At 41.8% G+C, this 71896-nt stretch overlaps 4 protein-coding genes across 12 annotated transcripts in view; 3 read left to right on the forward strand and 1 right to left on the reverse strand.

The window, feature by feature from the left end:
• Positions 1-2880, forward strand: part of LOC307014044 (voltage-dependent T-type calcium channel subunit alpha-1I-like) — a 151717-nt gene extending 148837 nt beyond the window's left edge. For all 5 annotated transcript variants that reach the window (XM_079641716.1, XM_079641714.1, XM_079641715.1 and 2 more), the window contains 2 exons: positions 1-126; positions 446-2880. The exon at positions 1-126 is cut by the window's left edge and continues 44 nt beyond it. In XM_079641716.1, coding sequence (XP_079497842.1) covers positions 1-126; positions 446-1174 — 855 coding nt within the window. In that variant the 3' untranslated portion in view covers positions 1175-2880. The remainder of the gene's footprint in view (positions 127-445) is intronic.
• A 24603-nt stretch (positions 2881-27483) lies between these two features.
• luc7l3 (LUC7-like 3 pre-mRNA splicing factor) lies at positions 27484-36560 on the reverse strand. Of its 4 annotated transcripts, none has more exons than XM_079644829.1 (11): positions 36323-36560; positions 35703-35769; positions 35557-35596; positions 35324-35468; positions 35055-35129; positions 33201-33305; positions 32870-33031; positions 32351-32730; positions 31918-32102; positions 29696-29860; positions 27484-28142 (listed from the first exon to the last, which is right to left on the reverse strand). In XM_079644829.1, exons 1-11 carry the CDS (start codon positions 36419-36421, stop codon positions 28084-28086), a joined length of 1482 nt encoding a protein of 493 aa, XP_079500955.1. In that variant the 5' UTR covers positions 36422-36560; the 3' UTR covers positions 27484-28083. The 4 variants fall into 4 exon arrangements, with proteins under 4 accessions (XP_079500955.1, XP_079500957.1, XP_079500954.1 ...); XM_079644831.1 differs by having other exon boundaries at positions 29643-29860; XM_079644828.1 differs by having other exon boundaries at positions 35703-35772.
• A 1423-nt stretch (positions 36561-37983) lies between these two features.
• Positions 37984-45026, forward strand: ankrd40 (ankyrin repeat domain 40). 2 transcript variants are annotated; one of them, XM_079645811.1, is made up of 5 exons: positions 37984-38529; positions 39254-39402; positions 39607-40272; positions 41867-42079; positions 42199-45026. In XM_079645811.1, the coding sequence occupies exons 1-5, from the start codon at positions 38396-38398 to the stop codon at positions 42369-42371; spliced, it is 1335 nt and encodes a 444-aa protein (XP_079501937.1). In that variant the 5' UTR covers positions 37984-38395; the 3' UTR covers positions 42372-45026. The 2 variants fall into 2 exon arrangements, with proteins under 2 accessions (XP_079501937.1, XP_079501938.1); XM_079645812.1 differs by having other exon boundaries at positions 37989-38529; positions 41867-42048.
• A 4053-nt stretch (positions 45027-49079) lies between these two features.
• On the forward strand, positions 49080-53520 carry wfikkn2a (info WAP, follistatin/kazal, immunoglobulin, kunitz and netrin domain containing 2a). The gene is made up of 3 exons (XM_079646454.1): positions 49080-50106; positions 50517-50833; positions 51465-53520. Exons 1-3 carry the CDS (start codon positions 49888-49890, stop codon positions 52663-52665), a joined length of 1737 nt encoding a protein of 578 aa, XP_079502580.1. The 5' UTR covers positions 49080-49887; the 3' UTR covers positions 52666-53520.
• The last annotated feature ends 18376 nt before the right edge of the window (positions 53521-71896 follow it).

Consider the following 71896-nt stretch of genomic DNA (forward strand, 5'->3'; position numbering starts at 1 on the left):
GGAGGAGGAGCGAGTGGCGTGTCTCCTCTCTTTCATCTGCCTGCAGAGTTCTTCCACCCAGCAGTAGCAGCCTCCTGGGCCTCACTCCGCTCCCCAGGGGCACACAGCAAGATGCTCTGCACACAGGTAAGACGAGAGGGGGGGCATACACAATCAAACAGGTTAGAAAACACTAAAGAGGATGAAGATAGTTGTGAGGTGTTATCGACTTGGAGGCTTGAGTCATTACAGTAGATTGCTGTTAATGGTGAAGCAAAAACTAAAAGATGCCGTAGGAGAAATGACCGGACAACAGATGATGCTTTATCCAATATTATGATGAAAACTGCATGGTTTAAGAGTCAGTTTCTAACTATTATTGTGTGCTCTGTTAAAATAATATGTATTACTGATTGAACATTTGTGCTTCCCTTTATTTTGTCTCCTTTCCACTTCCTGTCTTCAGTACCCATCCCACAGTGACTCGTCCCTTGCTACAGGCAGCTCTGAGGGCAGCCTCCAGACCACCCTGGAAGAGGGCCTGAGCTTCAGCATCTCCCCACCACAGAACTTGGAGTTGTCTTTGCCGACACCTCCCTTACCACTCGCGTGCCCCCTCCCGCTGCCTGAAGACAGCACCGCCATCTCCTCCCCGGTCCAGACCCTGAGACCGCGGCCCACCCCCTCGTCGGCCCTCACCCTCCTGGCCACCAAGGGCCACCAGCGGAGCCAGAGCAGCGGCCGAGGGAGCACCAGCCCGGGCTACACCCGGGACGACTCCATCGACCCTTCAGACGAGGACCTGGGCATAGGTATTGGGTCGTCCATTGGGGGCTGTGGCTCCAGCCAAGCGGGCAACAGTGAACATTTGTCAGAGACGCTGAGCAGCTTGTCTCTCACATCCCTGCTGTCCCCCAGTTCCCTGGTGTACCCGGGCGTAGCAGTGAAGAAGTGCAACAGCACAGGCAGCCTGGACCAAGGGGGGATGCTGCTGTCGTCCCGGGGCAGGGAGGGCCGCCGGGAGATTCTGGGACTGGAGCTTATTGACCCCCAAGGCTTTTTGGCCAACCCTTGGACGGGGGTATTGGTGGATACAAGAGGAGAAGGAAGAGGGGAAATAGTAGATGGTCAGCAAGGGTTCAAAGTGAAGAGCTCAAGCCAAACAACAGTAGGGCCTTGTCGGGAAAACAGATGAAACCTACTGTTCACTCTCTCTTTGTCTCTCCATTCCTTGGATCTAAACCCATAGCTGTCCCTCTCAATCTCTCTGCTTCCATCAGTGAGAGAGAGGCTTGATGACACACGATGTCCCGTATTCCAAAACCAAACCCTCATCTTGCCCCCTCAACCCCTTTCTATACGTTTGTGACAAGCCCAAGTCCTATTTTGTGCTACCTAGAGTACTGGTCTTGGTTAGGCGACGAAGGGCCCTGGCGAAGTAAAGGCCCAAGGGCTTAACTTGAAGGGCTGGACATGGAAGGTTCTGCTCACATTGGAAGACCAGGAGACCCATTTGTATCAGGGAGTCAGTAAAAGCAGAGACAAAAGAGCTTTAACTCAAAGACCCGAGAGAGTCTTGTTATTGCTCAACTGTAATTTTATTTTCCTGGTGTCAGCTTGGGATCGCTGAGGTCGAAAATGCAAAAATAGAAGCACCCAAACTGAAAATAGCTCTCCATGCCAACACAGACTGTTTGGGATTGTTTATGTTTCAGAGGCAGTGCCGCAAGTAAGTGGGAGGAGGCTCGGAAGTGGCAGAATATTTGAAGGCGGAAGGAAGGCTGGCAAAGGAGAAGGCAGGTCATTTGTTTGGCTGGGAACGCAGAAAGCGGATCTAATGTCCATCTGTTCTGGCAGACGGAAACAACAGGTCCTACTCTCTCTGGACCTTCTGCTGAGTTCAGAGTAAAAATGCAAGGTAGAGGATAGTTCAAGAGTGAGTGCTCATAGCGTGAGTGAGAGCACTGCCTCAGGTATCCAAGGCATGAATTAGATTACTCTCAACACTTCACCATACCTCTGTATTTTTGAAACAGGAGATGGGCATCGACTGATCAAAGCTTTGTGCCTCTGTTAACTCGAGTTGCAGCGGAAAATGAAAATAAATTGACAGATTGCGGAGGTATGACCGTGCATGGAGCTATTTGTGAAATTGGTTATTTTTTTCTCTCTATCTCCAGCATATCACACTCACTCAAACATGAAGAAATGAGTCTGAATGAGAGCCAGGTTGTGTCAGAAGAAACAATAAAGTGTGCATGGGGCAGCCTTTTGACAATAAAGTGAGTCTTGAAGCACACTCCTTTTTCACTTCCTCTCACCATGCTTAAGGATTTGAGACGAATGGACAAACCCACAAGAGTTGCGAGGGACGTAGACTGCATGAGGGAATTGCATTTAACCAAGATTTTTACCTATATACAGAAGTGTATCAAGATGTCAGTGTTGGGTGATAACCATGTGATTTCTATTCCACTATTTTTGTAGAAAAAGAGAATAGGCAAGTGTTGCCGTTACTTAATCCCTATTTCATTTAACCCATACGATCTCTTTAACTTGTCGTCTAGGACTTTTTGTCTGCCAGTGGCTTCCAGTTTTATAACATTTTTTTAAAGTGTGGACGGTGTATAAAACAACGAAGCAAAAAATGTCAAATGAACTTTGTGCGCTGAAGAGATTGTTCCCTCCAGCACATTTCTCTTTGGGGACACTGGTTCCTCGTGGATTTTTTTTTTTTTTTTTCAGACGTTGGAGTCCCAGGGGACAACCAGAGACGCGAACAGCCATATTCACTCAGCACATGAGGATCGTTCTAGCTCACAGACATTTCCTTGCTGCACACAGGGAACTTTGTTTGCTTTTAGCCTCTTATGCTAAAAAAAAAAAAAAAAAAAAAAGAAACCTTGAATAGCGGGAACCATCTCTATGAAAGCTTTAATTTGAGAGTTACTCCACAACATATCAATTATGGACACATTAGTGTTCTTTAAGCATGGTTCTGGGATTGCAATACAGTATGCTTTTTCTTGAAATGACCCTGATGCACTCATCTTCTCTTCCCCATCTCCTCACACATACAGTATGTTGTAGCAACCCTTACACACACCATGTGTTTGTTATCAAAAACTGACACTGTAATAATGAACAAAACATTGCATCTTTTAATGCAAGCTTATTTTGCTTCTCGCTCCATCCCAAAAGGACATGCTCATATTTTAGCCTGATATTTAGAGGTAGACTGTTGTATCCCCAGTGTTTTGATCATTACCTTACTTTTTTACATTTCTCAAAAAAGAATTAGGTGATGTGAGAAAATCTGAGGGATTGACCTTTTGTACCATGCAAAATCACTTTGATGACTATGTTTTATCACATGGTGTTAGGTATTAATGGGTGACAGTAAAGACAGTTGTGTGTGTGTGTGTGTGTGTGTGTGTGTGTGTGTGTGTGTGTGTGTGTGTGTGTGTGTGTGTGTGTGTGTGTGTGTGTGTGTGTGTGTGTGTGTGTGTGTGTGTGTGTGTGTGTGTGTGTGTGTGTGTGTGTGTGTTTATGACTTCAGGTGAAGAGTTGCCTTTTCCTGAAGTCTCCCGTTTGTCCGTGAGAATCCCTGAGATTAAAGTTTTGCTGAGGGAAAAACGCGAAGCAACCAAGGGCTGTTTTAGCTTCAAATATATATCCTAACAAATCCTTATGTCATATGGCATCAAAGGTTAAAGCCTGATTACGCAGCAATAAATGTTCTATGTGTGTGCCCTGAGTAAATGATGTCAATGTGATTTTTATCTCCTCAGAACACAACAGTATTCATTACTGTCTGTTTTTGCATCTACTACTGAAACAACAACCAATCAGATAGCACCTCTGCCCTCTCGAAGACCAATCAGTAGTGAAATGGGCTGCAATTGGACGACATGAACAATTGAAGTTATTGAACTCAGGTCGGGGGGTAAAAACCACTGGTACATTTTTAAAGATAGCTGTAAAGGTGTGCTCAGACTGAAATCGGAGAAAATGTTCAACTCGCTTTAGTCGCACAAATTTTACTGCTGGAGTGTTTAACCTCGCCTAACAGCCAATGCACCCAGAGTCCAGATGTTAGCTGAAACTACCTAACAGTGTGTGTGAGCAGAGTGTGCCTTTGTACAGTAGGTGTGTGCTACAGCTCTGAATCGGACTGATTTGGAAAGTTGATCTCAAGCTGTTTCTGTTATTTCCTCCGGACTCTCTTTGTCTCTGTATGTTCATAAAGTGGAGTACAACAGCTCGGGTTTAAGCACACACTTTCTGCAGCATTTTCAACCTGTGTGGACGTGTTTTTGCTTCAGTTCACGCTGCCTTGAGTAAACTACCTTGTCCATTGAATTTGTATGCAATCACGCCGCCTCTGAAATTTGCTCCGCCTTCAGTCTGAACACACCTTAAGAGTGTACAATTCACATGTGTACATATCTTTGTATTTTGATCTGCATGTGTGCATTGCTGCCAGTGACCCTGATTATATCATTAGTATGCATTTCATAAAATTGTACAAAGTTAAAGGGAATGCCCTGTTGTTTTTTGACTGCTGCTATAAATCCACAACAAAATATCAAATAGGAGTAAAAAAAAAATGTTTTGTTCCAACACATTCACATGATTAATAATATTTCAAATTACGTTTATGGTAAGTCAGAAACAGCTGATTCTATATCATTAAACGTGTTGTGTTAATACGTATCTGATAAAAAGAGAGTCATAACTGTATGAGGCAGGGAAAGGAAAGACAGGGACACAAAAGCAGAAAGTTTACCGAGTTGACAGCTGGACAACAGACAGTGTGAGAGACTGAGGTAGAGATGCTGCCGGAGCAGGAGACTTCTCCAGACAGCTTGTCATCAGCAGCCTCCCCAGCAGAGCCGCCGGTGCGAGAGAGCACATTATACATGCACGCTGATCTCCGAGGTGTTGTTTACCTCACACCCACAACCAACCAGCACTCCACCTCATCTAACCTTTCAAAACCAGCTCTCCCTGCAGGCCCCCTGTCCTTCAAATGTCACTGCAGGAGGGTGTGTGGTGAGCGGTAAGTGTTCCTGTTTCTCTAAAACTGTGAGTTGTGGGTGTGTATGCAAGCAGGGCCGCCCCTCCCTACAGGCCAATCACGCAGGCTGCATGGGGCCCCGCCTTGCGCAGGGGGCCCCGCCCAGAGGGCCTCAGCTGCTGTGCGCAGTTCTCCGCTCAGTTCTCCGCGCACCCCCCGCGAGAGTGAGAGGTGACAAGGGGAGCACGTCTGTAACCCGACACCGTTGCAATGAATCGAAATCTGATCAATCACGCACGGCTTTGATACGGCCACTAGTGCAGGTGAAGAGATGTCGGTGAAAAGACAGTTTCAGTCCGGCGCAAAAAACAAAACATGAAGAAACTAGAGCATCACTCGAAGGTGGGTTATTGTATGAGTCAAATGTACTACTTGCGAATGTTGTATAAATCAAATGGCTAATTGCCATATTAAAACATCAGCTGCAATTCGCGACATGAAGAAGGCAGTCTCTGCATAGCATATAGGCTAATGGAGATGCAGTTATTTCCAGCCTTCTTTATTTACCGTTCATTCAAGTCTGTTATGCATTTTATCTGCTAATGTACAGGAGGAAGAGTGATCAACTGTCTGTCTAGTTGGCTTGCATAACAGTTAAAGTTTACAGCCTAAAAAACATGGAGCATTTTTCCCCTTTTATTCATTTGTATGTCAATTTGCACATTTCATGGTGATGCTCAGCCTCCCACATTGCTGACAGAGAGAACTACATTTGAATACAGATTTAAGAAATATCAGTTTTTGAGCATGTCATAAGAATGTTTTGTCTTGACTATATTACAACTATATTATAATAAAACAATATAGTATTTTTATTATTGAATAGATTATGATTATCATTATTAGTAGGAGTAGTTTATTTGCATTAATTATATTTTAATCTTTTTGAGGCTAGTATTTGCTGAAAATGCTGAAAATCCTCCAGCATCATTGAAGTCTCCGGTTTGGAAACATTTTGGTTTCGCAGTTACGTACAAGGATGACGGACAAAGACAGGTGGACCGAACCAAAGTTGTGTGTCGGCATCGTTCAACTAAAATTGGTTACGCGGCTGGCAATACATCAAACTTGCACACTGCACACTCATTCGAAAAGGCTTCACCCGAACGTGAATATCACCGGTACCAAAAGAAAAAAGACTGAAGTGCAAACCCAACTCCCGCTAGCATTTAAGCCTCCACCACTCGCAAAAAGTTCAGACCGAGCCAAAGCTATTACAAACGCCAAATATCCCTATGTTGCCATGTTAGCAAAGCGCTACCTGGCTGTATCTGCTACCTCTGCCCCTAGCGAGAGGGTGTTCTCCACAGCAGGAGACATTGTTAGTGCCAGCAGATCTGCCCTTTCGGCAAGCAATGTGGACAAGTTAATTTTTCTTTAAAAAAAGCATGAAAATACAATGACAAGCAAGTCATAATGTCAAACTGGCTGCTTAGGAAGCCTACTAGTACAGTACAGTTCAAATACAGATTATTTCAGTTCATCGAAATGCTGCACCTTAATGTTTATTTTATTATATTTTGTATTTATTTGAGTGAATACATTATTCACAGTTTAATAATAATAAAAATATATATATTTTATGTTTTGTGATAATTTTTTCTGCTGTACCGAAAACGTAACGAACCGAACCGTGACCTAAAAACCGAGGTACGTACGGAACCGACATTTTTGTGAACCGTTACACCTCTAGTAAACGCATACTGAACGACATACATGCACATTTACCATTTACCTCACTGCATAAAAAAGTAACTGTTCATAATAATAATAATAATAATAATAATAAACAGGAATTATATTTGCAAAGTAGCCTACTTTGTTTCCAAACAATTTTTTTTCACTCCTGTCGGTTGAGGAGGGGGCCTCATCTCACAATGTTGCTTAGTGCCCCAAGTTTGCAAGGGGCGGCCCTGTATGCAAGCACAAACAATTATTTGTGAATGGATACTTCATTGCAGTTTATTTTTGCAAGGTCTAAGAAGTCACATCTGAAATGTGTTGGGAATTGTACCTGATTTGCCGTCCATCACCTGAAGACAACAACTGACCACCTGCAACATACTGTAAAAGGTCAGTTCTCGAAGAAGCCTCTTGGGGCTTCTGTGCTGATTTGCTCCCAAGGCAACACACAAAGTGCCATGAGACAATAAGCCCCCTTGGCTACAAGATAATAACCTGAACTGCATGAAAACCTTAAATATCCCCTTGCTTTTTAAAGCTCACATTTTTAAATGTTAAAATGGGGAACAAATGCATGGACCAATGTGATTTTTCTGAGGCATAGATGCCTAGAATTAAAGTAGGTTAATGCAGGCGTCTTTTCAAATAAGGAAAAAACTCCACTCGAGATATTAGGTCAAACTTATAGCTGGAAAATCAAGAAAAACACTTTGCTGTCAAAGTAAATCCTACCCAGAAGTTTTGTCAAACATAACTCTGATAAACAAGGTTCGTAGATGTAGATGTCTCATTAATGTGTTTGTCTCTGGGCTCAAGAGGCAGTAACTGGCAGCTTCTGACAACATCCAACTTGTTTTAATGTGTTTTTTGCTATTTCCTTTGAGAAGTGTGAAGCTTCTTTTTTTTTAAACAAAAGTGAGTAAATTAGGAGTTGTTTTTAGTGCTCTGTCACCTAATGAGTTGGCAGTGTCTTTGATGTGTTTGGAGGTGACCTCAGTGATGTTTTAAGGCAAGGAACGTAGACCATAAAACAGTGATATATTAAGTATTGTTTGACATAATGTGCTCACAGGTTTTCTTGGTATTCAACCTGGAATTATTACTGAGAAATGTTGCTTCACATTGTAGGGTGGAACAGGGAAGTGGAATGTGTTGAATTCACTAATGCAGGTGTATGGTATTATTATTGAAAGAATCATTTTTGCCCACTGCTCTTGAAGTAACAGATTGTTTTTACTCCTGCTCATTTAAACACAACAGTCAGACAAACCTGCAGTCACACCTGAGTCTCTCCTTGCATTCATCAAGGCCGTATAGAAACCAGCTCCTGTCAGCTGTCAGGGCTAAATGCTCAGGGAGTTGTCCAGGCCCACCCATTGTATCACGGCTCCTGGGGGAGAGTCAGATAAAGGCATGGTTGTGAAGGTGGCACAACAAAAAGAATGAATAAGGTGGCACCTAAATTAGCTCTCTGTATAAGATTCAGAGGAAACGGCTGTCAATCTCCATGGCATTGAGACCCTTTCCCTTTGCCCCTTGATGTCCTAAATTACCTTTTTTTGGTTGCCTGCCTTATCAAGATGACGTATTAGCCATAAATACATTCACCTGTGGACAGTTATTTAACATCATCAAGTGAAAGGTCATCCGTGACGTGCCCTTTGTTGGCTCAACCACAGGGTTTCACTAAGGCAGTCGTTCTCAAATGGTACGGCGGTACGCGGACCCCTAGGGGTAAGTTGGAGTACTGCAGGGGGTAAGTGAGATTTATTTTATGTTAATAAAAAAAAGCAGTTTGGGTTTTATATTAACAGAGTTACGCATATTTCAAAACGTGAAGTGTAATAACTGCAGTGGCCTTCCTGTCACTGAGAATAACAAAGAAGCACAAGCCCATGTGTCTCACTAAATTGTAAGTACAACTTAAAAAGATCAGTTCAATGCAACTACTGTCGTTAGTGTTATTGCATGATGTTAAAATTGGTTGGCCATGAATTTAGTGATTGATTGTAAACATTTGAATAGCATTTAAGTGTTTCTCAGTTACAAGGTTGTTGTTTTAATAAATCAGACACCGATGGTGCAGCACTGTACTGTACCTCTTTATATAGGCATTTCTTCCCTAACAAATCGTTTTTGCGCTGATCAGGGGGTACTTGGCTGAAGCTTTTTCAAAGGGGGTGCATTATTGAAAAACGTTTGAGAATCACTGCACTAAGGGACCATTAATAAATTACCGTTTGAATCACACATAGCCGATATTAAAATAATATTTTAAGGTTTTTTGTTTTTCAAATAGCTTCCATATCATGTAAAACAGTGACTTCCAATCCATAACAGACTGGAAAAATAGGACACTTCCCTTTTCCTGGGTTGTAATTCCTATTTTATTTTTTAAGGAGTATTGTTATGTAGCAGTTTTTTATTTAAATCTATTGGATCTTTTATACCTTAATTTCATGTCTCCTGTTGACCCAAAATCACTGGAGAATTGTATTTTCTCACTTGACAAGTACGACACACCTTTTTTTTCTCCATTGATTTTAGTGCTTTTTCTTTTACTATTGCAAACACACAATAAAACAGACAATGTTGTCAAAGTTAGTCATCATCTAATAGTACACATGTTTAAAATAACTTTAACAAATTACAATCGGGTGGGAGAACCTCAGAGATGCAATAACAAAGATCAGTGTAGATGATAACATAGTGGAATTGGAATGTGACAAAAGCCACTTAATCTGGGCTTTAACGGCCCACATATTTCAGGCTGGCTGCTTCATGTCTTTGTGAAGAGCCCTGCATAATGTGTCTTTTTACTAAAAGTACCTGCCCTTTTCAAAGTGCTCTGCACGTCCCTCCATGTTTCTTTGTTGTGAGTGAATGTCACTCATTCCTCTACCGCAACCTAAATGCCACTTTTATTCAACTTTACAGAATAAATAAAGCAGTTACAGTATCTGCACTTATTCCCATCTGCGCTAATTCAATTGGGCAGCTCTGTAGTTTCAAAAGACTAACACATCATTTGAATAGCAGTTTTTGTTTTCACTCACACAGAGACATGGATTCACATAATGTAGACATGAACATACAACCAAATAGGCACACTTGATTCATTCCAGACACAAAACTACTGACAACCGCATCATGTTTCATTGTGCATGATTTTTGCAAGTGAGTGTGCCTACCTGAGGATCAGTGCTTATGGCTGAAGCTCCACCCCCCTCTCTCTCTCTCTCTCTCTCTATCTCTCTCTCTCTCTCTCTCTCTCTCTCTCTCCCCCCCCGCCTCTCCCCCCCTCTCTCGCTCTCTCTCTCTCCCCCCTCTCTCTCTCCCTCTCTCTCTCTCTCCCCCTCTCTCTCTCTCTGTCTCCCCCCCCCCCCCTCTCTCTCTCTCTCTCTCTCTCACCTCTCTAGCATAAAGCCATTAGCAGAGTACGGTGGCTGTAACAGCTGAAACCATGAGATTTGGAGCAGTGCTGACACGGCTAGTTTCACCCTCGCTCCGCTTTCATCACGAAGGGATGATTGACTGGTTTTCTCAACACCTGGCCCACTGTTTTGTAAGATAATAGTGAAAAATAATACAGTTACAATATTGAGCGACTGGTTTCTGCTGTTGAAAGATGTATTCAAAGGAAGCTCCGGCAGCTCTGTCATATGCAGGGCTGTGTTTTTCTAACAGACAGACTTGTCTTATCTCTGCCTTGTCAGAATTTAGAACTCAGCAATATACCTTAACATGAAAACAATGTTGAAGGCTGGCAAAAGCCTCTGCTGAATTTTCAAAGGAAAATTGCATTCACTGCTGAAAGTAAGGATGACTGAGAGCATGAAGAACAAACAAGTGTTTCTAACCTATTTCACCTGCTCAACAAAAAAAAAGGAACAAGCTTAAGGCTTCTTTGCAATAAACTTTTATTCTAGTATTGTATAAAATCTCCAGCTCCCCCCAGCTACATGGAGCTCCATAGTTTCAGCTCATTGTTCAATTTGCTGAATTTATAACAACGTTTTTTCTGCTGTGAATGTTCAAAACAAAGTTGATCTGTTTCCTCTAAATCAGGGAGAATCCGGAGCAACAAAGGCTGCAGATTTGTTTTCATGCAATTTATTTATGTCTATATTTAGTTGGACTTTTAATTATGGTAACTTTGCAATGTCTCCACACACTTCAAAGCAATTGAAGATGAAAATGAATTTGATATCAGGTGGTGCACGAACGAGGAGCTTGTGGTCTAGGCTTTGTTGACTTTCTACTTAACTCTGCCTGTTTTGATGCTGCAACTGTAAAACTGAGTATTTATTCTTTTATTTTCAGAGGATGGTTATGTCGATATGCCTTTACCCACGTATTGTCATTGTTGGAAGAAGGGCAACAGGTGTGAGTCATGTCTGCGGTCCTGAGAGGAAAAGTTGAATTTTTCGAGGGTTGCTTAAAAAGCTCTAACTTTTAGAGCTGGTTCGTGGTGTTTGGAGCTTTTGGCTGTATCTTCTAATGCATGCTGGGCTATGAGCCTGGTGAGAGTGAGAATAAAAGTCAGAATGTCAACTCAAACTCTGAAGCAAACTTAAACAGAAATTATGCATGACACAAGGTTGTAGGGAAGGGCAAATAGGAGGATACTCATGAATATCAAAGACCTTAAATATGCCCGAAAATATAACTGGAAAAGTCGTATTCATGTTTTGGAATTTGAACTGCAAAAACACAAACTTACTCTTTGCCCCAGGATCCTTGTAATACTGTGAAGGGTGTCCATGAAGACTCTTTTTTACCTCCGCCATGACGGCTGTTTGTTTTGTTTGTTGTTCATCAGCAGTAGTACATAAAAACTACTAGCCTGATTATTTTCATAAACTGAAGGGAGTAGCATAGGCCAAGACAGAACCCATTACATTTCGAGCTGATCGATTGCCATATCATGGCGGATACTCAAATGATTTTCCACTGCACTTGGCATTACTAGAGAGGGCATGGCCTTGGCGAGCTCCAAGTGCCCCTCCAGTATATCACTGTTATTCATTTGACCTCCTCTATTCAGCTTGTCACTTTGAAAGATGAGGGTATTATGAATGCATTTACTCATCCTCTTAATGCTTTCTACCTAGTTTATCTTTACTTTTATTCTGCTTTTAGGAATTGCCATGTGAAGCCGTTAGTGTCTGGATTTCTGTTTTAGTGTATATACTTATAGTTAGAGAGAAATACAAAGATAGAGGAGGAGGCAGAGAGACAGACAGACGAAAACACTATTCGAGATGCAAAAACAACTTAATCCTGCATGCTATGCTCACCACCGAAATCATGTCGCACTGACCTTATTAGTTCTTAACTAAGCCTTTTTAGGTTTGGCAAAAAAAAGGGTATATATCAAAGGAAATGATGATAATGATCCATAATGTGTGTCAAAAGCTCAAGTCTTTTAATGATGAGTCTGAAGATTTGACCTTAGTTTGGAGACAAAATCAGAGCCCCTTGTTTCATTTCCTGCTTCACATCTGGATATTTAAAGATGCATTTTTTGGTTCTAAGAAATTGAGACTGAGGTGCGGTCCTTGCAGCAACAAGTTTTATTTTTGGATTTATTTTGTTGTTCTAGCTTTTGTGCTGCATTGGTACTTGTGTGGATGTGCTTCTGTTGTATGTGTATGTGTTAAGTCCATTAAACAGTCGCCTCCCTCCCCAGGTTCATGTGAGGAGAGTTCCTTCAAGCCTGTGTCTCCCATCTCCACAATCTCGTATTTATCACTGCAATTAGGCGCTCTGCTGAGCGTGTAGGCCAAGCATTTCTCCTCCACTGGAGAGCCTGCCCTGTCTACCTGCCCGCTGTGTGTGTGTGTGTGTGTGTGTGTGTGTGTGTGTGTGTGTGTGTGTGTGTGTGTGTGTGTGTGTGTGTGTGTGTGTGTGTGTGTGTGTGTGTGTGTGTGTGTGTGTGTGTGTGTGTGTGTGTGTGTGTGTGTGTGTGTGTGTGTGTGTGTGTGTGTGTGTGTGTGTGTGTGTATTTCTGTCTTTGTTGCAAATGGACTTTGGTTGTCAAGAGCTCTTGCCTTTTTGTTGCAGCGTGGATCAAGAAGCCATCAGGGCTTCCTTTGTAGCAAATGTTTTCTTTTGTTCTTGCTGTGTCTGTGTCTGTACTCAGTGACAATATCGTTGTCATACAGACCTAGCTTAGAGGGCAAAATAAATACAAGGAGAGAAGGGGACAGAGAAACAATGCTGCTGGTAAAGGGCTGAAAAGAATAAAACAGGTGGAAAGATGAATGAGGCTGAAACATAATGGAGTATGCAAAGAAGAACGATGCCAAAAACATTTAGGAAATATCAGGTAAAGAAAAGCAGAGTGTCTCGCATTAAAACAAAATCCAACAGCAGTAGAAAATGATTCCATATTTAACTCTTGAACATATGTTGCAGATCCAGGGGAGCCCAGGATGTGAAACTAAAGCCAACAGTTTGTGTACAGGATGTACGCAGTGACATCACACTCTGCACCGTCTGCATTGACAACAAAATGGTGAGGGAAAGTGAACAAGATAGAGGGGAGAGGAAGCAGCCCAAGGAAGTGAGCAAAGAATAGATAACTGAGAGAGAATAAGATGGGGACGAGAGGTGAGGCAACAAATACTGAGATATAAATAGTCGGACGTCAGAAAAAAGATACAGATGAAATTAGTAGGAATAAAGAAAAATGAAATAAGTAGTTTGCAAGTTTACAAATGACAAAATAGCAGATGCCTAATTGCATATTGACGTAAATCACACAGATGCCTAACTCCCAGAATACAGGCATCTGAGCAATCCAATAGTTGTTTTCAATACTTGGCATTTCTCTGTAGAGGACTTTTGGATCAGTCTTGTATCCCTTTTATAACGAAATGGTTTTGTGTTATGATCAATATATATCACATTTTGCAGTTAGCTGTGCAGAAAACCCTTTAAAATTCAAGTGGAATCCACAGTCTTCAATTTTTGAATAAAACATTTGTATTCAGTACAACTACTGCAGATTGTGTCCCCATTAATTAATCTTGCCCAGTATGACACACCTGCTCATATGACAACATGATTATTGTTTTGAGACATAGTTGAAAATTGGGCGACCCCCATGAGTGCAGGGGTAATTGCATTCAAATGAGTGGCTGTGTAACACTTTTGATGTCGGTGGCTTTGATGCTCATGTGAAGGGAAGGGAGATGAGGAGGGGGCCGAAACTAATGGGCAGGAGGGGCAAGCTGGTGCAGGGGATATACATGTATTACATGATTGGGAGAGAAGAAGGAAGATCAATGATGGAGTTTGTAGCATGAGGCCAGTGTTTCCTTTTTCCATGCGTTTCTGTTGATTTTAGTACATCACAGTTTGTAGGATACTTTAAGTTCAACTAATTAACAAGAAGTGGATAAAGGATAGCCGACAACATTATGTATCAGAAACCCACGGACGAAAGGCTGCACAGATGATTGGAGGAGATAAAAAAAAAAAAAAAGATCTTACCTCAGTCTCACATCTGTGTTCTTGGCTCCGTACGGATCACCAAACCGACCTCAGTGTGATCACAGGGACTTCAAAGGACACCAGGCTATATTTGGTTTGCTGGACTTAGATAGGTCAATAATGAGCTGTCAATACTGAGGACAAGAGAGAGCAAGTCAAGAGACCAGGGAGTAGTCATCGAAATTGCTTCACCTTTCCTTTTTGTTACACCTCGCCAAACTTACTGGGAACATTATTTCATGCCAAGAGGAAAAATAATATCTCTGATTATCCCAAGTGTGAAAGAATACTATGAACATAAAACATTAAAGTTTATGCCTGGCCCTGGGAATAGTTGCTTGACAAACCATGTAGCAAACTGCATCTGCTTATGGAGACAATGGGATGTGGTTGACAGAACGGGAAAATGCTAAGTGTACTTTGAGTGAAGAGGTTTTTCACTTAAACTGATATTAACAGTTATTGATGGCGCGTCATAAGGGAATAGCGAAAAACAGATTGTAATGAAAAATGGCCATTTGAGTATTCTGATCAATATAAGTCATTCTTAGTCACTGAATGGGATTTTCTTTGACTAAAAACAAAATTGCAAAATACCAGGACATTAAATGTAGCGTATGTTGATAAGAAATATTTTCATGCAACTTGTTGTCATTCAAACGCTGTGAATTGGAAAAAGATATGTTTAAACACCTCTAACTGTGAGCTTCAACAAGGATCTCTCATTGTGAGAAGTAATGGTACCACTTTACAATAAGACTACCCTTATAAAGGATTCATAAAGGGTTTATAATTAGGTTATGAATTACGTTGTAAACACTTTATTAATCATTAAGAACCATTTATCTAACAGTTCTAACATAGTTTTCATACGTCAACACAGGCTCACTATTTGGCGAGATGACTAAGCCTTATATTGGCTACTTAGCGAGAATCAACTCAGTGAGCAACAGATACCAAGGATGCTGGCTGATGAAGGAGACGAAGTAAGCTAGGTAGCCAATATAAGGCTTAGCAGTACAGATAAATGGGCTCACTATTTGGCACGCAACCGGTCACAGTCGCCCTGCAGCTTATTAAGGATTTATAAAGTGTTCACAACCTAATTAATTAATTAATTACAAACTATTCGTAAACACTTTATAAGGGTAGTCTTATTATAAAGTGGTACCGGAGTAGTTACTAGAAGGAATACAAATACATTTTTCTTATACAATGTGGTAAGCTCAGATGATCTTGATAAAGGATTTAGTCCGCAGGTAATTACTTATCTCAAATTGTCGTCTTAATGCTGTTGTTGATTTATTGAACATGTAATAAAGCAGATGTGTCTCCGGTAGGAAAAATAAACAAGACAGTCACAAATGTACCACTGACACGCAATAAGGCCTGCTTTACTTTGATTTAAATTCATTACACTCTAAATAAAATCCAATATAGCTTCCCAAATGAGCTATTCTTATTTAGGCATGGCACAGTGGGTGAAAGATGGTGTTTCAACTGGCATTTTATTAGCCGCGTGGTCACAATTGACACCGTAGGCTAATTTCCTCGGTTTATTAGTTTTGCAAGAGCTCTAAATGTGCAGCGTGACCCTGTTCTGCTCTCTCCAATTTATCTTGTTACAGATCTGTTGTTCTTGTTTATGTATCCTCCCTGTTATGTGGCAGATGTTCGCTCTCGCGCACATATGGTAAGCAGTCAACTAAAAAAGAGTAAAGTACATGTCCACTCGCTGTTTGCAGCTCTGAATGCTCAGGAGATGAAAAAGGACAGGGGGGTTTTGGTGTGCATGTCTTTGTGTTATTTTAAATGGAGGCAAGTGCCATGGCCCTGCCAACCCTTTGCATCTATATGTTGTACGAAGTTTTAAATGTGGTGTAAACACATTCAGAAGTAGTAGTAGCATATGGTTATAGCATCAAGTAATCAAATGATGTGTTTGCATATTTGTATATTGTTTCTTTGGGTGTGATCAGATGCTACATTACACATTTTAGACATTAACGACTAGAATAACTTTTTTTATAACATGTGTTAAAATCTTTATAGTGGTTGTCTTGCCCTGAATTGAGTGTTTGAGTACACACTCACCTATGCAGTGATGTATCATCAATCTCCCAAGGCTCTTCAGTATATCATGTATATATATATATAATATTGTGTACTGACAGTACTGCATAAAACCTAATTAAGTTAATTTAATAACGTTATGTTGATCAAATATCAAGCAAGAAAACTTTGGAGCTACACAACCCTGGGGAATTCAAATTAAATATTCTAAATCAAAATAATTATTTTACTATTTTTTATGCTATTTGTTTTGGAAGGGACCAAAACATACTTATATATGACTTTAACACATATATATTACTGGATTTAAGCCGTGTAAAGTCAGTCAACATTTAACATGATCAATCTCTGCTATTGACTTTGATTCTAAGATGCATCCACAGAATCAATTGAGCCTGAAATAAATGTGTCAAAGCATCAGCTGGGAGTATTTAGATGAGAACACAATACACAAAACTCTTCTCCAAATATTTTCAATGCAAATCCCTGTGATTAGTGTTTTCTCCAATTAGACATAGAAGGGGTTTATGCTGTCTGAGTGATACTTAAGATATTGACATTAAAGAATTAGTTGTGTTGCCCCAAGTGCCTCCAAATGCCAAAATCCCCTCCTAGCTTAACGCTGTTTTTCTGTCAAACATCCAATGGAGCACCAACGGGCTTAAACTGTGGATGTGTAAAACGTGTGTGTGTGTGTGTGTGTGTGTGTGTGTGTGTGTGTGTGTGTGTGTGTGTGTGTGTGTGTGTGTGTGTGTGTGTGTGTGTGTGTGTGTGTGTGTATGTGTGTATGTGTGTGTGTGTGTGTGTGTGTGTGTGTGTGTGTGTGTGTGTGTGTGTGTGTGTGTGTGTGTGTGTGTGTGTGTGTGTGTGTGTGTGTGTGTGTGTGTGTGTGTGTGTGTGTGTGTGTGTGTGTGTGTGCTGTGGAGCTGCAGAGTGGACCTGTCCTTAGATTTGAGGTGAGAGTCAGGTGTCGTCAGTCCGCACTGTAATTTCCATTTCAGTGCACATCAGTGCAAATGTCATATCTCATTGACTTCAACCCTAAAAACACACACACATGCGCACACTTAGACATAACAGACTTGCAACTCCCCTGTGTGCACACCCATGAACCAAAATACTCTTATCATGAAAGCACATATACTGAAAACCTTGATAGCACTCGATAAACTTCACCCTGCTGTACTTGAAAGCACTTTTGCCTTCAACGTACATCACAATTTCCCTTTTATGTCTTTCCACTCCACACGCAATATGCTACATGATGAGTGGACAAGATGGGTGGGAATCATGTTTGCCTGAAAGCTGATGCAAATGAGTGTTTGTGAGATAATCTAAATGCATACAGAGAATTCAGTGAAGACACAAAATCTTACAGCATCCACTATTTCTATGTTGTTTCCTCCACCTGCTGTACATTGTATGTGTTCATTTCTCCTGAGTCTCCTCTCTGCTTCCCCTTTCTTGTTTATGTATCTCTCCTTCTCTGTCATTTTTTACAACAGTTCCAGGTTACCCTCCACAGGGACAGTAGTACAGAGTAAATCAGCCAGGAAGAGGTCGCCCTTGCTCGGTGTCCGGCATCGCCTGTAATAAAAGCCTTGCCGCGGATAAGCGTGGTGCTGATTTGGATGATTACACAGCATCCGCCAGACAGCCAGCGCTTCATTACTCACCCCCACACGCATACAGGAAGATTGCGGGAAAGTGAGTGAAGCCACACGCTCATAAATGCAGGCGTAAACACCCAACACCGAGACCAACAAGCGCACACACTGTACATCAGAGTAACGCCGTCTGACACTGTTCAAGCCGAGCCGTTGCAAAAACTCACACACATTGTGTCAAAGATTGTGTTAAAGGTCCCCTGTTATACTGTTTTTCGTCAATATATTATAGGTCTCAGATATATACAAAACATGTCTCTGAAGTGTTTGGCTCCAAACACCAAACAGATCATTGCAGCATCCCATAATCCCCTCTGTTTCAGCCCTGATTCCAAAGTGCTGATTCTCTGTCAGTTACTTTAGATGAAAATAAGGAGCCACTCCCCACGCCCCTCTGATGCGGCTTTCACACCGGCGCTTTTCCCCTTTCTAGCTCCGAGCGGGAACTTTTCTGGTTCAGCTCCGGTTTCCCTTTTCTGTCCCGCTCTGTTCACACCGCCCAGAGCTGCCACTGTCATGACGTCAACGTTTACGGGCCTGCTTCATAAAATCCAAACCGAGCGGAAATCCCTCACATCGACAACAAAAACAATGGCCGATTGTATTGAAGCGCTGTTCGCTTTGGTTATCCTATTACGAAACAAAATGGAAGGCATCGGACGACTTTACAAGGGACGACTTTACTTGGAACTTTACAAATATCACATGCGAAATGCAAGACTTCTTTGTGGTCTTCAGCATCTACTTCAACGACGAATCCGTCTCGACGTAAGAGACGTAAGCGACGCCGCCTCTTAGCTCCGAAGCTCTTGCCTCTAGACCGACAATTTTTTGGAACTGGAAGTGAACCGGATTCCGGAGCTAAGAGGCTCAGCGGTGTGAACAGGAAAAAACGGTACTTTTCAGGCTCCAGCTCCGAGCCGGAGCTGAAAACGCGTTGGTGTGGAAGGGGCATGAGAGAGATTTGGTTAAAAAGAACACAATGGTGCTCTAGGAGGTGAGTCAGGTGATAAGGTGTGTGTGTGTGTGTGTGTGGGGGGGGGGGGTTATGACATCATAAAGCGGCCCAAATCTGATCAGCTCATTTTCAGACAGGTTTTTATATAAATGGATCAGGACAAAAAGAGAGAGAATCTTTTTTCCTGAATCTTTCAGAATGTCTTTACACAGAGGGGACACATGTTTATGTATAAAAGACATGAACAAGTGGATTTTGCATATTAGGTGACCTTTAAGGGATGCTTAAATCTTTTTTCAAAGGCTTAGAGCCTCACTCTCATTTACCATAAGAGCCCCTTGCATGTTAAACCTTGCCCAGCACTGAATTGCCTGTAAATGTCTCACTGCTGTGCAAGCATAAAATATATTGCTGCTGGCCACAGAGACCAGCGGACAGGTGCATGACTGATCTCTGTACAAGGAAAGAGGGACGATCAATACGGAGCTATTGAAGCCCCGGGTCGATGAAAGGCCAAAGGATTCACAATGCAGAGGCCACCTCCCAACACCCTCCCATTGCTGTGTGGTGTGAGAACAGTACATTAAAGCTTGTAAAATGTGAGAGTGTTGGAGTGTGACAGAGAAATACAAATAGAGCTTTGCATGTGGCATCTGCAGAGAAATATGCCGGAGTATACCCTCCCTCCTGTCATAGGAGAGTGTGTGTGTGTGTGTGTGTGTGTGTGTGTGTGTGTGTGTGTGTGTGTGTGTGTGTGTGTGTGTGTGTGTGTGTGTGTGTGTGTGTGTGTGTGTGTGTGTGTGTGTGTGTGTGTGTGTGTGTGTGTGTGTGTGTGTGTGTGTGTGTGTGTGTGTGTGTGTGTGTGTGTGTGTGTGTATTTTACTGTCTCTGAGGTGCCAGGTCAGCCCACCTTTGTGAGCACAGCACGGATCAATAAGTGCAGAGCAAATGTATTGCACAGGCGGCACCTTGAGCTGGGAGACTTGTGGTCTGACAGGAATTACAGGTTTGTGAGAGATTTACACCCTTAGGTTACTTAGTGCTGAACACGCCTGTGACATTGTAAAGGAAGAGGGTAATATAGGCAGTGCAGTATGCTTGGATTAATATGGCTTAACTTTATCGTTCCGGTGAGGATAAGCTACGGTGCCGTATTAATAAAGAAATGACAGGAGCACTAAGAGGCTCGCTGCAATTAAAGTATTCAGCGGGATTCAAAGGTGATTTGAGGTCCAGGAAAGTGTTTATATATATTAACACAATTACATGTCCATCTGTGTGTCTTTATATGCAGCATCCCATGTTGTGCATATCCTGTTGGAAGCCCCTAACTCCCACACTTGTTCCTTGAAATCAGCCACTTTCCTTTGGCTTCCGTGCCGCTTTGAAGTCCGACACAAGGCTTTTATCTTGTTATCTTGTTGTTTCATTGTCTTCCCCCCGTGCAGTGCCATGCATCTTCCCGAGGGGTACAACAAATACCCAGAGCCCTCCCTCTCATCCATAACACACGGCCGACAATGACGGCAGGAGCGAGGCGAAGAAGAACGGGAGGAAAAAGGTACATTTTAAGTTTGAACTAGAACAAAGGGGAGTTTCCAGTTGACCATATACTCGAATGACGAGCCTAATTAATCAGATACATAATTCATGAGACGGAAAAGTGTGCGGTGAAAGAGAACGGGTGGGAGAGGCAGAAGGAAAGACTGCGCCATCAGCAGATTCCTGGAGAGGAGAGGAGAGGAGGGGATGGAGGGGAACACTGGAGTGTGTGTTTGTGTTCTTTAAACACATCGTGTAAGTGCTTGATTAACACAAATGCCATTATGCCAAGAGTTTGACTTATGAAATGAAAATGAAATGTCAAGAACTTTACTTTGACCTAGTAGGACAATAGACGAGTGAAAACAGAAAGCAAGGGGCTGACGTGTGTGAGCTGCAGTGCCAGCTCTTCAAAATTATAACACACAACTTGTCACCAGTAATAGAAGCTATATTAAGTGTCTGAAAATGTGCCCAAAGGTGATCTATCATTTTGTACGTCTTTTATACATGAATATGTGTCCCCGGTGTTCCAGGGAACTCACCAAGTGTCAGAAAACACAACCCTCTCTATTTTCCTCCACACCCAAATCTCTTAAAAAGTGGCTGCAACAGATCTGATACAGACTGATCCAGATTTGAACACTTCTATGACGTCACAGAAGTGGCGCTACGGCTATTGGGCCAACTCCACCAATCAGGAGGAGACAGCCACGGACATTGCCGTTGGAAAGCGCTGGAGACGCTGTAGTACATATGCCAGGCCTGTAGATGGTGCTGTTCTCACAGAATCAGCCCATGCAAAGACAGTGTTAAATTGAGCGAAATGAGGAATGGCTAAAATGCACGATATGTTTGGTATTTTGAAAAATAAAAAGTATAAATATGTCTTATATAGGTATGCTCCTACACTATATTATTCAAATATAGCATGATAGGTCCACTTTAAATTAAATGCACTTATTGGTCAGTGACTGATAGACCCCCATTAGTACCAATTAAAAAACAACCATGAACCTTTTCCTGAAAAATACTATTTGCAAACATATACAAAAACGTGACTGAACAGAACTTAATTACAATCATCCTGTAGCAAATTGAGGCTGTTTCTCAATCACATGTCTTCCGAGTCACTTCCTTCAGAAGCTAGGCAAGACTCCTTCGTGGCAATCGGAAAACGAAGAGTGGAACAGGCTAGCAAGTGTGCATGTGTGCGTCATATGAGAGGCCCCGCCTTACATTTTCCGCCACAGATTTAGGGAAATTGGTCCGTGCGCAAAGCATTGTGGGGATTTGAAGGACGCGAAGTCTACCCATGTGCAGCCTCGAAATTACCCCCAAACCAAGGACGCGGCCTCGGTGGAATTCCAAGTATGCTGGAGATTGGAACAGTCCCAGCGGCACTTTTTCTTTACATATCAATGGTTGCAAAGTTGAATTATCTAATTTTCTGTATTATTTTAAACTCCTCCTGTCCTCTGAAATGTACAATCACCTCTCACTGGTTTCAAAGTGAATCTGTGATTGACCTTTTTAGGGATAAATCAGTTCAGGCTCTATAAGGTGTATTACCGATGCAAATGCCACCCTTCTTCCTTGACAAAAACAGTAATTCTACCTCCGAGACCACAGGGGTTTATATTCCACGGCTTTCTCAGCACCACCTGTGTTCTGCGAGGTAAAATTATTGGTTTTGTCAATTGGGCTTTGACGAAAGCTTGGTGGATTCAACGGCTTCAGTTTCCAGTCGGTAAGGGCTGTCTAACAGCCAGATGAAGTGGTGAAAATGTTCTATATATAGCGCACACTTAAACTGACTTTTTAAGGTAGGACTTTCCACTTTCCCACTTTTAGGTGGCTAAAATAGATTTTGTCGCTTCCCAGATCAACAGCAGCTCATTGCATTGTGTCTTGCAGCAGCTGTCTCCAAACTCATCCAGCCATCTATATACACTGGCTTTGTAGAAGTATACAACCCCAATGTATAACATCCAAACACCCCTTTAACATTTCCGTCCATTAACTTCATTGTCTAAAAATCTGTAACCTGTATATAATGTGAAATAATGGCTTGAATGTCAATTAAAAAGACAGACAGCCATAAGAGTGAGATTAATGTGACTTCCATGCTGATGGAAATTGACCGCAGACAATGAACAGGTCAATCCCAATGAACCTAAGGAAAAGCGATCGCACATGAGTGACAGTGATTTTTTTTTTAAAAAGAGCGTCATGGATTCGACCTGCTACGGGAAGCCTTTCAGTACTGCCACCGGAGATCAATAACTAAACATAGGGGACGCTAATGAAGCTGGAGCTCAGCGCGGAGCTAAGGAAAACACCCTTGTTGATTATGCAATTCAAATGAAGCACAATTTTGTTTGGTAACCTTTGTCATTTTCGGCTTTAAAATAAAAAACAGAAGAGACATTTACATAGTCAGGGAAACGGCAATCTTCTGTAATGATGCTCTTTTGGTTGTTTTACATTAGTCCGCCAGGCTTTGGTGTTAATTGTGATTTGTTCTGCTCTAAGTTTCTCTCCCCTGATGGCTCTGTGGAGAGACACAAAGGCAGGTCTGCTAGCCCTGTGTGCCAAATTATTCTCATTTCACCTGGTGCATATTTCAGGGCGCGGTGTGACCGTCGGTTGTTATGGTACAAATTAGGCAAGGTCAGCTTGAGCTGTTGCCGTGGAGACAGGGTTACATCAAGGGAGGATTTGGTATTGCCTTGTGTCTCTATCTCTGATGAGATTGAGTAAGTGAAATACATTTCAACATGCTTTCTAAATCACATATGTATCCTATGCAAGCCTCTCTGTCTGAGTCCTACCATGTTAAAAAGTTTTCTGTTAATCTAAATGTCTGATTTGATGTGCATACAAATGTGTCTCATTCTCAACGTATTTTTCTCTGAACATATTCCAAAGTCCAGTTTCTCTGTCTACGCTCGGTGTTATTCATCTTCTAAAAAAGAATGCAAGTCATCCTGCAGGAGAAAAGAAATCTCCCTCCCGTTTTACTCTCTTGTCATTCTTGCTGTCCAACTATCCCTTCTTGAGCAGAGGAGGAGACAGCGCAGGGGACAGGCTTGTCCTCGCTCCAACACCCACAAAAGGGCTTTGATGCTCAGGTGGGAGGACTGAAAAGTCTCACCGGCTGCCACCCTGGTTCCTGGCTATGGGTGGCTCATCTGGGGCCAGAACTGCTAACACTGCAGGAAAGAAAAGAGGGAAACGAAAGAGGGAGAAAATAAAGCAAGAGATAGTCAGAGCGAAAGGAAAGATGCTGGGCTGTTACTCGTTGATTCGGAGCCCATTCCTGTGGTGGAGCCATCTGCTGAGGGAGAGAGAGAGACGAAGTGCAGTGCAAACACTAAAGCATGATCCACCCTGGTTCCATTATTGCTATTGACAATGTTGATTTTACAACGTCCCTGTAAAACTGCTGAACTCTCACAGAGCCCAGACAGACTGAACACCAGAACAGAAGAAGCTCCTGTACAATGTTCAGATCAGCACTGCAATGTTACCTTTGTGAAGGTGATAGTGTTGTGTTCAGTTGTATTGAGACTGTTAGAGAAGAGATATGGTGCATTTAGAGGTTTAATTAGTGGTGTGTTGCACTGGGTATTATATTGACATATGTATTTGTTTCCACATGGGGACTTGGATCAGGCAGAAATGTGTCCCTTAAGCTGCCAGTATGCTTCCTCAGTGTCATACTGAGTACTGCATGAAATAGGGAATCAAGCTTGAGACAAGATAATAACATTACATTTTTAGTGATTTAACCTCCTGTGAAGCACAATGAATGCATCTCCAGGTAGGCATATAAATGTGTGTGCGCGGCTCTATACATGTGGTTCTATTTTGAGTCAAAGCAGGGCTGCAGATTTTGCTCAGATGACTTGCTCACTTTTCTCTTATATATATTACAGGGTTCATACACATTTTCACCAATGATTTTCAATGACTTCTCCATGACCTTTACCTCATTTTCCATGACCAAAAACATTACTCTCAGCGGTACCACTGAAAATGGTTTATTTTAACATGGAACAGGAAAATAAGGTCTGCATATGAAACATGTTGTGCCTATCTAAAACAAATCCAATAGTTGGTTTACCAGCTTCTACAGGCTAAAGCAACTTCAATCTCTCACCAGCAAAACACCTCGTCAGTTAAATGCCATTTTATGTTTCATTACTATACGATGCAGTATTTATCATTAAAGTATTACTATTTTGGCGATTAGATAAATTATAAATTATATTTGATGCAACTTTAGTTACATTTCCATGACTTTTCCAAAACGTTGGGAAAGATATTGTTTTCCATAACTTTTCCAGGGCCTGGAATTAGCATTTTGTATTTCCATGACTTTTCAAGGTTTTGAATGACCGTAAGAACCCTGATATTCCTATTTATTAACAATGTGATTAGTTAGTGATGTTGATCTTGTAATGGATGTTCTAACATTCAGCCTTTTATTCATGGATGGTAGTTGAGTAGGCCTACTTACTATATGGAGTAGGTTGCTTTAGCCAAATAGCCTGATCAGTGCTTGCTGAGCCTAAAAGATTGAAATAAGTTGGAAGATTTATAAAAACCTTGAGGCATATGTCAAAGCAATCCTGCAGTTTCACTATGTCTTCAAAGCCGACAGTCCGCCTGTGAGGATACCTATTATCACTCAATCACTTGTATTAATATTTGGAGAAAAGAATCTGAAATACAAGCGCTTCAGCTGTGCACAGAGTACGGCACTAGCTTCTAGCTCAGCACAAATGACAGAAGGCTTTAGGGGGAATGATGTATTCCTGACTGACAGCTGACATAAGCTGCGAGTGTGTGTTGGAGTTTAGATCTTTAATCAGACAGCACGTCGACAGCACTGATGAATTGCTTCCTCTGCTGCATAATCTACACGCTACCCCCCCCACCCCCCCCCTCCCGACCTTCACTGGAGATTGACTGCATGTCTATGAGAAAAAAGTTAAAGTAGAGAAAGGAGAAGACGATCTATCTCCATTCATCCTTTCTTCACCCTGGTTGTTTAGCATCACATCAGGCTCACTACCTCCATCTTCCCCCTTGTTTCCTGCTCTATCACTGTTTCATTCCCCCTGCCATTTCAGCTCACTGTCACTGTTTCCTGTTGTTTCTTCCCTCTGTTCTGTCCCTCTTACACCGGGGAAATTCTGCTTTCCGAATGAAATGTACCAGTTGTTCGTTGCAGAGAATTGGATGTTGATGTTGCCTGAGTGTGACACTGTTTGAAGTGAAACTAACTCACTGCTCTTGTGTGAATGCAATAATAGGCACAATGTGTATCCAAAATAAATACAGTATCTGCACTGCTGAGCGGCCACTGCACTCTGTGCCTTGGTCTTTCCTTAAAACACAAGTGCATACTGCCACCTGCTGTCCAGTAAAACTACTCCTACCATTCAACGTGATTTACCAGAATTCTTACAAAAGATATTGCAGAAATATGTGGGAAGTGAATCAGTCCAACCTGCCTCATACATCCACCTACATTTGGCATTGACACAGGACTCCATTTCCCCCAAATGAGCCCAATGTCATTCCAATGTTCAGCATCAGTCCCAGAAGTTAACAGCATCTGAAGCACACCTCCTACTTTGTCGTTCTGGGACAGAAAGAGATGAGAAGGGGCCCCAAGTCTTTTCATTTCAGTGAATCTAGGGGCTGGAAGCTCTGGCGATGACTTGGCAGAAGGCTGAGCCGTTGCTAGAGAGACAGGGAGGCCACCCAGAGCCAGTCCACCTGCACAATCCAGCATGGTTATGTGTAATTGATGGGAAATGTGCTTGTGGGGTTCACAAACGACCATACCTAATGATTCACACTGATGGAACTCCATTGAGACGATGAGAATAACGGGGCAAAACTCAAATGTTGCCAAGACAGGAAGAGATTTGAATTTCAAGCCTTTTCAGTAAGGGAGGAAACTCTAAAATCAAGAAGGGTATGAGTCTGTAATGGAAAATGGTCATTCATAACTGCATTACTGTAACTGGTCACAAATCTATTGATACACAATATTACCATCTACTAGGTGTAAACTCCTGCAGGCTATACAGTTGTTTTATAAGGGATATTGCTTGATTTAAAATAGTCTGTCAAAAGTAGTAGTGTTTCTTACGAACTGGTTTTACTCTGCTTCATTTCAGATAGTCAGTGTGTTAGCAGAACCCTGCAGTAGCTATTAATTACACTCAAATGAAGGGCTGAAAAGATCCTGCTGCCTTCTCCACAGGCCCCTGCTTTGGAAAGGTCAGTGCTAAGGAAAAACATCAGCCCTGATATGTTGGCACTGATTTTGTGGGATAAAGAGAACTCCAGTATGAAAACGTTCAATAATACTTTTTATAGCATGTCAGCACCTTCAAGTTGGGGTCTCGCATTAATGAGCAATTGGATTGTGCAATTGCTCATTAATGAAAGTGTAATCAAAGCAGGTGGGCTTTAAGCCAGGATACAATTCACCATTTGCATCCATGTCTCACTTGCTACGTTGGCAGTGACCGGACACTTCTGCAGTGTTCTCTCACTGCATTACAAGGAGATGAATAAGAGGCTGGCTGAAAGAGGCACATTGAGATTAACTGTTAGGGTGGACATCTACAGCTAAAATAAATAAATACAATTAGCCAAGTAATTCATTTTAACATTTTAAATGTTGCCGCCACAAAGAAGTGTGTGTAATTATCTCCTTTCCTTTTGTAAAAGATGCTCCAGTGTTCCCGATGCTAAAGGAGATAAGAAAATACCCATCGAAGCGCCTTTCCTTCGAGTTTCGAAAATTGGAACGGCTTGCCATGGCTGCAAAACATTTTAAGGATAGTTTAGGATCTTTCCTTCGATAAAAAGACTATTATACCCCATTTTCCCATTCTCTGCGCTAACCTGCTTTGGCTAGGACAACATGTGAACAGTCCTAATGGCGTTAAATAAAACACAACAACATTGACAAGTTTTTACTTTTTATTCATCGAGACAACATGGACATTAAAAGCAGAGCAAAATGAAACAAATCTTCAGTCCTCGAATGTTTTGATCAAAATAATCCTTTTTTTACAGTAAGGGGACAAGAGCAATCAACGTGAGCTCTAAGTGGAAGAGAAAAAAGAAACTCCCCTGTCATAGGACTAACATTGTACATACGCTTTTAACTGACTATAAAAAAGTTCAGGGATTGAAGTGGAACCTGACAAACCAAAACAAATCACAAGCAATCTTTTATTTATTTCAATTTCACTAAATGCCAAGAAACAAGGACGATGTGTAAAGGCTTTTAAAATAGGAACACAAAAACCCATAACGAACTGCTCTAAGTTTGGTATTCAGAAAGATGCCTGCCTGACATCTAGACCAAGAAATACATCAGATGAACCACGACTACCCTCATCCGGCCAAAAGATAGACAGATGGAACATGAAAATTAACTCCCCCCCCCCCCCCCCCCCCCCCGCCCCCATCCGCCATCTCATTGACACATCTACGTTCGTGATTTTAAATAAGCCACTACACATTTGTGGTTCACCTTGTTTTTAAGCAGCGAGGTGTCAGGTTCAAGGAAAGGATGCGTGCGCTCTTCCACTTCTTCCTCCAACAAATATCCCAGAGTCCCCTGTTGAGCAAAAATGTCCACAAAGTGCAATGTCAGTAAAGGTCCCACAACAAGGGCTTGTAGCAACAACTGCTGCCACTTAAGCAACAACACTATCTACAGACAGAGGTACATATCCCTCAACTTAGCCACAGAGGAGAGTGTAGATCATGAAAAGGGGCACTGCTAATAATGCACTATGACTATCACAGCAGTAGAATTGCTGCCAGAATATTGGTTTGTTTTGAAGTATTGTTAGGATTATACGTTTGCATTTAAAATAACTTAATCTAAAAAATAAAGCATTTGACCGCACCTTATACCCCAATGTTTTAAAAACAGAGACAGACCTGTGTGATATGTCTAACGCCAATGCAAGTAGACAAACACATCTTAACAACAACAAAAAGATATCCTAAGAAAAGCTGAGTAGTCCTGAACATCACAGGGAAGTCTAACGTGACAATTTTAGCAGTTGGCATAGGTATATCAAGCAGGCTGTGAGTGCATCTCAGCGTCAAAAAAGTGTCCCCCTGAAATGTCTATATAGAGCCCTTTTCACCAAACATATTTGAAAGGTAGCAAAGAAACACAATAAAAACGTATATACACATTCAAGCTTTCAAGTTCATGTTCTGGAGAAGTACAGAATTCTTTTTTTTTTTTCTGACAGGCAACAGCATTCAGAAATGGATGTGGGTAGAGAAAGGAGTACCTGGGGTGAGTACCTGCACAGTTTGACAGTCAGAGAGTATCCATGATTTTTAATTTGCCCTTTTCTCATGTGGTCTCGCTCACAACACCAACGCTGTGTGAGGTATGGAAGTCAGCTGCAATTCATTTGATAAACCCTACCCTCCAGTTAGTAAGTTAAGTAAGGCCCCCCCGGTGCTTTAACACCCCCCCCCCAAACACACACTGCATGGCATTATCAGGCACAGTAAGCTGGACAACAGACCCATGGCATTTGAGGTATGACTACGGCAAAATAAATGGCTTGTGTTTTTAACATAATACTTCTATAGCTGAACGTATGTGTGGGTTTACTTATTTCTGAATTTCTCTTCAAAAATGACTACATTTCTCGACTGAAAAGTAAAAAATTAAAGAAAAACAGGTAAATACAGGCAGGAAAATTGGATTTGACTGGTTAAATCGTGATTCTGCCGTTTGTCCAGAGACAAATAAACATCTAGAAAGGATCAAAAACCGAAATACAAAACAAGGGGTACCTCCAGGCATGTTTGCTCAGGGCTACACTGGCCTTTCCCTCTGGGCTTTGTGTGAATGTTTTCTGTTACTTTCTTCTCATTCATCGGGCCTAGTTCTTCATCTTCAGTGCATACTTATGATGCACAATTCAAAAACAGGATAAAGATATATGTACATAAGACAAAATCATAGGAATTGAACTGAACGTAAACAGGGTGGGAACGGTAGGGTGGGGGGGTGGGTAGGGGAGATGGGACAGGTGGGAAGGGTTTTAGAGCCAGGGGGGAGCGAGGAGGAGGACGCACTTACCTGAGCCTGATCTGAGGTCCTATCAGATCAGTTTTAATTGGACTGAGTGTCACCTTCAGAATGGAGGAGCTCTTGCTGGCCGTTAATCTGAGGGGGGGCGGGGGCCGCCGACTTTTTCTCCATCGGTTCTGGTTCGGACGAAGCCTTAATGGCAGCTGCATTGCCGTCAGAGTGCTTCTCTTTCTTAGAGCTGCTCCTCTCCTCTGTCACCTTACGGTCTGAGAAAACATTGCACAGGTCCATCAGAAATCTGCAGACTGAGACCCAACACGCTACAGTAAGGACGGGTACCGGGCCCCGGGGCTGAATTATGAAAGACCGTGGTACCGTTAAGCTCCGACGTTATCGGTCTTTTTATCGGTACTGGGGACATGTAACAAATATGTCATATTTATTATTGCTACAATATTATTATTGGTCTCTTCCCGGTCTGTGTGCGAGGGGGCGGGGCAGTTTACACACACGCAGCTGCTACATGCAGCAACACACACACACACGGAGGAGATGGCGGAGAGAACACGCTCCGAGGTTTGGTTAAACTTTACCCGTCTCGATGTGGACAATGCTCGTTGCCAAAAGTGAAATAAGAGTTTAGCATGTAAGGGCGGTAACACGAGCAATTTGTCTAAACATTGAGCAAAAGTGCACCACATTCAGACGGAGGAATGCACCGGGTTCGACCGTCTTTCTAGTAGCTCTGTAGCCCCCCCCCCCCCCCCCCCCCCATCCACGAGTAACTTTTCCACGTCAGGTGTTATGTATGCTAGCAGCAACACACAGAGATAACTCAATGATACAAACATGGGTTAATTATTAGAGGTAACTTGAGTTATTTATTTTGTTAAAGTTTCAGCTATTCTGTTCACAGTTCTGTCATCAGATTTTTTTAATAGGATTCGTTAAAACATTGTTTCTTTTGATGTGAAATATTATGTACAGAGCTGCCAACATTGTGTTATAGAAAGTAGTAGCATGCCGAGCGGAGGAAGGCAATTTTTTTTCCGGCGGGGGGTCCGAGGATGGCCGAAGCCCCCAGAATGCCCCCTTATTTCATTTTTACTTTACTTATTTCTATTTATCTTTTGTATTCAACTGTTTCTATTTTACTGTAAATTTACTGTCATTTATTAACATTTCAACAAACAAGTTGCATATTTGCATAACGTATTCAAGTGTTAGCATTTAGTGCAATAGTAGCTACAGAACATGTGCTGTGTAAACTGTACTGTATCACATAGCGTTTCAGACACACACACTTTTCAACTTTCAAAATTAAACGGTGCGCTCCCAGCGCACGTACCGGCAGTGATCTAGAGCAGCGGTTTTCAACCAGTGGTACGGGGACAAACTGTCTCGCTCTCGTAATGTCTGTCTGTCTTGCTCTCGTTCTGTCTCTCGTACCACTCTCGGTTCCACTTTTACTTTTGCGCGCTACCTGTCTCACTCTTTTCCGACCTCCAGCTTTTCCTGCTGGAACCCGCCGCTTAAAGGTGGGGGTCCGCGGACCGGCCATAGAGCCCATAGAGTTAAAGGCGGTGGCCGTTAGCTTTAAAAATCCATAGATTAGCCGCACCGTTATACAAGCCGCAGCGTCGAAAAATGGGAAAAAAGGCGCGGCTTATAGTCCGAAAAGTACGGGTATGTTTTAATATACTCTATTGACTTCACATATTTTTCACATAGGCCTATCTGACTCTGAAAGCCAGCTACGAACCTCACCGCACGGCACTGGTCTACATGAATAGAATTCTTCATCAACAGCGGGAGCCAAAACAGCATAGCATCCTGGTAACAGTAGTGAGGGCATTACAAAAAAGAAGTACAGCCGATCCTATTGGCTCTTTGCCAACGCAAGGGACGAATCATAAAACGGCTTATATGTGAGCTTTAGTGCTGGTTGGATGTCAACACATGCACGAGGCTGCCAGCTCACCGATTCATTTTTCGATTTGTTAGGTAATGCGTAGGATATTCAAGTCAAGCGTAGCGGCGTAATTAGGGCCTGGAAATCGTATCTGCTACGCCAAAATCGTGTATGTTGGCAGCTCTGTATGTATTTCATTTAAATAAAAAGTGTTCATTTTGTTCACAATTAGTTTAACCTCATTTTTTTTCTCCAAAAGAACCGATAAAAGTACCGTTTAAAAACCGGATCGATAAGCGGTATCCATAAAAGTAAGTAGTACCGTTAAAACCTTAACGATACCCGTCCCTACCCTACAGTGGGACTAAGAGGGCAACGTAGCATGTAGTCAAATACGAAACACGTCCTCACCTTTGTCTTTCGATGACCGCTCTTTGTCCCTGTCTTTCTTCTCCTCCCTGTCCTTGTCCTTGCTGCGGCTGCGGTGGCGGTGAGATTTGCGCTCTGCGCTGCGTGACCTCTTCCTGTCACGACTGCGGGAGCGACGCTTTCTGTCGGTGCGCTCACGACTGCGTTTCCTCTCCCTGTCCCGGCTCCTAAAAGAAGAGGCAGAGGTTATTAAGGCAACAGGTGATGGAACGTCTCATCAAAGTTGTCTCTGGTCAATGATTGCAAATATCAGTTTATAATATGTTTCATAGTAGAGGCATCTCATTAACACACAGGAACCTTTTATTTTTTTCCCCCTCACTACCGGTGGAAAAGATGCCTTTATGACAATTTACATTTAAAATGGGAGATATAAAATAGGCGTTTGTTTTAGTCAAGTGATCGTCAGCCATACCTGCTGCGCTTGCGTTCCCTCTCCCTCTCCTTGTCTCTGCTCCTGGAGCGCCGGCGATCTCGGGACCTGCTCCGCTTCCTGTCCGATGCTCGGCTGGAGTTGCGACTGTTGGAGTTGCTTCGGCGTGTCCTCCGGTCCCTCTCTCTGTCCTTGTCTCTATCTCTGTCCCGCTCCTTGTCTCTCTCCTTGTCTCGCTCCTTCTCGCGCTCCTTCTCTTTTTCCTTCTCCTTTTCACGCTCTTTCTCTCGCTCTTTTTCCTTCTCTTCCTCCTCTTTGCGCTTTTTCTCCCTTTCCTCCCTCTCATGCTCGCGGTCTTCTCTGTCCTTCTTTAGCGCTGGGTTTTCATCTTGGGGTTCCTCTGAGCGACGGCGAAGTTTCTCCTGAGAGAGAACAATCAAAGCCTCATGTTTGATATCATTTTCAAACTGACCCCGTCTTGTTGTAATAACATGGACCCAAACGTGTGTACTGCACATCGTACATTATGTTTGTATTGCTTATGACATGTTATCCTGTTACCTTGAGCTCTTCCACAGTGGATTTGATCTTGGCGTAGCCCATGTGTTGCTTGCCCATCAAGTGGTCGTCTACCCTGGACTGTGCGTCGCCCACAATGAGGAAGGCCCCACACACCTCGCACACCTCCATTTGTTTCTCTTGGGCTGCAAAGCTCTCGATGGTCTGGATAAAAACAAACATTACGTTATATGCACTGCGATAGGTCTAGAATCAAAACTGCTCGTCTTATTTTGCACAGATTTGATCACCTATATAAGAAAGAAAGATGTTTGCCAACAGACATCATTACATGACCAGTGCACACTATCTGTGGGCCGATTTGCTGACTCACCGAGGGGGTGGAGGTGATCAGCTCCCTCTCGTCCTTTAGCTGCTCCACCAGCTTCATCATTCCCTGGGCCTCCTCCACTCTGCCCTCCGACCCCAGCTCCTCAATCTGCGCCAGAGAAAAACTGTTTGTTTAAGGTGATATGTGACATAATTAAGTCCATCCTATTTCAGGGTATATGCAGGAATCCTGAGGTCAAATTTAATACCTTTTAAGACCTTTTTTAAGACCCTTTCCATACATTTTAAGACCTCATCGCAACTTTGAGTTCTAACCGGTTACATTGGCTACACACTTTACCTCACATTTACTATATTGATTGTAAGATAGCAAAACTAAACAGAATGCAGACCGACTACTGAAGCCTCCTCTCCACATGAACTTCAACCTCTCTGTGAAGGTCAGGTTTAATGCAGTATGCTGCTTTGTTGCTTCTGTACTCTGTGCTCTTTCATTCCAGTAAAACTCCTCAGAAACCATTAGAAACCAGTATTTGACCAATAAACAAAACAATTGACAAAACTTTGAACGATGAAATATATTAAACTTTGGTGAGCTTCAGCGGGGTAATGCCATATAGGGAGCTCCCTCACACATACCCAGGGGTTAAATTGGGCTGGGGCTGTCCGGGGCTAAGCCCTGGCACATAGGACGATGCTCTGACGTCATCACCCTCACACATTTGTCATATGTTTACAAAAAAGGATATATATGTTAAGACTTTTCTCGTTCTTAATATAGACTATATTTAGGGTCTATATGTGTTGACTTGACTTTAAAATAGCAGATCTCTGTGACCGGAGATAGTTTGGCTTAGACCCCGGCCCCACGAGGACGCATACGGTAAAACGCATACGCAAACACAAAAAAGGCTTCCGTTCACACGCATTTGATTCATTAATGTGTCCGTTCACACTAGACCGCTGGAAATGCTGAAACGATGTAGTACATATGCCAGGCCTGTAAGTGGCGCTGCTGCCGCCCGAAATACACCAAAAGCAGCGAAGAAGACCCCGGAGCATGGTTGCCCTTCTGTTTATTCTCCGCGGTGGACGGCGTGTTCTCCTGCTGTATCTCTCAGGTAGTCCACCAGCAGATGAAAAACACCCACCTCTCCGCCTCTTCCAAGGAACGAGGGGACCGTGTGGCAGAGTTTCCGTAAAAAAATTTTTCCGCTGGTCAACATGTCCGTTAAAGTTTAAATCTTCCGTACAAAATTAGAAAAGTGCCGGTCAGAGGTCTTCTTTGTTATTTATTGAGCTTTAAAACAAATTGATAACGACTGTGTTCTCTGTATAATAATATTTAATAAACAGTGCCTGCCTCTCTTTTCCTCCCCCTCTTCTGACAGCCCAGCAGCAGCAGGAGACGTGGGGAGAGGGAGGCGGGGCTATTTCATCGTTCTCAGAAAATGATCATATAGGGCACACACGGAGCCGTTGGACCCCCAGAGCGTTGCGTATGCCGGTCTACCCACCTTGGGACCCTTTACCGTAGTCGTTTAGTGTCTCCCCCCCCCCCCCCCACACAGAGCGGAGCAAGGCAACGAAACTTAAAATAATAAGCAGCATTTTACGGCGCGCTATGCATGGGGCCGCCTTGGGGGGTTTCCCGACATGTCGTTTCAGTAAATTAAAGGGTGTTTCATGTTGTCGTTGTTGTGGACCTTCTTAATACCTTGGAAAATGCCGTTTAATACTTTTTAATAGCCTTAATTTTCGCTAAATTGATTTATCAACTTTTAATATTTTTTAAGACCCCGCGGACACCCTGTATTTAGATTTTCAAATCACTATCTATGATTAATATTTACTAAACAATTATAGGTATAGGTATTTCTACATATTTGTTACAAACCTGCAAAACTAGGTCTTCAATTTTTTCTGTAAGAACCTGACCCTTCTCGTCATTCTTTCCTGTTGGACCAGGACCCTGAAGAGATGAATACAATGTATCTCAGGTTAAAAAACACATCCGAATATATCCACTGCACTGCAAGAGGACAGAAAGCTGTACTAGGTACAATGTGCATAACATGTGCCTATGTTTATGAGACCGGGGCCACAACGACACAATAAAGTGATAAGCATGGGTTACATAATATGCAAAAACAATCGTACACATACCCCTGCATTCTGCTGAGCCTGCGAAAGTGCAAGGCGGGCGTGCCCTCTACGAATCCGGCGTTCCACCTCTGCCAAGAGGGACTGCAGATAGCGTAGGAAGTCCCGCTCATAGCCCTCCTTCATGAACCTAGAGCTTTTCTCATACCTGAACACAGTGTGATATAAGTAGATTATTAATAGGAAATAAAAAGACACACAGCACTTGTGTTGTGAGAAGCATGATCAAAACTTACGTGATTCTAAGATTTTCATCGTGGATTTTTTCACAAGGGCCTGAAAAAAAAAAAATAGCAAAGTGTTATCTTCCAATATGTCAGATGCAGCTATTCCTACATTACAACACACGCATATATGGGTACATGTTAAAACGTTAACTTACCCAGGTCAGATCGGGTGTTAGTGAATAGCTCAGCCGGGCAGAAGCCGCATAGGTAGTATCTGCATACCTTCTTGAAGGAGAAACACATTTGTGTTATTACATACAAAATTATTCTTAAAATCTCGCTTACGTTAGAGTTAAATCTGATCAGGTCATGACGTTGTACTTATGCTAACAAGGAAGAAATTAGCCCTGCAAGGCTGTCATTACGTGGATTTAACACGTTCTTACTATGTCTCAAATTACCAGTAAGATACACTGACTAAAGCAGGGCATATCGATAATAATGAGTAAAAAAATAACTAACTCGGAGCTAAATGTGGCAACAGCAAAACAGTAGTTACAATCACATTATCTACAACGTTTTGACGCCGCATTGTGAAGCAATGAAATGCAGTTAGCATTAGCAAACTCTGCTGCTAATTTTACGAGTGCCTGGCCAACACTCAAAATGCCAGTTGACGCAATCAAATCGTATGATACCATAAACATATGGACTAACCACACCTTGCCAAATCAAGCTAACTCCGATATAATAAGATTAACGGATTTATTTGACTACAAACGGTTTGCTAGCTATCCAACTTGCTAGGCTAGCGCTAGCCAATATGCTAACTTACGGTCTCATCGTCCCATCGCACGTTGGATCGCTTCTCGTCAGGGGCCAAATTTCTATCTCGGCCCATTAACTCATCGAGCAACTGGGCTGCGGAAAGCATTTTGCCCACAAGACTGTAGCCTTGATTTAAAGAAGGCTACTACAATATCTCGTGAAGTAGCTTTAACTTAATTCTAATCAAAATGGCAGACGCTGTAACAACGCCGCCCGTTTATGGTTCATCTGGGTTCATCTAACGGTAGTCCGGCAGCAGCCCTGCAGTATATGAACCGGAAGTACATGCTTAATGTTTTAATGGAACACACGTTAATATTTAATGAGCAAATTGTATATCCTCCTTTTTCAATTGTGTTAACTTAAATGGATAGTTCACAATCAGCTATTTCATATGTGTAAACGTACCATATATCTCTAATTAGAAATATGTATTATATGAATCCACATGCCTATAACAGGGTTGACACAGCCACCAAAGCATAAAGAAAAATAGTCACTAAGTACATGTTCCAATAAATGTATTTTGAAAGTGGCCACTAGATGGCGGTCACAATTGCAATACATTTGCCAAAGTTTACACTTTATGATAGAGGAGTTGCCCTCCAGTGGTCAAATGCTGGAACTGCATTAGTGCTAGCTTTACTGAGTTTTATTTTAGCATTCATATTTCTTTCAACCCTTTCTTTCTTCAGTTTAGCTGGAAGACCATTACAAACTAAATACATCTATGTTCATTATTTTTGAGAACTGTATTTTGAAAATATTTACTGGAAATATTAATATAGTCTATATTACATCATGTCTTCATTTTCCATAGATAATAAAATAAGAGATTGATCCGAGAGTGAGGCTTGACAAATTGTATGTTTTGCAGTTCCTTGATGTGGTCACAGGATAGCTACAATTAGTTAATACCATGGTTCATACCTTTATATATACAGTCTATGGTTAATACGTGTACTTAAAGAGAGCATCGCTGTGTACTATTAGTACTTCCGGGGATTATTTTCAAAATAAACCCACAAAGCCGAATAAATCTTGAATTTATTTTTAAGCGTTATTTTTTCTCTCAATTAAGTGTTCTGAATTAGGGACTTCCCGACTCTACATTTTTCCACGGTAATAATATAGATATACATATAATTGAATGTGTCTTCTGCGTACATGGTCCATAATGTATTAGATAAACAACACGTTTTGGGGTTTTTAGTGGGATCTACAAATATTTTTGTGGGACTAATAATGCAACATTTGGATTAGTATACCGATTGAATGTATCTGTTTTCTTTCTGATACAACAGAACACACTTAAAGTATAGCAGCACATAACACATATAAATAGAACATACAATAAAATAATAATAAAATATAATTATATTTTAAAAAGCAGTGGGGTACATATCATTCATAGATATAAGCATAATTAGACAGCTGCTTCAGTGAAAAAGTTCCAACATTTTTCTTTCAACAATTTTGCATTGCTACTGACAGCCCAGACCCAGCCCTGTGTGTTAATAGCAGTGATTTCCTCTTTGATGTCTCAGTTATTTCATCAATGACGAGAACTCAGGCTGGATACTATCACCTATTTTACATAAAGTTAAGTGGCACTAAATGTGTTAGATAATTGAGAGTATTCAAAGCGGAACTAAAGTGTTGTGCTTGCAGTTGTTACATCTAAACATGCCCCCCGATGAGGCGGTGATGCTTTCTGCAGCCCACTGACGGAGCTCTGACACCACTGATGGATGCATGCGTGTTGGCAATGGTGTTTTAATGTGAAATAACAACGGGGATAAATGGAGAGGACGGAACCTGCAGTGTAAACGCCAAAGACCTAACATAAAGTTGCATTTATCCGACGTGCTGCCAAAAGCTAGCACCAAAGACTGCTAGCTCCTCGTTAAGCTAGCCAGTAGGTAAGATTAGCCGGGTGGCTAGTGCTAGCTTGCACGTCTATTTTTAGTGAAGCTCTTTGCCATTAGTGGGGAAATCCATTGGCAATTAGTTTTGTCAACTAAATCCGCCAGGGTTTTGTGTTTCCTTTGATCTCGCAGCGTTAGTTGTCTGTTCCAAAATGTCCACTATTTCGTTGGATAAAGAGTTACAGGAGCGACTGAGAGAGGCGTCTGCCATCGGGGACATCGACGAAGTGCGGACACTGGTGGAGAGTGGAGTGAATGTTAACTCACAGAATGAAATAAATGGCTGGTGAGTGTTTAGAAGATGTGCTCTTGAATACGTTAAGTTAAGGTGTAAGGTTTAATTCACACATTTGTAATACTTATTGATGACAATCTGGTATTCAGTGCAGACAAGTGTGTGTTGTTACAGGGATTAACGCTGCTCAGTGTTATTTTATTAGGCAGAGAAAGGCTTGTCAGGCAGCCAGACATGCAACCTTTATCCTGCCTATTCAAACAGTAAATACGTGCCTTGTGAGCTAGTATTTTGGAATGCTGTGAATTATAAATTATTCTAATAATCTCAAACAACAATAACTATGGACTTACTAAGTACATTTGAAAGAAAGGTACATTGGCACATTGCTTGCTCCAGCCATGAAATTGCCAAGCCTCTTCTGATCCAGATTGTTAGTAAATAACTTTATTGACTTCAATAACATATTACCAACATAATACAGTTGACTTGTTTATGTGAGATCCAAACTATATTATTATAAATCATTATAAAATATTTCACATGCAGTGCACATTTTGTCAGGACATAAATACATTTAAAAACATGTGTAATCTGCTCTTCAGTTCATTCGAGATTCCAACTTGCTTATGTGATGATAAATGGAGCTCTATAAATGTAATTCTCCCAATGTCTCCAGTATTGATCCTCTTGTAAACTTTGTCATTTAATCAGCATTTTTTTTTTTTTTTGGTTTATTAAACTGTGACCTCTTTCTATCCAATTTCCCCACCAGGACATGTCTGCACTGGGCATGCAAGAGGAACCATAAGCACATAGTGTCTTACTTACTCAGTTATGGGGCAGACCAGGAAATCCTCACGGCTAAAGATGAGTTGGCCTCGCAACTTACATCTAAACCAGAGATCAAGCGACTTTTAGGAGGTAAACTACACCTGTTTTACAGTCTTGTTCCCTGTTCTTCCCACACCGTTATGAAAGTTTCCAGTTGTTACTTTCCTGGGGTTTATCAGCTGCATACACAGCCCTTTTGATACCTTGATGTAATGTACAGGTTATTACACCTGATATAGGTTGTCTAGGTTTTGGTTATTAATAACCTTTTTTCTATGCACATTATTTCCACAGTTGAAGTGGAGGAGGAGCCGGAGGTCAAGGAGTCTGAGCTGCCAATCATCCCAAATTACATGTCTAGCCCGGCCTTCATGTTTCCAAAGCTCGACAACAAGTCAGACATCCTCCTGGCACAGCACCTTGTACAGAACGGTTCAGCAGAAGACACCGAGGACATGCTCAGCGAATCATCATCCCTTTCCCCAACTCCGGTGCTTGAACAAACCCAGCTATTTGTTGAGCCCAGTCCTCCACCAATCCCCACCAACCACAACCAAGCCCTGCCTGAGGAGTTCCTACCTGTGACTGGGGAGTTCATACCTGTGACTGAGCAGAATGGCATTCCACCCAACTCGGCCTCGTCCCACAGCCCTACAACAAATGTAGTAAACTGCACAGTGCCCATGGACCTGTCAGTTGAGCCGCACCTGGTTAACCATGCAGAGTACCCACACGCAGTGGCACACAATGGCACCATGTGCTCTCCTCCTTTGGCCTCCCCCAGCCCCAGCCTGGCCAGCAGCAGTGGGAGCCAGGTCCAGGCCCCGGTGCCCGGCTCTAACCCCTCTATGAGCAGACAGCAGTCCATCTCTCAGCAGCTCAACCAAAGCCAGGCCGGTGGGCCCATGCCAGCCTTCCAGCCGTTCTTCTTCACCAGCACCTTCCCTGTCGACGTGCAAGGTTAGAGACTCATCGTGTGTTAATGTCCTTCCACACATACAGATCACAACCTATCATGGCATAAGTACTTTAAGTAGTAAGATGACGCTGTCCTAAAATGAAACGCCAACCAGCACCGCTTGATAACATTTACAACTTATTAATTGACATATACGCATTTTTGGACAAACAGAAGATGACACATGTCAGCGTTGTGTTTTTATGTAACTGGACAAGTTCATTTCTTGACAGCTAGCTTTGACTTCCTGAAGGTTTTTAAATGACCATGACGTTGCCAGGCAACCAGCAGACAATACAATGAGTAATTGCATGTGGCTGCCTTAACACACCTGCAAATTTGGCACGATTATTATTATTATGATACTTTAAAGGTAGGGTAGGTAAGAATGGAGAAACCAACTGGAGTGCGCTATAATTTGAAAGTACGCAGCCGAAAAAAATCTGCCCCTTCCTTCAGACTTCCTCACAGAGCCCCTCCTCCAACACACACGAACACGCACCAATGATAATGAGGGCACGAGATAAGTTTGTGCGCAGATGGAAGGCTGACAGGCAGGTAGGCTATCCAGTTATTTTAGCCGGGCCGGCTAAAATGATTGGTCGTGCTTTTTACAGTTCTACGGCTTCCACAGATGACATTTTTTGATTTATTGTCAAAGCATTTAATATATTCATTGCTATCGGGATGTTAAGAGCATTCCATGGAATATAACAAAAAGTGTTTCTGAAGTGAATTACCTACCCCACCTTTAATTACGTTATGTGTGAACTCGGTGTAAAGCTTACCTGTTCTCAGGACAGAGGACAGACATTTGGATTCATCTTGTCAAACGAGAAAGCGTTGTTGTCAGTGGTTGTTACTTTGTCTTTTGCTATGAAGGAGAACCTGTCCCAGGCTCAACTGAAAAACACAACCATTTTCTGCAGCTATGACACTCACCTTAAAGGGCACTAACCGTTTTCTTATTCCCATTGAAAACATACAAATATTTTAAATAAGGTGCATTGAAAAGCAGCAAATCCACTAATATACATTGTTTATCCAAATACAGTAACGGCTAGTGGTAATGTGTTTTAGAACAATTTTTGATGATTATTTTTTAAATTCACATTAATTCTGACAGCAATCATGTGTTGTAACTGGTATCTGTTGCAGGACTGTTATACATTTTGGGTGGGACGGTCAATTAGACCAAGTGCAATGATTGGACGTGCAACCTGCCTGTCAACCTGTGGCGCTCTGCACTGTTTGTTGTTTCTGTTTATACATGTAATACTATGTTTACGTTCATATTGATTATTTTGGAGGTAAGGTGGTGTCAATCTTTTGCCAAGTTAATTTAGTGGAAAAATTAAGTAAATTAGTCAGCTAAAAAAAAAAAAAAAAAAACTTTCAAAGAGAGATTATTTATGGGGCTTTTATTTATTAAATGTATTTCCCCCAGAAAAAAATAAAATGTTTCTGGCCCCTGGAAAAAGCAAGTTGGGGGGTCCCTGTTCCACAGTGACTCTCACCATGGGCTCTGTTCATCTTCTTATTAAAAGCACAATATCTTTGTTAATAGAGAGGTATCACTCTGGTGTTTTTCTATAGAGCTGGTGCTGAAGGTGCGTATCCAGAACCCCAACACTCGGGAGAACGACTTCATCGAGGTAGAGCTGGACCGCCAGGAGCTCACCTACCGTTCCCTTCTGAGGGTCTGTTGTCGCGAGTTGGACATCGGCATGGAACATGTGGAGAAGATCCGAAAGCTGCCCAACACCATGTTGAGAAAGGTACGGGAAAGAAAAATACAGTATGGTAACGGTAAGGTACTTGCTGTGAAATCATGAATTCCTAATGGTCCTCTAGTTTGTTTCATCTACTAAATGAATTGTTAGTCGGTGAATGTGTCATTGATTTGAATGTAATCCTTCTTTGTCCAGGACAAAGACGTAGCTCGGCTGCAGGACTTTCAGGAGCTGGAGGTTGTGTTGGAGAAATCCGAGGGCTTGTCTCTGTTCTCTGGTGGGAGCCTGACAGACCGGCCCTGCTACAACATGAAGGCCTCCCGCCTCACCTACTAGAGCCACACAAAGCTAACGCTGGGCTTCTGTAGCTACCCTCAAGCAACCTTTACTAGTTGCCCGCCCAAGTTGCTTGTTACAGCTCTCCCGGCTTTGATGTTGCGCCAATTTAATAACTGGGATTTGTTTTTTCAAGTTCCGTAGCTACTGTCCTCCTCTTGTCCTCCTCGGACCCTCCTGCCGCTTTAGTGTACCCAGCCAGTTGTAAGCAATTACTGATGCATGGTGTCCTAGATTATGAGCGAAAGTATTCGGGCCCCCCCTTCCTCCTTTCTTTACCGCCTCCCACTGCACTTTGTGCCAAGGCTCCAGTGGGACTACAGAGGGAGACATTGGCCTGTCTTCCTTAAAGACTGGACTTGAACTGGACTCAGTTATAGCCTTATTGGACACATCCCTGGCTGTGTTCTACGGTCATGTGTGGACTAAGATAAAACAAAGGATTTGCATTACTCTTACCAATCCATTCATCATCAGTCCACAGAATGGGACACGCTGCACACAGAGACTTGAAGTTCTCAGAAATGACAATAGAGGGGTATTGGATGTTTTAGCTGGCGTACACACTTTCATACATGCTGTAGGCATAAACCTTAGTGTCTTTCCTGCAGAGGGCATCGATTACTGGCCTGATTCCTAAAGTGGAGGTAATCTCACACCAGGCGAGACAACGATATCTCCGGACTAAAAGTACTTCTATTTGCGGAGCACACATTCAATACGCTTTAATCTAAACGAACAAAGGTATGGACACATCTGAGTTTCCCTACATACATTTAAACCATTTAGGCATACAGTGTGGAAAGAGAAAGAATCAGTTTCAAATGCTGTGTCTTTTCATGCGGGAAAGAAACTGACATCTTGGAGATAAATGTGCAGCAACTAATTCTCATTTTATTTTGTACAGTCTGTAGCACTTCTGCTTTGACCGGTGTGCTATTAGGTTCAGTCAGCATAACATTTAAACTGTCAACTGTGAAGTATTTATTTAAAAAACGTTTAATTATATTGATTCTTACTGATGAAGCGAGACCATGTGCTTTAGAGTAGCGAGGCTTGAGTCCCGGTAAATGTTGCGTTTGAGGCTTCACTTATAGTATGTTCATTTCAGTTGCTTGTCCTTTTTTGTTTTAACTGTGATTAGAATTCAAACCAAAAACTAATCTAGCCAGCAAAGATACTAAATGTAGATTCAACTATTCCTGCTTCAGATCAGAATGCAGCGGGTTTTTTCCCCCAAGGGAAGAAGGAGAAAACAAGATTTAGAAGTTTGACATTTGGTTGCTTCCTTTTTCCTCCAGCACTAATCAACATTTGTATTGATGCCATCTGTCACATCTTATTTATAAGGTAACTATATGTCCTTAATATATCATAAAATATGTATGGCTTTAGGGCGGTAGTCGAGGCCAGCATAGTGCTAATATACCGTTTCTTTTATTAAAGGACATTTTCAAAGGTAACGTTTTCTATTGGGTAGCTAAATCAGAGGTGTTGCTCTTTTACTGAAATGTATACTGACAAGACGACTTCAGTGAAACCCTTGTACTGTACAGTAAGAGTTTAAAAGGTTACGAGGCACAGTCATGTTGTGTCGGAGGATGATGTTTATGCTGCTTTCATCAACACTTTTTATTCCTTTTTAATTCTAAATGCTGGGGCTCATTTATTTTAAGCAGTGCCGTAGCCGGCCACTACACATTTATACATACAATCAAAAACCCACTGGTAATTGTTTACTGTTCAAATGTATACCCGAAGCTCTTACTGTCATTTGTATGTTTTATGATATATGTTTAATTATTATTTTTTAACCAGTTAGGCCTGTTGTTTTGTGTCAAGACATTCTACTATCGAGCAAGACATAATTCAGTAATGGGCAGTAAAGTGCTGTTGTTGAAGCTAAGTGCAATGTGGAGGGATGAGAATGTGTTTCAAGAAGGTTGCTGTGAGGAGAAAGGACTACCAAGAGTGCTTATTTTTCTGTTCCTTTCACATGCTTTATTTAGTGAAGTTGTGCTTCACGTTAAAGGCAGGAGCTTGGTTGAGAAAGTGGGTCGCTGAATGGGGAGCAGCATGTCTGAAGTGGGTTTTTATAGGATCTTCTTTGATTCTGGGGAACTGAAATAACTTAACATTGTATTTGTGAGGTTGCTTATTGTTCTAGAAAAAGCAGAATACATTTTTGACCTAACCTATGCATTCAGAGTCTGATATTTTTATATACAGTACGTCCCGTGTACCTATTGAAACGATTTTAGGCACTGTTAAACGTGTGTCATTACGTTCTGGAGGCCTGCATCTGTTCTTTGATAAAGCATGATGAATTACTCTCCTTTGTTTCTGCATATTGTTTATCTGACTAATTGAAGTCATTCTGATTGAATGAGTATTTAACTTAATACTCGCTTTAAATCAAGGGACCAGTTACATGTTTGGTTTGGCTTTTGTTGCAGGTTATTGTTTGTTTTTACCTGCATGTGTGTGTTCTGGATGTTGAGGTCAACTCCCCAAAAATCCATTCAAATGTATGTGTTGACAGAGAGCCACTAGAGGGAGCAAAAGTGCAAACATTAACATTAGAATAACCTAATAGGTATGCCACTTTAGTTCATAATCAGAGGATCGCTTTGTTTTGGTTTTTTGTTGCTTGAATTTAATAAAATTCATAAAAGTATTTTAAAACATGCTGTTTGGAAATTGGTCCATTTGATCTCTATACTGAAATGCATCTTCAATACTCTCTAGATCTCCTTCATAGCGAGTAACAGGTTAAAAGTTACCAAACTTGTTTTTGGCTCAGCATTCAAATGCTTATTGACAATGATACATAAGAAAAATCATCATAAGTAGAAAATGAAAACTGTCAGTGCTGTCACTAATGTCACAAAAACGAAAAAATGATCTTCATTTGTATGACTATAGCTATTGTGTGAAATATTTCATTATTAAACACCAGAAAAATAGCACAAATACTTTTGAGGTTGTATCTGCACATTGACTCTAATAAACCTCAAATGTTTTTGAAATATTTACTTGGATATATAGTATTACAAGTGAGGAAAAATATGAACTATTTGTTGCCTGGATACACATTCTCATTGATTGGCTTCCTATAATCTTCAATTCACCTTGTCAATTTACGACTACTTAGTTCCATAATTATCCAGTAAAGTTTTATATTTCAAAGTTCAGTATTCTTCCGTCCAGCTGCAAGTGTTTTCTTTTGACCTTCATTTGCACAACAAGCCATTGTTGTACATTCTGTTTTGAACTTAAATAACCTGACATTTTGTTATGTTCCCTTTGGGATTTAAAGAACATAAACAACCTAAGTAATGGTCGTACTGACACACTCGTGTGTCTTTGGAATCCTTAACCTCTTCAGTGAAAAGAATACAATAGTGTTCATGTGGCGAGCAGATGTTCAGTGCAATCCGGACAGCACAAATATTGCATAATCTGAGCAGAATGGTGCTGAGAAAGTTAAATGTGTGTATCTGTGCAATCTAAATATAGGGCTAAAGGAATTTATGTTGATCATGTTGTATACATTTCAGTGAACGCCCGTGAATCCGTGCTGCATGTCTGTCCATCGGCATGTTGCGTGTCTAGACTGAGGCTGAGGAAGCAGCTTAGGGCCCTGCTGTGGCTGGACGTGTCTCTCTCCTTTGTTCTGGAGTGAGACACTCATAATAAGCTTAGTATGAACAGTCATAACGCTTTCATTGTTTCTGACCAGCTTCCCAGGACTCAGCCATGGGCGACAGACGTGAGGGAACTACATGGTCCAGAACCCTTAAGAGCATTTTAGAAATGGAGACAAAAGGCGATGTTACTCACAGGTACGTGGCTTGCTCGATGAGCTTGGACTCTGGCCCATGGTGCGATATGTGCCTATCTCTAACAGGCATAATGCACAAAGCCAATATACAGGGCTACTTAAAACGACAAGAATGCATGCATTACACCATAGAGAGATTAATGGTGAGGTAAGATACAGTAGCTTATAGTACAGTGGCCTACATCCCACAAACCGAGGAACCCCGTGAGCGATTTGTCCCTCTGACTAATTTGTCCGAGTGGAGCTAGGCTTCTGAAACAAAGCTGAGGCACTTGTAAGAAGTGGTCATCCGGAAAATGGAGTGTTACAAGCATTTCATTCTTGCCTTAGCAATGCAATCCCGCATACAGCAAATGATAAAAGGAATTGTTCAAACATTTTGGAAAGTGTTGTTATTGGCGGAGAGTTAGATCTGAAGAAGATTTATAGGATATCGTCCTTTCAATATAAGGCTGCAGCCACCAAGCTGTTAGCTTAGCATAAAGGTTCTTATAACATAGGCCTACTCGTTTCCTATGGGGAAACAGCTATCTTGTTCTGTCTGTAGATAACAAAATCATGCGACCAGCACTTTTAACGCTCATTGACTAACTTGTAATAGTGAATATGTTGTATAATTTGTATACCCATTTACAAGCTTTGCGTCACCATAACCACATATTGTCATATTCTGAAGAAAAAAACATAAGTGAAGACATCACTTGAGTTGCAGCATTGTCTTCTTATCCTCCCCAGAAAGCGAGTGAGAGAAGGTCAAAGTCAAGGTCTGAATGAAGACAATCGTTTTAAAATCTAGAGCTCCTAACATGGGGTTGTCAGAGGCTTTATTCAATATGGGAAATACCCCCATCCCCAGTGTCGGCTATGTTGGGAATGCAGGCTTTTGAGGGGTGAAGGTTAGGGGTGAGAGGGTGGGAAGACCCTGAAAACACAGCTTGACTGTGTTTGTGCATTTGCATTATACATTGAAAGCATGCATATGTATGTGAAATGGGTAGTGTGTAATGTGCACATCCATTTTCTTTTAGTGAATGTTAGTATTGACAGCTAAATAATCTGTGTTTTTTAACTATATCCACTTTATAATTGGTTACTTGTTGTGCATGCATGTGTATGACATTTAATTGTGTGGTGGTGTGTGTGCGTGTGCGTGTATGTGTGTTTTTTGAGACATTGCTCACAGACCATACTAAGACAGGATTCAGCCTGCAGAGCAGTGGGCCTCTTTAGACTCAGCAGGGATGCACAGACTCCATACATACACTAACATATATACACACACACACACACACACACACACACACACACACACACACACACACACACACACACACACACACACACACACACACACACACACACACACACACACACACACACACACACACACACACACACACACACACACACACACACACACACACACACACACACACACACACACCCTTTGTTCTTCTAAAGATAACAATTTTTAAGATAAGCTAAAACGGTTTTATTGGGTTAAAGGATGTTCTTAAATAACTATTGGTGGGTCTGAGTTGTTGCGTCATTCTTTTTTCGGTTAATTTCACATCCAAACAGACCACCATCCTGTTTGTTTTTGTTTTAAAGGCCCCTTTCAACCCTAAAAACTTCCTAGAATTTACTTTTGAAGAAACCTGGTTTTCACAACATGAGATCAAGCTGTTAGGAGACTTCTTACAGCCTCATCGCATTCCCAATGTTGTTTCATGCTCTGCATCACTGAACAATAACAACAATTTAACAACTTTGAAGATGCTTTTAATATAAAATAGCTTGTAAATAGGATTTAAATTTTTTAAAGAAATGGTCAAACAGGACCTTTGTTGTTTTTAATTCACACAATTTAATATTCCCTTTGTTTGATGGAGTATCAAACACGCTAGCTGGGATGTTTGGTGTATGGAGACATGCTGATCATGTTAGGTTGCACCTGTTATGGATGACAAAAAAAGCTTAGAGAAAAGGAAGAGGATTAGAAATATAGGTGGTTTCACTTCATCACCACCCAAAATGTTTAGCCATTAAAAGTTACAAAATATATATATATATACACTGAACAAAAATATAAACGCAACACTTTTGTTTTTGCTCCCATTTTTCATGAGATGAACTCAAAGATCTAAAACATTTTCTACGTACAAAAAATAACCATTTCTCTCAAATATTGTTCACAAATCTGAAAACATCTGTGATAGTGAGCACTTCTCCTTTGCTGAGATAATCCATCCCACCTCACAGATGTGGCATATCAAGATGCTGATTAGACAGCATGATTATTGCACAGGTGTGCCTTAGGCTGGCCACAATAAAAGGCCACTCTGAAACGTGCAGTTTTGCTTTTCTGGGGGGGTCTGTGGGGGTCCGAAAACCAGTCAGTATCTGGTGTGAGGGTTAGGATTAGGTTTAGGGTTAGGGTAATGTTGTGAATCGAGTGGCCCATGGTGGTGGTGGGGTTGTGGTATGGGCAGGCGTATGTTATGGACGACGAACACAGGCCACTCGATTCACAACATTACCCTAACCCTAACCCTAACCCTCACACCAGATACTGACTGGTTTTCGGACCCCCCCAATAAAGCAAAAATGCACGTTTCAGAGTGGCCTTTTATTGTGGCCAGCCTAAGGCACACCTGTGCAATAATCATGCTGTCTAATCAGCATCTTCATATGCCACACCTGTGAGGTGGGATGGATTATCTCGGCAAAGGAGAAGTGCTCACTATCACAGATTTTTTCAGATTTGTGAACAATATTTGAGAGAAATGGTTATTTTGTGTATATAGAAAATGTTTTAGATCTTTGAGTTCATCTCATGAATAATGGGAGCAAAAACAAAAGTGTTGCGTTTATATTTTTGTTCAGTGTATATATGAATACATATTGTAACCACATCTACACTTCAATATGTGCAGAAGTTAAACCACAACATGATCTTCAAAAGTCTAGGGAACACTGAGTTTGGTGCCATCTCCTGGACTTATTTTGTTCTGCTGAAGGGGAGAGATTTTACAGACTGAAGATGCTGTTGTTTTTTTGGAACAAACAAAGCATCTTGTAATATAAAATACTACCCAACAATAACTATAAGCAAACATTTAATTGTAAGCTAATATAAATTATTCATTAACTTATGTTACCACAAAATAGCATTTTTTAAAATAAATAATCAGCAGCATTTATATTCATATGAGGCATGAAGATACAGTGTGCACGTGTGCGATAATTGAATGAAAATGTTATTATTTCATTGCTAAGTCTGGGACTTCACTGCAAGCTAAGGGTTAAGGCAGCGCCTTTACGCACAGGTGTCTCGCCAGTCCTTTATGAAACAGCGCCTGCAGACTGGGCTTTTCCTTTTTTTTTATTACGTTGATCATAACTGTAACTCAGCTGGGATTCGCTGTCCGACTAGACAGGTCACTGTAATTCATGTAGTTAGAATTTAAGAGGGTTTCCTCACCGCAGCCCTGATCTCTCGCTGCTATTAAACGTGGAGCGACAAACCTGGAGAGCTCTCTACATCGGGACCGGTCCTGCACGCTCCGATAGTTTCTCTGCTTTTGTTCCGTTTCTGATTCGTGGATTTCAGTGAAGTTTGAAGATAATTTAAAAGAGTTTTTTCCAACATTAGAAACTTGCATTTTCACGATTTTTAGCGTCCATTCTGTTACGCGTCGGATATGTGGTGGATGCTGTTTCCCCGATGGATTTGGTTTCTGCTCGGACACTTTTATGCTTTACTCCTTTTTATGGACAGCTGCCGCGTGAGAGCAATGCCAATGCCCATGTCTGTGTCAAAAGTGGTGTACTCTCACGGAGGTCTGTGCCCGAATGAACTGAACCCCAACCTGTGGGTGGATGCGATGAGCACCTGCATGCGCGAGTGCGAATTTGACCAGGTGAGTGCTGCACGTGAAAAGTGAAATCTGTAGAAGACAGGGCTTAGAGTCTAGACAAAGGGTATGATGGAAAAAAAAACCTGAATGTCAAACAGCTAGATCATTAAATCCACCAAAAATATTTTCCTTTTCACTTGTGCATGAGTTGCTGCATGAGGGATAAAAAGTAAAGCAGAAACAGGATTCAACAAAGTAAAACTTATGGTTAAGTAATGTTAGACATTTAAACACGTTTATTTATTTATTAATGCTGTCATGAACGCAGAAAACATATAGGCATAATCTGCAAGTAACATTTTGTCAAGAAAGACCAACAATTGAACTATTTTTATGTCTTATGCATAATTACATTTTACTGAAAAATAAATAAAAACAGTAATACAAAAGCTGTGTTTCTTTTCCAATTTTAGGACTGTGAGACATTTGAGAAGTGCTGCCCTAATGTATGTGGTAACAAAAGCTGTGTGGCATCACGCTATATAGACGTCAAGGGGAACAAGGGCCTCATAGGAATGCCAGAGGGCGCCACCTGCGACAAGTTCATGTGCTCTCAGCAAGGGTCCGAGTGCGACATCTGGGATAGCCAGCCTGTTTGTAAGTGCCGGGACCGCTGTGAGAGAGAACCCCACTTCACATGCGCCTCTGACGGCATGACGTACTATAACAAGTGCTACATGGATGCAGAGGCCTGTTCCAAGGGTATCTCTATCTCTGAGGTCACCTGCAGGTAACATGTTAAGTATTTTACATATCTACTATTTAGTGTTTGGTGTAATGAGGTAAAGTTATCTTTGATTAGTGTTCAAAATTAAATTAGAAAAACTCATAGAAAGATATTCTGTGTGTAATTGTAAATAAAGGTGTTAAATACAACATTAAGAACATATTATATCACAGCAAAAACTATTTAAAGTAAAGATATGGTTGAGTAACGGCGTCCTCAGCAGCGAAGTCGGGTTCTGCGTGTTGTTATCCAAGCTTTTTATTTTGGTAGTTGTGCCTGCCGTGTTAGTCCATGACAGTCCTTTTGTGTGTTGCTCACTGAATTGCAAATGGCCATTGCTTTATAATGCGCTCGTATGGTAGTAACAGCTGATAACGCCTCCCGCCCCACAGTGGCTGGATGTCATTGTTGCACAAGAATAATGCCTCCAACAAACCTCAAACTCCCCCCAAGATTAACCCTGTTATGTTAGCTCTGTCAGGCTTTTGTCTATGTTAGCACTTTCCGCTCTGGTAACAACATTAGCTGCTAGCACCGCAAACGTGCTCTGAATGTTGTATTTAGCCCTTTCAAAGAAGAATCTTTTACATTGTCTTGCTCTGATTAATTCCTTTCTTATCAAACCTACCTACAGATACCATCTGACATGGCCAAACACCAGTCCAATCCCAGCAGAGACAACCATACATCCAACCACTGCCCTCCAGACCACCCTCCCAGCTGACATCCAGCTCCCCACCATACACAGCGGCCCCACCCAACAGGCTGTTTTTGTGGGTGAGACAGCCAGCTTCCTGTGTGAGGTCTCTGGGAAGCCACATCCAAAAATCACCTGGGAGAAACAACTGAAGGGCAAAGAGAACACCGTGATGAAACCGAACCATGTCCGAGGGAACGTGGTGGTCACTAACATTGGCCAGCTGGTCATATACAACGTGCAACTTCAGGATGCCGGCATCTATACATGTACAGCCAAAAACGTTGGGGGAAGTGTATCAGTACACTTTCCTTTGGTAGTGATCAGGAAGGAGGCAAAAGGCAAGAAGGCAGAAGGGAATATTACAAACCTGCCATTTCCAGCTGAAGAGTGTCTTAAGAGACCCGACACAGACGACTGTGGAGAAGCGAGCATGAGCTGGTACTACGAACCAAAGAGGAACAATTGCTTCACCTTCACATACAGTCAGTGCAATAAAAACCGTAACCATTTCGACACCTACGGCGCGTGCATGCTGTCATGTGGAGGAGAGCTTTCAGCCCCCTGCAGCCTACCGAGCCTTCAAGGGCCGTGCAAGGCCTACGAGCCTCGCTGGGCTTACAGCAGTGGGCTCAAAAAGTGCCAGTCCTTTGTGTACGGAGGCTGCGGTGGCAACGAGAACAACTTTGAGTCTAAAGAAGCCTGCGAAGAGATGTGTCCCTTTCCGAAGAACCACAACTGCAAGATATGTAAACCCCGAGCAAAGATGGTCACCAGCTTCTGCAAGGCTGACTTTGTGATCCTGGGGCGTGTGACCGAGCTGACGGAGGAGCAAGAGTCAGGACACGCTTTGGTGACAGTGGTGGAGATCTTGAAAGATGAGAAGATGGGTCTGAGGTTCTTTGGCAAAGAGCCGCTGGAGGTGACTCTACTGAACATGGACTGGAACTGCCCCTGCCCCAATATCACGACAGCCGACGGGCAGCTCCTCTTCATGGGGGATGTTCAGAACGGGATGGCCGTCCTGCAGCCCGACAGCTTTGTAGGTTCCTCCAGCACTCGTAGAATCAGGAAGCTTCGTGAGGTTATCCATAAGAAAACCTGTGATTTTATTAAAGATTTCTCTGCTGTCCAGTAGTCTTCTAAGTCTCAATCACTGTTCAACAGTTTTGTTTTCTGATTATTACAAGCTGTGACCTCACCAGTCTGATCGACTGCCAGTAAACGTCAAACTTATCTGTAACGTTTTGTTGCCTGTTCTAGATGTTTCTTCTTTTCCTACTTTGATCAATATTGATTGACAGATCTCAGAAAATCACTCACTGATCCTTTTTTGTTAGTTTTTATTCAGGTGCTGAGTCAAAACTGTCTTAAAAGCTATTTTCCTATTAGAATTAAGCTTAGACAGTTTTGATGTCGCACATAGGGCACACTGTCTGATGAGGACAGGTAGAAATAGTATTAGTCACAAACATATACCCTGTACAAAGTATTTGTTATCTTTGCAGCCTTTGACTATAACTTCATTATAGCTTTCCTCTCAAATGCTATTTGAAATACAATAATAACGTTCATTGTTGGGTATTTTTTATTATCACTAGTAAGTGCTTTATGTTTTCGTGGGCTATCCCAACATGGACATTGTGTAACATCTGTCCGGAGCACTTGAGCTCACAATAATGCAATGCGAAGCCTCAGTTTATCTACCAGAATCAAATAAGCTCTTGGATTCCACATTTTGTGGAGTCTGTTTTGATAAGTTTTTATTTACAATACAGAATATATATGTGGACTTCTGTACTTTGTATTTATTTATCTTGATTTATTCCTTATTGGGCTTTTGATATAAATATATATATATAGACAGAAAGTCTCTCTGTGAGTCTAATTACACAGAGAGCAGACACATTTTATGTTATCTATGATATATTAGTGTCCATTATTTGGTATGGAATATGATGGCAAAACAAATAAAGATGATTTAGAAAATACAGATGTCTGTGCCTTGTGATGTTGTTCTGTTCCCTGTGTTTAAGGCCAAATATTCATGCTAACAACTTATCAAAAGGTTCATGCCTGCAGTGCATCCCCTCATCCATGTCCTCCTCCTTCCACTTGTATTTCACACACACAGGGCCGAGTCTGAAGCAGGTCACATTCCAGCCCAGCTGTGGTGGCCCGCAGAGCTGTGTGTTGTGTTGTGTCTGGGTCTGGGGCCCTTGCATAGCACACACCCCACCGGCCATCTATTCGCCTTGCGCGGCCCCTTTCATGTGCAAGAGGCCGGGGTGAAGGGGAACAGGAGGAGGAGGAGGAGGAGGAGGATGATGATGATGATGAGGATGTCGGCTGATTCTCTCTCACTCACACAGTTAGCCACATCTGTGTTAAAGAGACTTTATATTAAAAAGTGAGAGGAATGGAAGGAGAGTAAAGGTCAAGTACAATTTATGGAGTGTATTCCGTTAAGTTAGCATTTAACTTGATGCTTTAATTATCACTAAAAGACAACATAACTGTTTGTGGTGTATCTTGTGGCTGGATCCTGGTGGGAAAGAGATTATAACATTGAAAAAGTCCAGCATGCATGAGAATAAAGTTGCAAACAAACACAAGGTGAGGGGAGAATCAACTAGAGCGGTCTGATACAAAATTATCCACCTGGCTCAGCATGGCATTTAGGAAACAGAACATAAGGAACCAAATAGCAAGTTAATGTTTTTCCCCTTCCCCCTCTGCCCTTTTATCCCCTTCTCTAACCCCCTTCCTCAGCTCTCTTCCTCATCTGTCTGCTCATTCACACGACAGACAGCCAGCCTTGAGTGACGACCTCTGACCCTGATAATGAAAAAGAGGCCACCAACTAAAAGGCCATTTTCATTAGAACTGTTGACAAGTGTTAAGTGACTGGCTGAGCTCCAGACTAGCTCCGCAAAGGCCCCTTGATGCCCCACACATCACAGCCGGCTGCTGATTTCAGTATCAAGTTCATTTAGAGACCACCAGCAAGGCAGCTTCCCAGACAGACCATAATAATAAGCCAGACAGCCACGGGCATAAAGAAAGGACGGGGCTGCAATGCCCTCAGTGACACAGTATCAGTGAGGAACTTGATGGTGTTCAGAGGGATGGTCGACTTTATTTCCAGATAACTAATACAGATACATTTGTATATAATTACCACATAATGTAGCAAAATCATATACAACAACTGTACAACATTACACAATCTTGGATGACCAAGTTACGTTTTCTTTTAGAGAAAGCCTTAGATGAGCTATCCAGCCAACAAGTTAACTTATTGAAAATACTCCACCAATTTAGCATTCAACTCATAAAATAGGGTCGGACTCAATATATAATTTTTAGCTAAATGAAGAGGATCAAAATTGATGTGCAAAAGCAAGAATATGATTTTAGTATTTCATGCATTATTCTGAATCAAAATGTGTCTCCTAATTTACCCACAATGTAAATCAACCACTGACAGATTAGTGGAGATTTGGGTGGTTTGTGATAGTATAGTGGTTAATTTAGCTTCAAGCTTTCCCTTGAGATAAAGCAAGATCAAAGAATCAGATATGTGTCAGTCCCCTGTGGTCAATTGTTCCAGTCTACTGCGTTTTTTCCCCCATCACATCCCTAACAAGACTAGGCCTACATAAAAAAAGTAATGAAAAACTGTGAGAATGGAAGAAAAAACGAGTGTAATGTCCGCAGGAGGGCAGCACTCCAGAGATGTTCTGGCAGGAGTGTCAAGGGGGTAGAGGTGGGGCTAGAAGTTAGTTAGATGTACAACAATGCATAGCAATTCAATTTAAAAATAACAATGACTTCATTATGGTTTAGATTTTGGGAGACGTTGTAAGCTTAATTAATACAAATGTTGCCTATCTATAACAAACCACCACCCAGGGAGCACCTCAGTGTAATCAAGATACTGTAATCAACCCCAACCACACCCATCCAATTACCGACAGGTGTGCTGGGTCCAGCCGTCTACACTACAGGCATCGAAAAATGCTTTCAACGCTTCGCCCATTCACTTGAATGGGGTGACGTAGAAGATTTTTAATCTTCGCCGAACTGCATTGTGGGGAGCATGGCATGACTTTGCAAGCATCACGAGCATCTATCGGCATCAAAAGTTGAACAATGTTCAACTTCTAAAGCCGGAGACGCCGGAGTAGCCAGCGTCAGCCAATCAAATCCCGTTTATTTAAATCTGACAGTTCAAGCGCTCAGTGTGCTAGCCAATCAAACCGCGTGCATAACACTACAGCTTCAAAAAAAGCTTGCCGGCGGGCGTGTCTGAAGCTCGACCAACAACCAATCACATGAATCTCCCGCCCCTGAAACACAAGCAGCGGTTTCATTGGCTAGAGCTTGTACTGGCATATGATTTGATTGGCTGACGCTTCCACCGAAAGCTTCAGAAGCTTCAAAAGTTTAACATTGCTCAACTTTTGCAGCCTGGCCCGTCTACACTACAGGCATCAAAAAATCTTGAAGCTGGGCGTGTCTGAAGCTTGGCGATTTTTTGCGTGCAACGCAACCAACAACCAATCACATGAATCTCCCGCCCCCGACATACAAAGCAATAGCAATGTTAAAATGAAGTAAACTGGATATAAACTCTCCAAACAGGCGAAAAACCTACCAGTTTCACCCACTGTCTCTGCCACCTCCCTCCATGCCTGGTTCCTCCGGTTTGTATCCCGGTAAATAGTTCTGGTCGTAAAGAACCGGGTGATTTGCTACCGTAATATCTCGTTTGGAATATGAGGAAATTAACTGCGGTCTGGCTCTCCCAGCTTGCGTGCGGTTTGATTGGCTGCGCTTGCACTGTCGGGATTTGCATAAACGGGTTTTGATTGGCTGATGCCAAGCATCGAGCCTCAAAAGTTGAACATTGTTCAACTTGTGATGCCGATAGATGCTCGTGATGCTTGCAAAGCCATGCCATGCTCCCCACAATGCAGTTCGGCGAAGATTAAAAATCTTCTACGTCACCCCATTCAAGTGAATGGGCGAAGCGTTGAAAGCATTTTTCGATGCCTGTAGTGTAGACGGGCCGACGCCAGGAAAGCTCCGCTCTGCTACCCACAATTCAGTTCGGCGAAAAGCGAGGCAACGTGACGTCACCCCATTCAAAGTGAATGGGCAGACGCGTTGGAACCGTTTTGAAGCTGTACTCTGAAGTTTTCGGTGGAAGCGTCAGCCAATCAAATCATATGCCAGTACAAGCTCTAGCCAATCAAATCGCCGCTTGTGGGTCAGGGGCGGGAGATTCATGTGATTGGTTGTTGGTCGAGCTTCAGACTCACAGAAATACATTCATAAGTGAGTACTTGCATGGATGTAACCCTGTGGCATGAAGGGCTTCGACTATGATGTACGTTAATTTAGCAATGTATTATTATTTTTATATAAGTCGGTAATAGTTGGTGGACCTTTTTTTTGTGTAGGTCTATTTGAGTAACATTTCCTTAAAGTAGCAGTACAGAATAAAAGACTGGAAACAACAATACAGGGACTAATGTGTTGATTCCATTTTTTAAAGCTTGTAAGTAAGTAAGTAAGTAAAAGTTTATTTCTAAAGCACCCCTCCCAGCACGAATGCACAGAGTGCTGTACAAAATATAGCAGTCAAAACAATTAGGCCAATATGGCACTAAGCCATAATAATAACAAAGCATAACATGACAGGAAAATAGAAAAAAAAAACTTAAAAATCTTGTGCTGCAGTTGGTTTAAGTATCATGTGTTATATATGTAGGAGACTTCAATTTATATATAGATATTAGGAAAACCATATTTACTACATTGCATTATATATGTTGTGCAATGATTGAAGTTTTCCACTGGGTGGCAGCACAACACAGTATGAAATGGCCTAAGCATAACTGTTGCTTATCTTATCTGAGATGTGTCAAGTTCTTGCATTCAAAGTAAATTTATGAGCAAATGTACACAAACAAAAGTAATCTTAATGTTTGATTCAAACTCGTATCAATCGTTTATTTTTCCACAGAAAAAAATCTTCCAATAATTCCACTAATGCAAGTAAAATGTAAATTGTAGGAATCTTTTCAAAATTAAATGTGGTGGAAGAATGGAGATCAGAGCACTATCTCAAGGAAACAGTTTGTATTGTAAAGAGATTAATGTAAAGCAGATTAGTTTAACTTTAAGAACTAAACTAGACATAATAATTAGTGCAGTGTTTTGTCTTTTCGAGTGCATTTCAGATGAAAAGCATATTGTAATTTTCTGTCTATGACACACTTTCACACTCTGTGTCACTTGCCCGATGAATGCCTCCACAAGCAGTTAGCCAGATGGGCTGGTGGATTCAACACACACACACACACACACACACACACACACACACACACACACACACACACACACACACACACACACACACACACACACACACACACACACACACACACACACACACACACACACACACACACACACACACACTGTCAATAGCAGCTCTCCATGGCACAGCTGGTCTGTGTGTTGGGTTAGACTAAAGATTTGCCAGATGGGAAGGGATAGAGAGAAGGGGGCAGAAAGTCCTAAATTATAAACATAAAATGTGGACTATCAGCACACTAAATTAATTGACTTTATAAATGCATGCATGTGCCCACAAAGTAAGAACACGAGTGCAGTGGAATAATGTTGATGGCATTAGGGGAGGAAAGTGAGGTGGTTTCATATTTGAGAAAACAAATCACACATTCTTGCATAACATGGTTAAAAAGGGGCCCACAAAAAGTTATCTTTATATCACAGAAATCTTATACACAATTTTACATTTTCAGTAGCTCTCACTTTATTTCTATTGAGGACAGTTCAAGGGGAATGTATGCATTGAATGTGGCAGCTTTTGGTGACGGAAGAGGAGAAGCAGGGGACATATTGGAGCCTGAAAGAGCAAACGTGAATATGGGAAAGAGGGGAACAGATACAAATGGAGGAGGGGGAGGCCAAGAAAGGGAATTAAGAAAGGTAAGGACACAGGCGAAAGGACAAGAGGACAGAGGGAGGACATTGAGGTGCAGAGGGCATGAGGGGGGGCTGGGATGAGTGAACGGTGAAGGCAGAAAGGTCATCGTAGCATAAGGAGGGTGTAAATTGTCCGGAACATAAAGCTGCTTCTGTCGACTCTAGGGGTTTCTTTTCCCCCTTATCTTTGTGCTTTCTAAAAATAGTACCTGCTCAATGTAGGGGGAACTAGGACACTGTTACCTCTCACATATCTTCTCTTTTCCACCTTTACCTTATCACATAGGGATCGATGGATAGAGAGATGCTTGTAGTTTGCACGTGTCGATTCCTAAAGGTTCTGCTGTCATTGGATTCTAGGACCTTTAGGGATTTCGATGGAGATGAACATTAAAAAAATAAAAACACGTTTGTCTTCTGTCTTTTTTAGGTTGACATGTCAGAGTTTTATCAATTCTGCTTTAAGATTGCAGAATCTGGGTCTACGTTGATGAAGGAGCTTTGCTGGTTGCATTAAATATCCCGATTTGCATTGCCATAATTGGATGTTTAACACCAAGAGGGGTTTTTGACAGACATCAGCAATAAACCATGTGTAAAATATTCATGTGTCAAAGACACACCCATGCGCAATGAAAACAAACCGGTCTGAGATCGTAACATTGAAAACGCATTTGGAGTGAGACAAAGCTGCTTAACCATTTCAAGCATGTTTTCTTCTGATAAGAATCAGAAGTAATCAGGCGGTAGCCTCAATTCAATCACGAGGAGATTCACTTATGACATCCTCCACGCACCCTCTCTAGCATGAATAATGACCATGTCATTGAAGAAGAATGGAAATGTTCTCTATTAGGTTTCACTCTTGCATGATGCGCTGAACAAACCTGTGCCCTCTAAGGACCAAGAAGAAGGGACTAGTAAATATGTTACCATTTGAAATGAAAAATGTCATTGTGCATGCACCTACATGCAAATCAACACCAATAAAGTAGGCCTACATTCATAGAAATACTGACAACCAGTACAAAACAGGATAAGGGTGCTCAGATTTTGTTCATAGTGAGTTAAACTAAAACCAAACCACAGCTGCCAATAGAATAGGACATTGTTCCAAAGATATTGACTCACAATACCTTTATTCGTCCCGCAGAGGGGACATTTGCATTTGTTACAGCAGGAAAAGAGCCAAAGCAGTTTAATATTAATTAAAACACACCACCCTTAATTACCATTTGTGTGAACGTGAATTGTAGATTGTAAAATATGATTGAAAAATAGCCACAGGCTCCTAGCCACCATCAACCACAATGCATGCTTGCACAAGCATAATGCACATATCACATAAACACACAGGGGCCTGTATGCATTGAGTAAAACAATGCATTGAAATGGCTCCCCACCCCCAAACTATGCCTGAGGCTTTCTGTTTGTGGAATATAGATGTGCTGCCAATGCAGACAGTCTCTTTAATAAGATGTCGACCACCAGCCTGGTCTTGATTCATGTCATGCAAACACTAAATGTATTATGCACACATCCGTTCCTTGTTTGTTTCCTCTGTTTATGAACAAATCAGTTTGAATTTAGACAGAAATTAAAATACAGAATTTTTGGTTTTAGCCCTTAGGAGCAAATGAAGACACTCGTTTTACACTCAAGGCATTATTTATAAACAAGAATGAGAGACACAAAAAACTAGAACATCCAAACTGAAGTGACACAGCATGAAATACAGTTCCAGGAGTGGCCAAAAAAAGACACGGAGAGAGGGAGGGGGTCGGGATAAAGGGATGCTTGGCACAAAATGTTCTAATCCCAAACCAACAGAACATAGATTCACTCTGGGACTTCACTTTGTTTCTGATTTTGGATGAGGACTGATGCCCTAGTGTGACCCAGGAGAATGGCAGCAGGGATCAGCTGCTGTCAGGAGTGGAACAAGAAATATCAGTCTACTGTTGCTGAGACTGATTTGAATTATCTGCAGCTAGATGGGGGAAAAAATAAAGAAGAGAATCATCTGGGAGACGAAGGGAAAGACAAAGCATCTATTCAATATTTCTATGAGTGTTTTAAAAATAAAATGGATGATGTTATGTGACAGAGGACCTTGAGAGACATGGAGAGAAATGACCTTCTCACTGTTATTGTAGCTTGCAAATAAACTCATAATGACTGTCTCATTCATTGCTTGTGATGAATTTCACAGCAAACACACATTACGTTACAAGTGTTTACCACAAACACATTACTGCTTAATATGTGACAGTATAGGAGCAGCTTAATTCAGTTAACAGTAGTATAAAGGTTTAAATGTTCTCTATTGTGGGCTACGGCGTAGGCTCAGCTTATTCTGTACTACTATAAATCAACCTTTTGGAAACACATATACTTAAATATGTGAGTGGTTTGTCACACAAAGCAAGATGCCACCTCTTGTCCTGTTTCATGGACAATGTCAAAGACCCAGTCCAAGAATGTGTCAAAAATATTTTCTTTTCTTTAGCCTTCATCACTTGAATGAATAAGCAAAATCATTATTGGATCAAATAACAATTATCGATTTATAATCATTTTTCTATGCAACAAAATCGACCAAATAAAAACTTTACATTTTTTCCGACTTGTAAACAAAACATTAGTCACTGTTACACAGTCCTGACACTGGATGGCGTATGACATGCACAGTAGCATTGTAAAAGCATCAGGTTGGTTGTTGACCAACATAACTGTGTACACCTCACATCGACCTCGTGGCCCAGTGTTATTACTCTCTATCGCTTGATTATACTTTACATAGAAATACAATGATCATCAAATTACATTACATTTGTTAGACACTTTTATCCAAAGCGACTTACATACATTCAGTACTGTGGACAATCCCCACAGGAGCAATTTGGGGTGAAGTGTCTTGCCCAGGGACACAACCACATGCAGACTGCAGTGGGACTCGAACTTGCTACCCTCTGAATCGAAGTCCAGCACATTATCCACTGAGCCACAGCCTCCTACAAATGATTTTCTGAGCTCATGCTCTGGTAAATTCACAACATAATCCAGCCTGTTTTTGTTCATGTAGAAAATATACCAGACCCTTCCTCATTGACACACTCCACATGGCTATTCAGTCCCTTTAAATAGCCCCCTCTCTGCTCACAGTCACAATGACCTCACAGCCTGTTGCTGTGGCACCGGCGGAGAGGCCAGCGGATGTTAGTCTACACTGAAATGCTATTAGGCTTTGCAGACACTGGAGGGAGTGCTACACTACTGTCGATCATGATGAGTTGACGACGACAGAGAAAGTCAGTTTGACTTCCGAGTGGTCGATCTATGGTCAGTCTTTTTATTTTGAAAGCTAAGCGACAGTTTCCAAAGATACTGAATGTGGCAAACTAAAGGGGCTTTTTAATGGGGTGAGAGGAATGCAGGTAAGATATGTTATTGGTTAGTTTAAATGCATTCTACACCTCGCAGCTTGTGTCTGCTTCCCATTTGGTGCTGAGAAGATAGTGTACGGTGAGTTTTCATAGCTTTAACAACAACAAAAAACAGCTGCCTGCTCTGGAAGATAACATCAAGCTGTTGTTTAAAATAAACTTTTAACACAACTCTGTGGGAGGGGGAAGTTATCTTATACCTACCGAATGTTTGTTACCATCTTAGCATTCTATGAATCTGAGTAATGCTAGCCCTTACATAATAAATGACTCATTGAAATCCTAGTTTAGCAAATGGGGGGCATGGGGTGGTAGAGAAATACTTGCGTCAGATAGTTGCCTAGGTTAGTCATTGTCACCTAGAGTATTCCACGAATAGATACTGCATCATATTGTACACAGTTTACAATCCGTTTTTATAATCAGAAACATAATCTATTATGCCTAAAGCATCAAATAAGATGACCTTTGATTAATCTTTTGTGGGGTTTTTAATGCAACATTGAACTTGAATTTAGTACATTTAAAACAGGGTTGTTACTTTTCCGCACACGCATTCACACAGCGTAATGCATATCATAACTAATACGCTTTGGGTGTCTGATCTTATTTGTAGAGTAGAGTGTTCACAACTTGAAATGGAAGGAAATGCCTGGGCCTGTCACAGACAGAGAGCGAGATAGAAGTTGCAGTCTAACTATTTTTGGATTGCAGGCAGGTCCTTTTCCCCACAGTTTGTGCCTCTCCGCCATGAGACAGTATGAATATTAATCATTGCTTTTATTGTTTGGTATAGAAAGGCTCCCTCTGTATTTGAATGACAGGAAAGCTATACAACCCCTTTTTTCCAGTTGCTGTATTACCATATGAGTCGAAAACATTTCTTGCAGAAAGAAAGCACAGATAGGACTTGTTTGAAAATATAAGCAGCTGTGTGGAAGAGAAGCTCGGTAAATAATTTGTCCTTTCAGATTTGTTTAGAGATGGACTTATTAGAAATCAACAGCTAAAAGGGAAGATCAATGACGTTCTACAGATGGCCCTTTGTAAGGCACATGTGTGTGTTTACATATATATATATACATATGTGTGTGTGTTGGCTGCAAGGCAAATACCTCTAATCTGGCTATAGCTGAAATCCTCACGTGCAGCTCACCTCTAATGAAGGCTTGTAATGTGTGTCAGATCCTTGACCCCATGCTTTCGACCTGAGCAGCTTAGGCAGCATGTCAGTGTTTATTAAACATCCGAATCACATGACACTTGACTTCTGACCTCGGCGCGTCCTGCACCAAGACACAAGCTCAGAGTGAGCCTGTGTGTGTTGGGTAAGAGAAACTGGGAGCACAATGAAGACGGACTGGAGTATAATAATTGGCTAAGACTGATAGAAAGTGCAGTTCTGTACCAATGAGGTATGATGTGAGGTTGACACTTCTTAATGATGTCCCAAAGTGGACAGCACCTGCCAAGTGGCCATTAATGGGCTGCTTCAATAGGCCGCAGCAGGCCGGAGGGGGATCACATCGAAAGTTTTCCTCGCGGATATACCGCTACGTAAGATCTGTTTCCATGACAACTGGAGCTCCACTTTGAGCAAAGGGTGAAAAAGTTTGTGGATTAAATTATAGACAGACGAGCAATATTGCAGCAGTTATAAAAGATAACAAAGCGGGCCTCCTTTCATTTATTTTTCTTTAAACCCGTCGAGCTGTCTGCATATTTTGACATGACTGTCTGCAGTGATGCAATCCCTTTCAGTCAGTGTTTACATGTTGCTTTCAATCCCTGCCTCTACCAATAAATAAATAAATATGTTTTATATTGCATGTTCCTCAATTATTTACTGCATTTTGATGAAATGGCCTTGGTTGACTTTGATAAAAACAACTTTCCGCCAGACTTTCTGTCTGAAAATAGAGATTTCCACAAAACGTCTCCTATGGCCTCACCAGGTGTGCCCTCCAATCCCACCTAACATTAGTAATTGATCAGTCATATATTGTGACTCATTGCCCCCCATAAAACCCCATTTAAACATTTGATTTCCATGCTTTCAAATTGGGTTGTGTGTATTTGTGTCTTCTTATGTAGACTGTTGCCAGGTAATATGATTTTGTCCTTGGTGGTGCCTGTGCCATTTTCCCATATGGCATTCGCCGGCGGTAATGTATTTTATAATGTCTGTTCAGAGCCTAAAACGACTTTGTGAACAGCCATTAGTTTCCACCACCAGCTACCGTCAATTTTAGACGTGCAAAAACGATGGCATTCGATCAGCTGGGAGTTCATTTGGAGCAGGTATAGGGAGGCAGTTTAGACGTAGAGGAAACCAATGAGAAACAAAAAGGAAGTAACAATGTGTTTTTACAGGTTAAGACTAGACGCAGCAGCAGATGGCTATGTGCTGTCGTCTGCCAGAGCTTCTACTACTCATTGTTTCAAGCATAAGCACACGCATGTATAAATGCATGCATAGGCAATCACATGCAGAGTCTACAGTCATCCCCCTTGGAGGCTCATCTGCTCAGGATATCACCTATGGATTGAACAGGAGCTGATCATGTTGCAGCATTCTTTTACGTTTATTTTGGTAGCTCAAATGGAGATAAAACAAGACAGAAAACATACTTGTTCTTAACAAATACAGACCAGCTTGCTTTGAATGAACTTTATTGCAATATTTATATTATCCTTAAAGACAAGGAGGACAAGATGTTTTTTTATTTCTCAATAGCAGGGAACTGCTTGTATTGTCAAACGTGTTTTACGTGTTCAGTATAGTCTACGCATATAAGATTCATTCATATACATTTTGTTGTATTTAAAAGTCTGTAAGGCCATAATTTAACCTTAAGTATTTAATGTCCTTGCATTTTTGGATGACAGAAATTGAAATGTGGGATTGCCAAGGAAAAAGCAAGGAAATCGTGTTGGAGATTGTTTGGCATTACCCAAGTAATTTACAGGTTTACTTAACCCCAAAATGTATTTCCTAAAATATATATATTTTTTATATATCCACATCAAAAGCGCATGAATGAATAACCCTGCAAACTGTCATGTGATTGTAAACATCTACGTAATTCACCTAAATTTAGCAGGAATATTTTTGTACTTTTTCTTTTTTTTTAAAAAGCCATTTGCGTGTGACACCCTCAGTGGCAGGTGCACAGTGTATTATTGGGTTGGTGAGTCATTCTGTCCATCAGACTGTTCTAAACATTTAAAGAGAGAGGGGTGGCTGACCTTTGTCCCCACACACATTCATTGGATACTTGTTATGTGGAGAAAGCACTTACACATACAGATACTTTATATAGAAACACGCTACACACAAAACATGAATCACACAAAAGCATTACCTCCAATAGATTAGTCCACTTCCTCACCCTCATTTGCCCCTCACATTAATCTCATAAACATGCACACACACCATGTGCTTCAACCCGGGGCACACTTCCACCGGCCGGGCTTTATTGTGATATACTCAGCCACCCCTGTGAATCCCTGGCATAAAAATGGTCCTGCTGTGCTATTTGCATTCACACGGTTGCTGTAAGTCTGACTTACGGGCTGTTGATAGCTTTGCCCTATCAATTCATGAGAGCGGTCCTCTGGAGCAGGTTATATCAAAACCCTGACCAGGCTCTGTGCATATCTCATGCTCTGCATACGCTTGACGTTTCCTTTCCTGCGGCGTGGTTGAAACAAGACAAAGCACGCACACACACCTACTCATATTTATGCGCACAACAACAAAGGCTCATTGCTGAGATATATTCACGTGCACACAGATGTACAGATGTAACAACATGATAAGAGACACACAGCAACACTTGTAACTTCAACATAAAACAAACACACACAGTGAAAACAAGCAACCCTGGGGAAACAGAACCCTGCAACGCATGTCACATTATGTGGCGTTCAAAGAAAATCATTTTCTTCCAAAAGAAATAAGATGGATGTCCTCTAGGTGCTGTTGTTTTTCTGTCGGGCATGAGGTGGAACCCTTTTCTGCTAATCAATAAAAGTTGTTAAAGCCTCTCTCTTTCTTTCTTTCTCTCCATGCCTCTCTCTCTCAGATCCATTGTAATGCAGCACAGAGCAGTCCACACATGGCCTTTACAAAGGCTGCTTGTACTCTAGTAAACCTTGGGCTGGGAGCCTGTGTAGCGAAAGTCTTTGACCTCACTCACTCCTTTTATTACACGTACACATAAACACTGACAAGCTCCTGAGGGATAACACATGGAGGTGGATGCTTTGAAAAAACACACATCCACTCGCTGAGATGTAATATTGTTCTATTTACAAACATAAGCTCCTGCCCCTCGGCACATATAGGCACATACACTGACACACAGGGACACTCACACAAGCTCACTGTGCCCCAATGCAGCTCCTCACAATGCTAATGGCCTTGGTGCTACCAAAGCACCGAGCAATAAACACAATGCCGGCCCACACGTCATGAGGGTGAGTAGGCTGTGATTTGTGTACTGAATGGTGTGTGTTTTGCGAAGGAGCCAGGCTTTTGTCACAGCACTCCACATACTGAGCTTCCAGAGAAGGCCATGTTTCAGCATGGTTTTGTAAGGACCTAGCTAACGGGATTCAAAGAGGACAGACTGTAGCCAAATTCAAATTGTGTTTAGATTTATCTGTGTGTTTTTTGTTGTTGTCCCTCAGCTGTTGTGAACCCATGACACAATTGAACATTAAAACAAACTTAACAATAAGGTCCAATTGACTTGTTTTGGTATTTTTAGCCTTGTTAGCAGTGTGGCTCTCTTCATAGATATGTTGGTCTGTATTGGCCTCGTTCCAGGTTTAAATATCTCAATAACTATTTGATTAATTGCCATGCAGTTTGGTAGAGACATTCAGGGTCTAGAACCCCAATCTAGTAAAAATAATTAAACAGCTATTTACGACTTGGAACCGATACTTAAGTCACCCTCAGAATAAATTGAATGAATCACCAAACCATAATATGCTTAACGAATACTTTTTGATTATAGGTGGTTCTATGCTATGCTATTAAGGGTGCAGCAGTGGTTGTAAGAACTGCATTTATTTAGCTTGCCTTGTATTTTGAGACTGTTTAAAGTTCTTCTTTTTACATTTTACTTTGGGTTACTGCAGAGCCCAATGTCCCCTTCAATGGTTCTTGTATTTATTTCAAAGCCAATGTCAGTTAAGGTGTTCTTTATTTTATAGCTTTTGGTTCTCTACAAATATCTAATTATTGACCTGTCAGCTACCTGCTAGCCAAGCGGAAGAGTAACTGCTGAGGCAGTGAATCAAATCACAATTATTCTATCACCTGTATTGTGTTTAAGGTCATTGTGAAAAAAATAAGCAACTCTTGGAACATTTGCAAAGCTTTGTTGTTTGGAAAGTGGAAACTGCTGGCTTAGTGTGGATTGAGGCTAAAGACTAAAACAAAAGATGGAGTTTGCAATTTAGCCACATTGGTGTGCATGTGGCCTTAGTAATAAGCACCAGACTCTCTCTACCAAAACACACTCAGACTCTCTCACACACACAGAGACCAGGTTTGCGTCTATTTCCCTGGGCCATACAGTGACATGTAAAGCAGCTGTGCTGGCAGTTGTCAGTGTAGTAACCAGAGAGAAGAACAGAGCAGAACAGGACTTCAGCAATAATGCCACAGTGGGTCTGTCTCTCTGTGTGTGTGTGTGTGTGTGTGTGTGTGTGTGTGTGTGTGTGTGTGTGTGTGTGTGTGTGTGTGTGTGTGTGTGTGTGTGTGTGTGTGTGTGTGTGTGTGTGTGTGTGTGTGTGTGTGTGTGTGTGTGTGTGTGACGTGTGTGTGTGGGTGTCGTGTGTGTGTGTGTGTGTGTGTGTGTGTGTGTGTGTGTGTGTGTGTGTGTGTGTGTGTGTGTGTGTGTGTGTGTGTGTGTGTGTGTGTGTGTGTGTGTGTGTGTGTGTGTGTGTGTGTGTGTGAGAGAGAGAGAGAGAGAAAGAGAGGCAGAGCCTGCTGAGCCAGGTCTCTCATTATGTGGGATGTAATCTGAGCTTTTGGGGCCCGGCCCGGCCCTCCGACTGCGCTGAATGGGGGACGAGCACTGGCCCCCACTGTCTTTCCTGTGCTTTCACTCTGCTTAGCTAGGCAACTCTGATTATAAACCGAGGGGGTGGGGAGGACGTTTGGGGCGGGGGAGTGGTGGAGCTTGGGTGGATCAGGGGTGGTGAAGTTTAGGGCTGGTATCGGTTTGATGGTAAGCTTCCAGTTTGTGGGTTGTCTGGGTTGGTTTTGCTGAGCTGGATGGTTAAGGCCATGGAGTTTGCAATTTGTGATCTGATCTGTATGTGCAATAAAAAAAAACATTCAAGTATGAGATTGAAATTACATTCCCCTCTATAAATAATAAAGACATATAGAAATATAGAATATGCTAACATTTTCAGAGATGTCTGTAAATTGAGAAGCAAGATATCCAAATCTATCAGAATATTAAATTGAATCTACTAGAACATCAGTAAAACAAAGGCCTCTTTGATGATTTCACTCAATGTATTGAAGCTGTGTGATGAAACGTGATTATACCCCTAGCATACCTGTATCTGACAGTCAACCGCCTCCTACAATATTAGGGTTCAAGGGGGATAACGTTTTTATTTTTAATTATGACTACTACTGTTTGGTAATATGTCCCCTACTGATATCATATAGATTTTAAAGGCAATTCAATACAGGTGCTGTAATAATGGGACAAGATGTGTGTGTATGAATGTGAGTGTCCGTTTAAAGGTGTGATGCCTACCACAGCAGAGAAGCCCAGATAACCTTGGGTCACCTCAGACCAAATGACCGCTTATGCATAATAGAAATGATTAATATCCACCTTCAATATCTCTCACATACACACACACGCACACACGCACACACACACACACACACACACAGACACACACACACACACACACACACACACACACACACACACACACACACACACACACACACACACACACACACACACACACACACACACACACACACACACACACACACACACACACACACACACACACACGCTGTAAATATGCGTGTGTTCTTCGGGTGACCACCTTGTCCCCTGGAGCTAATGAGGCCTGGCGACCAGTGTCTCGTGGCTAGATCTGTTCTTGATACCAGGGCATTAGCTAAGTACAGAATGCACACCATTAATTTGCCCTAGTAAGTATTCATCATAAAAATACACATTATACATCTGACCGCAGCCATTCTAACCACTGTTTACACACTGAAACACAGCCTGAGAAAGACCCAAGGCAAAAGCACACAATTTCCTGCAAATGTAAAAATAAAGAGCAGAAAAGTTTTGCTTAACAAATCCACTTAAATAGCTGGAAGGTAAAAAAAAAAACTCAAAAGGTGACCCTGTTTCTCTGGCAGAAATTGGTCTCTATTCAACGAGTTCAGGTGTAGGTTGTGTGAAATACGTGTGTGTCTTTGTGTAAAAGCGGGGCGGTGGTATACCCCACGGGAGCTCTCTGCCTACCTTCATGTGTTCCAGTGTTTACTTTCTACCAGTTGTAATTGGAGGAGTGACTCAGTCTGGTGTTCTCTGGGGAGCAAATTATTAATTTGTCGCCATTTCTGCCAGACTGCAGTTTCAGTATGAAAACAGAGGCTTAGAGATAGGAAAAAGTAATACAAAGTTCTTCAGTGTATTTTACATTTCTATGATTTCACATTTTTCATACTGATGGATCCCTGGTCTGGTCTTCTCCTGGGATGTATATGATGCGTTATGCTGTATGAAGGTTTCTATCAAATAAATATATCTCGTCCATCTTTTCTGTCTTGTTCCCTGCCTTTGTTCTGTATTCTACCTCTGTATTTGGAGTGAGGAGGGTGTTGGTTGGCAACGCACACTGCCTGTGAGTCAGCTGAATCGCTTACACTTGGCACAGCACGTCATTTGAGAGAGAGGGAGAGAGCGAGGCAGACGGCAAGAACACGGCGAGGCTCATGACAGAGGGTACAGAGTGAATAGTGACCGAGCGGGGGAGGTGTTGAAATATGTGTTCCCAAATTCTGATGGGTGTAGCTGTGAAGATTAATGTGGTAGCAGGTGCAATGGTAGTGAGTCACATACTACACTTACAAGAGAAACAAGGTTGTCGGGAGGCATTAAGGATAAGGGTGAAAATCGTATTTAGGTGTATGCTTTATCCTCATACTGCTGTTTACAAGACATGTAATCCAAAAACCTTGTTACAAACAAAGACATTTCCTAGTTAATGTTGCTAGTTATTCTGTGCACTGTGTAAGTAAAGAATAAGGCTAAAATTGTGCCTGTGTGACTGCTGGAAGCTTGTTGTCTAGAGGGAAAGTGTATAGGATTTTTGCACATCGCAAACAACTGAATATCCCTCCACAAACTTGCCGTAACAAGTAGATAACTGTTGTACCACCGTCTTCCAACCCTTTCAGGAAATTGCCTGGCTCAGATCCTTACCTTAGAAGCGACACAAATTGGGCAGCACCTGTCGTTACCCGCAGTTTTCAAAGCATGACAAATAACTACGGTGCCTTTTAGTAACCTCAAGGCCCTCCCTATAGAAACATGACGGTGCAACGTAGAGAACTCAGTGGACAGGAACCAATACATACTGTATACAAATCTTAAGGGCTCATTCTAAGGTAATGAACACCAAATTGCTTCAGATGATTATATACAATTACAAACATAATTATGCATATTATATTCAATGTATGCTTTTACTGTAGTTCATTTAACCAATACATACTGGTTCTTTAAGGTAGTGGTGAAACAATGCGATTGGATTAGGTTCACGCTTCTCAAAGGCCAAAGCACTCTACAATGGTAAAAAAAAGAACCGGTTGGAAAAGCACGACGTGACTGAACATCACTTTCCCACGTATACATAATAACACTGTCAAATCTTCTCTGTAGCTCCACAGTGTTAGTTTACACTGACACTTCTTTTACTTAGTTGTTATAATGGAAACTAAAAGGAAAGGCATATACTCATACACAAGTTTCTTTACCAATCCAAAAATAACACCCATACACACAAGCAGGGGCGCCTTAACGGTTTTACCTTTTGTGTGTTTGTGTGTGTGTGTTGTAGGAGGCTGATTATGTGCAACAGCCCACATCCAGACTTTAACGAACACAGTCTGCTTACATTGACCTTTGTTTTTCTCTCAAGCCTCAACCCAAAACTTAAGCTAACCACGAGTAGAGACGGTCAAACAAATTTGAGAATAGACACACAGCAAGAGCTTGAGAATGAGGAGACAGATCAAAAGCAAGAACAAATCAGACGGTTAACTAGAGAACACATTGTTTATGAGTGTTTGCTTTTTATGATTGTGTGTTTGTGGACTTTTGTGTGTTTAAGAGCATTCCTGTGTGTGTGAGTTTGTATGCGCCTTTTTCCACATTTCCACTGTCTGTTATAAAGCCTGTGAGGCCAGCGTTTCAGCCTCTCTGACAATACGATTGCTAAGTGATTTGTGTGTTACTATCTTTAGTGGAACATGCGCTCCACTGACCTATCAGTAACTGTAAAGGGAGACCTGAACTGGGGAGAGGAGATGAGCTGGGGGAGGTGGGTTGAGGTGGTGCTCCAGTGTGTATGTGTGTGTATGTGTGTCTTCAGGGTGTGTGGATGTTCTCAGATGAGCCGGACCTGCTTTTTTAAAGACATTGTTGTGCAATGCCTCATGAAATATGCTCCAAACATTGCTTTCTCAAAGATCACCAATAACCTCAGCATGGGCTTTAAAGACAGCTTTGGAAAGAATAGCACAGGTTACAACTCATTTAAGATGTTAAGCTGATAAACAGATACTTTCTTATTTTTAAATTCCCTAGACACTGGGAATTGTTA

This window comes from Notothenia rossii, assembly GCF_949606895.1.
Source record: "Notothenia rossii genome assembly, chromosome: 8".
In the NCBI taxonomy this organism is placed as follows: Eukaryota; Metazoa; Chordata; class Actinopteri; order Perciformes; family Nototheniidae; genus Notothenia; species Notothenia rossii.

Coding starts and splice junctions, on each gene's coding strand:
- luc7l3 (XM_079644828.1), bottom strand. CDS start 36,421: ATGCTTTCCGCAGCCCAGTTGCTCGATGAGTTAATGGGCCGAGATAGA. Junction 35,469..35,556: donor GATGAAAATCTTAGAATCAC/GTAAGTTTTGAT, acceptor CACTGTGTTCAG/GTATGAGAAAAGCTCTAGGT. Junction 29,861..31,917: donor GCGGTCATCGAAAGACAAAG/GTGAGGACGTGT, acceptor ATGTTTTCTCAG/ACCGTAAGGTGACAGAGGAG.
- ankrd40 (XM_079645811.1), top strand. CDS start 38,396: ATGTCCACTATTTCGTTGGATAAAGAGTTACAGGAGCGACTGAGAGAG. Junction 40,273..41,866: donor CTTCCCTGTCGACGTGCAAG/GTTAGAGACTCA, acceptor GTTTTTCTATAG/AGCTGGTGCTGAAGGTGCGT. Junction 42,080..42,198: donor AAAAATACAGTATGGTAACG/GTAAGGTACTTG, acceptor TTCTTTGTCCAG/GACAAAGACGTAGCTCGGCT.
- wfikkn2a (XM_079646454.1), top strand. CDS start 49,888: ATGTGGTGGATGCTGTTTCCCCGATGGATTTGGTTTCTGCTCGGACAC. Junction 50,107..50,516: donor GCGAGTGCGAATTTGACCAG/GTGAGTGCTGCA, acceptor TTCCAATTTTAG/GACTGTGAGACATTTGAGAA. Junction 50,834..51,464: donor ATCTCTGAGGTCACCTGCAG/GTAACATGTTAA, acceptor ACCTACCTACAG/ATACCATCTGACATGGCCAA.